A 72089-nucleotide genomic window follows, 5' to 3' on the forward strand; every position below is an offset into this window, starting at 1 on the left:
AGTCTCGCAGGTCAGCAGATTTATGCATAGCCCAGGGTCTAAGCATTGGCAGGCTGTCAAGAGGATTTTCCGCTACCTTAGTGGCACTTTACATCTTGGCTTGTTTTATCCCAAGGGGGGATCATTGCCGCCAGACTTACATGCTTTTTCGGACTCAGATTGGGCTGGTTGTTTTGACACGCGAGTGTCCACAAGTGGTTTTTGTTTCATGCTTGGCAGTTCATGTATATCATGGTTGAGCAAGAAGCAACCTACTGTGGCCACTTCGAGTTGTGAGGCTGAGTACAGGGCAGTCTTCACAGCTACGGTTGAGTGTGTATGGCTCAGACGCCTTATGGCTGACTTGGGTGTTGGACAGGACACTGCCAACACTATCTACACTGACAGTCAGAGCGCATTGGCAGTTGCGAGGAACCCAGTTTTTCATGCTCGCACAAAGCACATTGAGGTGCATTACCACTATGTCAGGGAGAGGCTCTCAGCAGGAGAGATCAGCTTGGCTTATGTGCCAACACAGGACAACCTTGCAGATCTTTTCACAAAGGCATTGTCTCGTGAGAAGCTTGAAGCTTTCCGCAAAGCTTTGGGCTTACTCCCCTTTGTGGACTGATCCTGTCCTCAGGGCATGGCACTTCCCTTTACTCATGTGCCAGCTCTCGTTCACCGCATCACTCCAGGGGGGATTTGTTACCATATACATGTGGTAGTGATGTGTGTGAACACACTAGGACCGCCGGGGCATTTTTTCCCTCTTTAGGAGGTTTTTTCCCCCGTGCATTGTATATACGCCCATCACTCTAGGGCTATCTATCTTTCCATTGCACACTAAGGAATACACTCTCTATTGTGTGCCTTGAGCTTCCTTCGTCTTCTCCAAGCTGTGTGTGTTTCTCTGCAACCCTAATTCCAACATATGCCGCATGGAATTGAATTATATATGTTTCAAGTATGAAGAGATCTTGCTTGTGTCTCGAGTATTCAATTTTCATAATGGTTCTAAAATCTCATTTTTTGTCAATTAAGTGTCAGATTTGTGGTAGTGAAAGTAATGTGCATGGCATAATTTTTGTCTTTCACCATTGTTGATCTTGTATCAATTTGCTCGGATTTATCTTCGCTCGGTTTTTTTTGCTCGATGATTAGAAATCCCCCTAGTCGAAACCATACCTAAATGGAGTGAGAAGATTCTGAACTTTCTAGTTAATGGTTTTCCATCCAAAGAGCTTCATAAAGACATAGCTCGAAAACTGTTAAAAGAATGTGAACCTTACTCTCTCATTGCAGGAACTCCTACAAGCTGGGGAAGTATGATATTCTTAGACGTTGTGCCCGTGAGGATGAGTATTTATACATACTGCAAGAAGCCCACATGGGTATAGCCGGAGGACATTTCTTAGGGGAACTAACAGCTAGAAAGGTGTTGCAATCAGGCTATTGGTGGCCTACCTTATTCAAGGATGCATCACTTTTTGCAAAATGATGTGATGAATGCCAACGTTACAAGATCACACAACAAAAGGATAGGATGCCCTTACATCCTGTTAAAGTGACTCAATCATTTGAAAAATGGGGTTTGGACTTTGTAGGCCCAATTAGTCTGACAGCTTGTAGCACTCAATCTCGATATATTATTGTTGCCACTGACTATGTGACAAAGTGGGCGGAAGTCATGGCGACATGTAAGGCCGATGCGAGGTCAACTGCCAAGTTTCTCTTTGAGAACATTATTACAAGATTTGGTTGTCCCTTTGAGATTGTGAGTGACAATGGTACTCATTTTATAAATGGAGTAATAAAAGAGCTCACTATCAACTTTATGATAGCTCACCATATGTCCACACCTTATTATCCACAAGCAAATGGCCAAGCTGAGAGCACCAACAAGACCTTAATCTCTATCTTGACCAAAACGATGGAAGCTCATCGCACAAATTGGGATTTAAAGCTTACATCAGCTCTATGGGCTTATCGTACTGCGTACAAAGTTTCCATTAACTGCACACCGTTTAAGATGGTGTATGGCCAAGAAGCGGTTATGCCATGGGAGTTTGTCGTTCCTAGTCTTCGAGTAGCTTCTCAAGAGGGTTGGGATGGTAACCCCTTAGTTGAGCGATTATATATCCTTGAAAGGTTAGATGAAGAGAGGCAATTAGCTGTGCAAAATGCACTTGTAAAGAAAGATAGGAGGAAGAAATGGTTTGACCGTCATCTAAAGAACAAAGATATCAATGTTGGTGATAAAGTCCTTATGTATAGAGTGCGTAACGAAAAGAAAAAGTTGAAATATGCGGGAAAGGGACAATATAGAGCATGTTAGATCACCCCACAAGGAACCATTCATGTGGAGACTCTTGATGGAGTTGAAACCATTGGATTCCTCAATGGGAGCAAATTTAAAAGATACTATGATCCTTTAAGCCAAGAGGAGCTACATGCCATCTATACAAAAAAGGCAGCCAAGGCACAAATAGAATTGAAGAAGATACAAGCTCAAGCCGAGGCTAAGGAGCGACAACAACGCATAAGACGAAAACGAGAGGCTAACCTTGGAGTCACACATGCATTCCACGTTGAAACCGATGAGGGGCTCTGACACACCTCTACAATACCCTATGGAGCTAAACATCACCTATGGAAAAGTGCTATATAATGCCTTATTGGACACGGGTGCTAAATATAATCTACTATCATATGGGGTGTGGTGTCAATCAGGGAAGCCACCTCTATCTGAGAGTATTATCCAAGTCAAGGGTGTCAACAAGAAAAAAACTTCGGTTTTTGGAATCTGACACACTTCTGTCAGTTATGACAATGGGGTTGTAGCTCAAGACTTTTTGGTCATGCCTGTTGAAACTATGGAGGGTAATATAAACCTAGGACGCACATGGATGATAGCGACCAAATGCACTATTGATTGGGGGACAGGGTGTGTCACAACACAAAAACCAACTCTTAGCCCTGCCACTCAAGCCATAGTCCCTGAGATATTGCCTCTTAAGGAAATAAAACCCAAAACATTGCTTGTCCAAAAGGTTGAACCATATCTCCCCATAGCCCAACTCTCTAGAGCTTCAACTGATGTAGTTGAAATAAAGCTTTAGAAACACAAGACCCATCCCAATATAACAAAGAAAACATACAAGCGGGTCCCTAAAGCTTCTTTAGCAACCATAACCAGTGCTAAAAGACAGGAGCCTGGTAAGAGACGTCACATTCACCCCAAGAAATGTAAAGAAACGTTGCGTTGGATTCCTTAAAAACTATTGGAAGCCCAAAGCTACTATAAAGGAAATGATCAAATCTGGGTGCCAAAATGTAAATTGTGCTCTTACTTGTCACCGGGCCCATGTGAGCTCAATCCTGTGGCTCCAAAACAAATTGAAGATCACGAAAAGAAAAAAAAATCATGGAATGCTACACACCTGCTCCAGAGTTAGTTTGGGTACCAAAGAAAGAACGATTTGTTCCACCTAGTTCAGGAACAGGGAAATCAAATGAAGCTTCTTGCTCTTCATGTAATTCCTATACGGAAGTAGAAGCTTTGAAACAACCTCCACCTACCATTGTACATATCCATACTAGCAAGAAAGAGTTTGCACCTCCCGTTGTAAGTTCACCACCTACAACAATGTTGCAAATAAAATCATGGGAGAGTACCTTACCACCCTTGCAACTAGATGAAACGCATAGGGCGGTAAAAAAATATTGGTTAAAGTCTTCACCCATAACAACTTGGAACAATTGGTTTCAAAAGGTGACGACATCATTCCAAAAGGTATGATCTACCCAAGGAAGGGGGAGTTTATTGCTGAAAAATGGTTTAAAATTATGTTACCAATCAAATTGTTTTCCTACAAGTGCATATGCCTTTTAATTGTATATGAGAATGCAATTACTGTGCCAATGTTGTTTGATTTTGCAGTGACTGAAGAAGGCTAAGGACATTCATCTCGAATGCTCTTCCACCTCGACGAACAAGCTTCAACTCAATAGCTTCCGAGGACGAAATCTACATCAGGAAGGGGGGCATGCTAACCCTCACGCACATTCCCATCACCTAAGACGGACGCCGTATCATTTATTTGGTAGAGTCAGGTATCGGGCTTGTCGGTCCAATAGGAAAAGGGTAAGAGTGATCGCCGATGAGAGGCGCACTCTAACTGGAACATTCAAGGGATTAGTTGGCTAAGCATGGGTGCCCAAGTGTGAATGGGGTGAGCTCATATAAAAGTCAACTAAACCTAAAATTCACTTATTCTCTCATTTGTGCAATTGAAGAGTGCTCTTGCTCCATCTCCATCTTCTTCTTCTTCATCTCCTTGTGTGTGTGTGTGTGTGTGTGTGTATGCGTGAGAGAGAGAGAGAGAGAGAGAGAGAGAGTGCGATCGAGCATTGCGGCGGCACAACGGCGCGGTGAGGCGGTTGAGCGCGGCATAGCAGCGTCTCCCTCTTCTTCGCAATGAGGAATCCTCCACGACAGTAAGCGTAGAGCGGTGAGTGACACACCATCGCCATCTTTGAGCTTACTAGTTTAGGCTAGTTGCGTGCCTGGAGCCATTTGTGGCTCACACACAGTGTATCGGCAAGTTCCTTGCATTGACACGTGCGACAAACGCGCACAAAAATCATTTAGGAGAATTAGATATTGATTATTATGACATTATATCTCTCTTGAAATCATAGTCGTCCTCGACTATGGGTAGAGAAGATAAATCATATTCATTAGTCCTTTTCTTAGCGGGTAGAGGATCCCTATGTTACCCTACGACATCATTCAACAATGGATGACTAGTCCATTTGGCGCTTGAGAGCCTGAGGCTACGCAAGCATGTCTGCACATTAGTCCTATCATCTTCCATAGTAGAGTGACAAGCTCTACTTGGTGTTCGAGAGACGTCGTCTCCGCAAACTTGATCTAAGCATGCATACTACTTCATTTTTGTGCACAATAAAGAAAAAGAGAGTCTTATAAGACAAAAATTTTGTTCATTTTTAACATTTGTACATTTGCTTACTCTTCGGAATCATTGTAAGCATTGACAAGGTTCAGGTTATCCTTTAATTGTATGCCTTGCATCCATCTAGCATCTTCAAAAGGATAATTCTTAAACTTAATAAGATCTCATCGGATAGTCTTACCGCCTCTTAGTACCTTGTCTTCATGTCGGAGACTGGACTCGGGTTGCAATACCTCTTCTTGGTCCTTGATCTCCAGTGGGTCTTCAATAGTTGGTTCTTTAGGTAGCTCTCCTTTGTAAGGCTTTAGTAGGCTCACATGGAATTCATTGTGTATGAGCCAATGGTTGGGCAACTTGAGTTGATAGGCCATTTCATTGATTGCCCTAAGAATCTGGAAGGGACCATAGTACCTTTTTGCTAACTTAGCATAGTACTTTTGGTGTCCCGTAGGATTCTTGCCTGTCGTGTGCCTTAATCGAGCCTTGGGAAATTTGAGTAAGACCCAATCATTTTCTTTAAAGGCTTGGGATCTTCTGTGCTTGTCAGCAGCAGCCTTTTGCCTTTTCTGTGAGATAGAGATAGCATCCTCTTGAGGATCGAGGCTATGGCGGGTGATGCCAGAGGCAATCCATGGCGAGATGATGAGCAGCAAAGAGCGAGGTCGAGAGAGGGAGAGAGCGATCAGAGATTCGACACAGTAAAAACACGCTTTTTCTATTGTTATTAATCATTGTGTATAAGCCTTACAAAGTACATAAAGCCAAAAGACCATGCAAAACTTGAGTTCTAACTGGATCTCTACTGCATGCCTATAAGAGGCTTTTCCCACGGGCTGACCGACAAGGGCTTGGATCCAACAATCCCCCCCTCAAGCCCGAACTAGACAGACCACTCTCATGATACCTCGAGTTTTTGGTATACTCGGCAACCGTGAGTTTTAGGTTCTCTCACAACCAAGGATTTCTGGTGTATCCATAACCTGGTGCTATGATAAACCCCCCCTTGAACAGATAGGGTGTAGGTCAAAAAATTAGCTACCAAAAATAATGGAGTTTTTGGTTCACTACCAAACCTTGGGTTTAGGTGTACCCAGTAACCTCATGAGAGTGCAACAAAAAATGGGCTGAGAACATACAAACCATGGCAGAGTTCATTCACCTGAAACCATGAGTAGAAGTCCCCCCATTGACTATAGCATAGGTCTGTGTGTACTTCCCTCAAACAACCATCAATGTGAAACTTACTAGAACTCGACCAAACAACAAAGGGTGGTCTTACCACTTTTTATGTGGCAATGTCTATAACCCGTACAAAAGTCTGGCATGACAATATGTGACAATAGATAAAATCATAATAGACCTATGACAACATGACAAAACATGACTTTTAGTTAGGACAACTAAACTAAAAATCTATTGAAGAATAGTGCCAGAAACCAATCCGAACTTGCTTCTGCTATTTTTGGGGCACCACCTTGAATCATGGAATGCTTAATAGAAACATTATAGAATCCAATTTGATTGTATGTGACAAACTGATCCACAATGTTCAAGGCTCCTTTAAATGTATCTGATTGACATTCATCACATAAGTTCCCTTTCACAGTAGCACATACTAGAAGCTGCATGGGTACCACCTCGACTGTCGGCTCATTAAACTCGTTGATTGTTGATGCCATATTTGTATTTTTTGAAGAGTGTATTTGGCTTTGTCTTCATCTTCAGGTAGTACTTGCAGCCAAAAAGAGGGCCGTGTTTATTTGCTGGAAACTATCAGCACCGTCATCAAGCCTTGCACTTGCAACTCAAAGCGTTTTGTGAGGCTCGTATGAATGACCTCTTGGATTAGTTAAATTAGGTTGGCCACTATTTCAAAATAGTGTGAACACAAAAGAAAAAAAATGAGCTCTCTGTGTCTGTGGAAGCGAATACATACGCTATGAGAAGTGCCACCAAAACTCCCAAGAATCAGCAGCGTTTTGAGAAGTTGCAGTCCACAAGCTTAATCACCTGCACCTTAGCAATGATCACCTCATGCACAACGTTCTGAGATGCTATGTTTGCACCAAGTAGCCACCAAGGAGGAAGAAGACGATGAGGCGCTCTACTACAGATTTGACTGCGTTTTGATATGTCGTCTTGCAGACGCCTAGGGGAGAAGCATGCGCTTCTTTGTCTTCTTCTCTGCGGATATGGCAGCAGACAAGGAAGGCTATGTGATGCTCTTGAAACAGTCAAAGCCCGCCTGTAGCCGCCAAACTTGTGCGCCAAAATCGGCAGCTTCTTGAGATGCAGCAGAAAGCGGACCCCGCCTGAGAGCTTGAAGCTCTGATACCATCTGTTGAGGATCGAGGCTATGGCAGGTGATGCTAGAGGCAATCCATGGTGAGATGATGAGCAGTAGAGAGCAAGGTCGAGAGAGGGAGACAGCGAGTAGAGATTCAACACAGTTAAAACACGCTTTTTCTATTGTTATTAATCATTGTGTATAAGCCTTACAAAGTATATAGAGCCAAAAGACCATGCAAAACTTGAGTTCTAATTGGATCTCTAATGCATGCTTATAAGAGGCTTTTCCCACGGGCTGACTGACAAGGGCTTGGACCCAACACATCCTTAATCTTTTGGAAAGATTCTTGTAGGTCTCGGCTATACTCATCTGCAGCGAAGACCTTCCCGTGTACCTTAAGTAGCAAGGGACTTTTTGATCTTCCCTCTATTACCTCAAAAGGTGCTTTTCCTGTGGAAGTATGTACAGTGTTATTGTAGGCATATTCCACTAAGGGTAAGTACTTCTCCCATTGGGATCTTTGATCTACTTCCGTTACATAGGCTTTTAGTAGATCGAGAATTGTTAGGTTAGCTATTTCACTTTGGCCATCCGTTTGTGGGTGATAGGCCGAAGAGAACTTTAGCCTTGTTCCTAAATTCTCAAAGAGACCCTTCCAGAAATTACTGTTCATTCCAGGATCTCTATCCGACACTATGGACATTGGCAAGCCATGGTACTTGAAGATTTGTGAAATGAAGAGGGTTGCCATTTGATGGGCTTTGATAGTCTTTTTGACAGGTATAAAATGAGCTTGTTTATTGAAAGCTGTCTACTATCGTCCATATTCTCGTATTCCCATGGATAGACTTAGGCAATCCAAAGATAAAATCCATGGATATGCTCTCCCATGGTGAATTAGGGATTGGCAAAGTTTGAAGCAATCCAAGTTGCTTCCCTCTATCAAACTTTGTATTTTGACATACCACACATTTAGAAACATACTCTTGTATATAGGCCAATAGAAATATGTTTCAATCCCCTTTAGGGTAGACTCAATCCCTCTATGCCCTGCATAAAGAGGAGCATGAGATTCATACATTACTTTCTCACGTAGTGAGCTAGTAATGCATAGTCTATTGCCATAGAGAAGATAACCATATTGTAAAGTAAATGGTTCCTCTTTCTTCCCTAGTGCAAGGGCTGAAATCACATCTCTAAAATCAGGATCAATAGCATACTCATCTATCATAGAAGATAGATCATTGTGAGTTGCTATGGAAACCGCATTCACTCTCGGCCATCTTGAGAGTGCATCGGCTGCTTGATTATGCTTGCCAACAATGTGAGCAATATGAAAATGAAATTGCGAAAGGAAATTTGCCCACCTCATTTGTTTGTCGGAGATCTTGGTCTGCGTCATGAAGTACTTAAGACTTTGGTGATTCGTTCGCAGAATGAAAGGATTCCCGAATAAATAGTGCTTCCATGAGTCTAAGGCATGTAGAACTGCAAGGAGTTCCTTTTCATATATGCCTAGAGCTTGCTCAACAGGGTCGAGCCTTCGACTTTCATAGCCTATGGCGTGCCCTTCTTGAAGCAAAACAGCTCCAAGGCAATCACCACAAGCATCACATTGGACCTCAAATGGCTTTGAGAGATCCGGTAATGTAAGCACAGGTTGAGAGATAAGCTTTTCGAAAGCATTGTTCTCCTTGGCAGACCATGTGTACCTAAGGTTTTTCTTTGTTAGGTCATGTAATGGTCCTGCTATTAGTGAAAAATTTTCTATGAAGCATCTATAGTATGCGCACATACCTGTAAAGCTTCTTAACTCATGAAGATTCCTTGGTTTAGGCCATCCTTTTATTACCTCTAACTTTGATGGATCCATTTGGATGCCATCTTGAGAGATAATGTGACCTAAATACTGAATCTCTTGTAAGAAAAATTCACTTTTCTTTCGATTAACATAAAGTTTATTCTCTCTTAGAACTTGAAATATTACTTGGAGGTGTCGCTTGTGTTCATCCAATGAATTAGAGTATATGATGATATCATCAAAGAACACTCCAGTAAAGATTCGGTGAGGCCTGAATAGCATCTCCATCAAGCGGTTGAATGTGGTTGGTGCATTGGTCAAGCCAAAAGTCATGACAATGTATTCGTAAAGACCAAACGTAGTGCGGAATGCGGTCTTTACAATGTCTTGATCAACTATCCTTATTTGATAATAGCCACTTTTTAGGTCAATCCTACTGAAGTAGGTGGACCCTTGTAGCTTATCAAATAGGTCCTCTACCCGTGGAACGGGAAACCTATTCTTGATAGTGATCCTATTTAGTGCTCTATAGTCGACACACATACAATATGTGCCATCTTTCTTGTGCACTAATAGCATAGGAGAACAAAATGGAGATGAGCTAGGCCTAACCATGCCCTTCTCAACTAACTCATGCACTTGCCGCATAATCTCCTCTTGTTGAGCTTGAGAAACTCTTTAAGGAGGTTTGTTAGGCGGTGAACTTCCTGGAAGAAGTTCAATTGCATGGTCATCATTGCCTCGTTTAGGAGGTAGCTCACAAGGGATGTCGTCAATAAAGACATCTTGAAACCCCTTGAGAAATTTGGATAACTCTAATTCCTTTTTATTGTGTATATTTTCTTTTGCTAAAACTTTAGGTTCATTTTGAGAATTGTTGGAATTAGGGTTGCAGAGAAACACACACAGCTTGGAGAAGACGAAGGAAGCTCAAGGCACACAATAGAGAGTGTTACTTAGTGTGCAATGGAAAGATAGATAGCCCTAGAGTGATGGGCGTATATACAATGCACGGGGGGAAAAACCTCCTAAAGAGGGAAAAAATGCCCCGGCGGTCCTAGTGTGTTCACACACATCACTACCACATGTATATGGTAACAAATCCCCCCTGAAGTGATGCGGTGAACGAGAGCTGGCACATGAGTAAAGGGAAGTGCCATGCCCAGAGGACAGGATCAGTCCACAAAGGGGAGTAAGCCCAAAGCTTTGTGGAAAGCTTCAAGCTTCTCACGAGACAATGCCTTTGTGAAAAGATCTGCAAGGTTGTCCTGTGTTGGCACATAAGCCAAGCTGATCTCTCCTGCTAAGAGCCTCTCCCTGACATAGTGGTAATGCACCTCAATGTGCTTTGTGCGAGCATGAAAAACTGGGTTCCTCGCAACTGCCAATGCGCTCTGACTGTCAGTGTAGATAGTGTTGGCAGTGTCCTGTCCAACACCCAAATCAGCCATAAGGCGTCTGAGCCATACACACTCAACCATAGCTGTGAAGACTGCCCTGTACTCAGCCTCACAACTCGAAGTGGCCACAGTAGGTTGCTTCTTGCTCAACCATGATATACATGAACTGCCAAGCATGAAACAAAAACCACTTGTGGACACTCTCGTGTCAAAACAACCAGCCCAATCTGAGTCCGAAAAAGCATGTAAGTCTGGCGGCAATGATCCCCCCTTGGGATAAAATAAGCCAAGATGTAAAGTGCCACTAAGGTAGCGGAAAATCCTCTTGACAGCCTGCCAATGCTTAGACCCTGGGCTATGCATAAATCTGCTGACCTGTGAGACTGCAAACTGAATATCCGGCCTCGTGTTGCATACATAAATGAGGCAGCCAACAGCAGTTTGGTAAAGAGTGACATCAACAGGATCACCAGCATCATGTAGACTCAACTTCAAACCTGTTTCCATGGGAGTGGCAATAGGTTTGAAATCCTCAAGTCCAAACTTACATAGCAATGTCTCTATGTAACTTTTCTAACACAAGGCAATACCACCATCACACTGCTTAAACTGTATACCCAAGTAATGATGCAACAGCCCCAAATCTTTCATCTTGAAAGTAGCATTCAAATCAGCCTTAAATTCAGCAATATGTCTCTCATTTGGTCCAGTGATCAGCAAATCATCGACATAAAGAACTACAATGAGAAGTACATCACCCGCACGCTTTACATACAATGTGCTTTCTGTTGGAATGTTACGAAAGCCTTGTTTGACCAAATGAGTGTCAAATTTCTAATAGCAAGCACGAGGAGATTGCTTCAACCCATACAAAGCCTTGTTACATTTGCACACTTTGTCCTCTTGTCCTTTTATGACAAAACCGCGAGGCTGCGTTACATAAACTTCCTCAAATATGTCACCATTCAAGAAAGCAGTAACAATGTCTGATTGATGTACATCCCAACCAAAATGAGCTGCCAATGCACATAGAAAACGCACAGTAGTCATACGACAAGTGGGAGCAAAAGTCTCTTCATAATCTATGCCTTTTTGCTGTGCATAACCCTTTGCAACAAGTCGAGCCTTATGGCGATCAATCTCACCATCCGGCTTGCGTTTCAACTTGTAAACCCACTTCGTACCAATGGCCTTTTTGCCAGGAGGCAAATCACATAAAGTCCATGTGTCATTTTCTATAAGAGCATCATATTCTGATTGCATAGCAGCCATCCAATTTTCTGAATTCTGTGCTTCATCAAAAGACAGAGGCTCCTCAACATCATGTAAACTAGACACAGCCAAAGCATAACAATCTGATGCATAAGATGCATGGCGAGAGCCTGAACGAGTACGACTAGACAAAGGTGCATCCAATTTACTGTCACGCAAAGTGTGCACCAGCCATTTTGGCATACCTCTAGCCTGCTCATTTTCAGCCCTTTCCTCATCAAGTACATCATGTACATCTGCATCAGTAATAGGCTGATCTAAAACATTTTTAGAAACCCCCATAGGCTGTACATTTGCCTCATTGGAACTTACATTCGTATTTCCACCACTGAAAAGAGTCAACAAAGTGTCATAAATGTCTTGTGAGCTTACATTACTGTCTCTAGTACATGACAGCAAGGGCTGAACAGAATCTTCCACAAACACTACATCCCGAGAAACCAGAATACGTTTTGTTTGCGGATGATACAACCTGTAACCTTTGCTTTCAGCACTATAACCAACAAAAATACATTTGACAGCCTTATCATCCAATTTTCTGCGCTGCACTTGTGGCACCAAAGCATATGCCAAACAGCCAAAAACACGCATGTGCTCAATAGAAGGTTTTCTATCATGCCATGCTTCATATGGAGTAATAGACTGCAAAGCTTTCGTAGGACACCTGTTAAGTACATAAGTGGCACACATGATGGCCTCAAGCCAAAAAGAATGCGGTAAAGCTTGACTTTTGACCATACATCGTGCCATTTCCGTCAGTGACCTGTGTTTCCTCTCAGCAACACCATTTTGCTAAGGTGTATAAGGCACTGTACATTGGTGTTTTATCCCATGACTAGCCAGAAATGCATTAAATTCATGAGACATATACTCCCCCCCTCGATCTGAACGGAGGGTGCCCATAGTACATTTCGAGACATTTTCAGTCATAGCCAGAAATTGTTTGAAGCACATAAAGACTTGGGACTTTGCTTTAAGCGGAAATACCCATGCATGCCTGGAGTAATCATCAATGAAAGTCATGAAGTACAGGTAATTGCCCAAGGACGGAGTTTGCATGGGCCCACAAACATCACTATGCACAAGTTGCAACCTGCATGTGACCCGAACTGAACCATCCTTTGGAAATTTAGAACGCTGCATCTTACGCAAAATACATCCTTCACAAACATGTTTGATAGGTGCTTCAAGAGGCGGCAAAGAAGCAACCATATCAGATTTCTGCAAATGCAGCAAACTGGCAAAATTCAGATGACCAAAACGTGCATGCCAAAGTTTTGCATCTGAAATAGCCCTTGAATCTGCAACAGCATTTGCAAAATTTTGTCCACACTTGTCATACAAAGTGAGCTTATACAGCCCACGGCACAGAAGCCCAGATGCAACAATTTCATCACCAAAACTGAGATCATGAACTGTACATCTGTCATCCACAAATTTGACTACAAGTCCAAGTCTAGCAAGTGCGGATACAGACAAGAGATTCTTCTTGATCCCAGGTACATAAAATGCATCAACAAGTGTGAAGGAACTGCCATTAGCAGCAGTGAGCACAATCTTTCCAACTCCCTGAACTGGATAAGAGGCATTGTTGGCACAAGTGACTGAATTCCCATGAGAGACAGACTCGAGAGAGGTAAACAATTCACGATGTGAGGTAATGTGCTTTGTAGCACCATTGTCGAAATACCACATATGTGAATCTGCAGCAACTGACAACCATGCATCATGGACAGCAGGATTGTAAGTGCACTCTGTGCTAAAAGCCCATTCTGCATCAACATCAGCAACACAGTCTCCTTTCACAGAAGAGTCAACAATGGCTGCATTTGTAGTGGAACCAGCATTTGCAGTGGAACCACCCTCTTTCTTCTTAGCCTCTTTGGCCTTCAACTTAGGACACGACTTGATCAAGTGATCATTGGATTTACAATAATGGCAATGCATCTTCTTTTTGCCCTTATCACCAGAATTGCCAGACGAAGTACTGCCAGCAGAAGCATTAGGAACATAATTTTTGCCACTCGCAGCAGAACCATAAGAAGTGGCTGCATTACTGTTACCACCCTTTCTTTGAGAAGTAATAAAGGCATGTTCAACTGCACGCTGCCTAGTCCTGTTTTTTCTAGAAAGTGAGTCTTGCAACAGCAATGTGCATAATGCATCAAACTTGACAACTTCAGGATTTCCTTGGGTCATCAGTCTCCAAGTACTAGCAAATGTCTAGTAGGAATCTGGTAAGGCATCAAGAACCGTCTACACAAGGGAACTGTCTGAAATGACTTCACCTGCAGAAATAAGCTACTCATTGATATCCTTGACACTAGCAAGGAAAGTGTCCATATCATCTTCCTCATGCATAATCTTCGACTCCAGCTCTTTACGTAGCAAAGCAATTTTAGCCTCATTGCGGCTTGCATAAAGACCTGCTAAAATATCCCAAGCCTGTTTTGCAGATTTTGCAAAACGGATGTGAGGAACAATGGTGCGCTTCACAGACAACGCAATCAATGCATGAGCCTGCGCATCCTTAACATCCCAACGAGCTTGTTCTGCCGTAGGCAAAACAACTCTAACAGCTGCAATCCTTGCAGCAAGACCTGCAACATCCTCAACATCGCCTACATCCTCAGAACCAGGACGTACATCAATGCCCTGCACAATGTTCCAGACACCCTTTGACACAAGAACATGTTGCATCATATAAGCCCACATAGGGTAGTTGTCCCCATCCAACCTATCCTCAGCAGCAAACATCTTGAACACATCTGTGTTGTTGTTGTCAGCCATGGTAAATGCTGCACCTGATGTGAAAACTGCCCGAAAATAGGAGAAACGGAGCGAGAACAACCTGTGCTATATAGCACAAATCGTAGAAGACTATAAGGCACCTGTTATGCAAAAAACGGCACTGACAAAAATTCTGCACAAAATGACGAAATAGCCTGTGCAGTACTGCCTGTAGTGGAAACGGAGGCCGAAATGAGCCCAAATCAAAATTCTGAGCAGACCGAGCTCTTCGAGATCGCCCAAAATATTTGTCGACCTGCGAACGCTTGCCAAAGCTCACTGAAATCGGAGAAGGTGAGCAGGCGTGTGCTGGAGCGGCTGGCGACTAAGCCCAGAAGGACGTGACCTGCTCTGATACCAATTGTTGGAATTAGGGTTGCAAAGAAACACACACAGCTTGGAGAAGACGAAGGAAGCTTAAGGCACACAATAGAGAGTGTTACTTAGTGTGCAATGGAAAGATAGATAGCCCTAGAGTGATGGGCATATATACAATGCACGGGGGAAAAAACCTCCTAAAGAGGGAAAAAATGCCCCGGCGGTCCTAGTGTGTTCACACACATCACTACCACATGTATATGGTAACAAGAATCTTTAACAAAAATCATGTACACAGAAATAGAGCTCTTTATTGACTTGTTGAAAGCTTGTGTATGTACAATGGGTATAGTGTTACCCATTTCCTTAGCATCTATATACATATCTGTTTCCCTGAACTTAAAGGAGATTCTCCTTTCAGGGAATTTAACATTGGTAGCCATGCGAACAAACCATGGTGCCCCTAGGACTACATCCTCATGCTTGAGAGGAGAGATAAAGAAGTCCTCTTTGTCCACATAGCTTTGGACATGGAGCCTCAATTTCCCGATTAAGGGAGTGACTGAAGCTTCTTGCCCCTTGAAAGAACCGTCTGCGGCGGCTAGGAAATCTCCCATCTTGTAGGTTTGTATGCCTAGTTTGGTGGCCAACTCTATAGATATAAAATTATGAGTAGAACCGGGGTCAAAGAGAATAAAAGCATCATGTTCTCTTACCTTTCCCCAAGCATAGCATAGAGGAGATCCTTTGTGGTGAGTTTCCTCCTCTTGGATTTCGACAAAGGTAGCTCTAGGAGGATCATGGCCGTTGTTCTTTTGGGGATAAGCGCGGTACGTATGCCCTTGTTCGCTGCACTTGAAACACCGGTTATCCTTGCGATAACGCTCAAGCTCTTTAGGAGAGAGTTTATTTTTGCCTTTGTAAACTCCCTTCTCTTTAGCTTTGTTGGAATTGCCCTTAGGAGACTTTTGGACATTGTCCTTCCCCTTAGCTCATTGGAACCCTTGTTTTCAGGGGGCTTAGAATTCCTCTTAGCCCCTGTTTGGAAATTGATTCGAGAGGCCACCATAGTATGATGTATTACCGTTGGTGCGTGGCCTTTGGGAGTTGACATACTCTGCCATTTCTTCGGTTAAGCCCGCGCAAAATTGCTACTTTTGCTCTCCAAAATCCAACTTTTTGAAGACAGTGGCTTTGAGTTGTAGGTCCCAAACCTTGTCTACATATTTGTGGATGGATTCATAGGGAGAGAGCTTTAAGCTTTGCCATTCGGTGAGTGCTTTGTCTTTGGCATTGGTGGCCAAAAACTGCTTCATAATGGAAGCTCTTAAAGCTTTTCATGTTCGTGGAGCTTCACCGTTGGCCCGTAGGCTAGACCACCATTGTCTGGCGGACTTTTGAAAGTGCATAGCTTCATGGCGTAGCTTAGAGGAGTCCATGAAGCCCTCATCTTCGAACGCCGCATCAAATTGTTGGATAAAGGCCAAGACTTTTTCCATAGCACCAAAAGTGCCATCATAGGTAAGGAAAGAGATGCTCTTCCCTCCCTCTTTGAATTTCTTGAGCTTGGATGACCTCTTCCACGCGGCATATGATTTCCTATGGCCTCTTCTTTTTTATGGTTCAAAGGTTGCACCATCACTTTCTTCAGAAGATGAAGAATTTGAGGAAGATGGAGAAGAGGGTGACCTCTTTCTCGCCTTTTTCTTGCCTTGATCTTTGTTGTCTTAACCATCACTTTCATAAGAGGAAGAAGATGGAGAAGAGGGTGTCCTCTTTCTTGCCTTTTTCTTCTCTTGCTTTTTGTCATCCCTCTTTGAAGTATGATGTGGAGAAGTATGCGATGGTCTTCTCCATTTTGGAGGTGATGGAGAGCGTTTAGCCCGCCGTCTTCGTGGAGCCATCTCCGTCGAGGTGGCGGGAGACTCACTTCTTTCTCGTTTCTTCGGTGGAGGCTCTTGAATTCTCCTTTGAGAAGGAGATGCGTCATCAAGGAGCAAATTTTTGAGCCCTTCATAGGGATCCTCTTCTTCTTCCCGAATTGGAGAGAGACCTCTTTTTGGAAGTCTCACAAGGAGGCTTCCTAGGTGTTCTCTCATCATGGTGGGGAGCTTGGAGAATCCCATGAGCACGAAGCTGCCATCGCACTTCACTTTGGAGGGATGGATTGCCCATGGCTTGTTGAAGCCTAGAAACAACATAGTTAACAAGCATCGGGGCATCATTAGTAGCTTGCTCATTAGCAAAATCAAAGTTATCAACATTAATTTCACTCTCTTTACAATTGTCAGTCATTCTAACAACTTTTAGGTGTAAACTTTTTAGATGTACTTTGGCACTTCAAGCCCTAGTTGCTACTCCTCTTTACCCCTTTAGAAAAAGCACTCAAGCTACTGTACCCGTGGCTCGAATACCATTAATTGCAAGGAATAGAAGAGAGGGTCGTTCAACACCAAAATATCACTGGCTCCTGTCAAGCTTCTAATAGCTCAATAGTGGTTAAGCCGTAGGCAAGCCCCGTAGGACTCCACTATTAAGACGATAGCTCTCGACGGTGATGCCCCGTTAACTGCACAAAGTTAGGCGCATTGCAAGGCTGAAAAATCCCTATTCTACTTACTCACATGCAATTAATAGTACCAACCATTTATAGCTAACTTGAGGACCTCCCTTCTTGAGCAAGAAAAGAGAAGCCTTGTGCTCTGGTACCAATGTAGCATTTAATGGTCTAGTAACTTGTGTGTAGCGGAAAATAGCATGAACATAGTGAGCATTTCATTAGAATAGATTCCTAATGAGAATAACAAGAGTGCTTGGGTGGAGAGAGCAACAAAAAGCATAACACCTAGTTAGATAGCATGACAATACTTCAAAAGAGAGAGAAATTAAGTGATTGACAACAGTTGAGGACCGGATTTGCATGGAGCCAGTCCCCCCTCCAAAAGGCTTTGTATTATGGTTTCTTCCATCAAAAGATACATTTTACAATACAATTTCTTGTGTTCCTTCAATACTAGCTAGTGCAATGAAGATGGAAACTTCATGCACTAAGCAAAACACTTATCAAACACAACATCAATTCCCTCACGGTCTCAGACCCAAGACCTCACACACCTTCAAAGATGGTGAGAGCTAGCGGGGTATGAGAGTAGATTGAGAGGAAGAAGGAGTATTCTTACGAGAAACATGTACATCTCCTCACATAATCACTCATATTAGCATAGCTTAGCTTAGTAATTAGCATGATAGAGGAGATGAGCTTGCAATGAATCTTGGCTCTCGGTTGGATTTGCATCACAAAGCCAAGAGTTGTTGGTGTAGGCCTTCCTTCTCACAAGCTTGGAGTAGGTGATAAGCTTTCCATTAAAGCTTGAGAAGGAGAGAGAGTCTTCTTTACTTCACACATGAGCTAGTGTGAGTGTGTAGGTCATAATGCCTTTGAAACATTATCCCTCTCTCTCTCTCTCTTGGTTGACCCCTCTTGCTATTTGCTCTTGCTAGCATCCTATTGGACCTCCCCAGGCTTAGCCAATGGTAATTAATCAGCATAAGTGATAGCCTTCTGACATGTGTCCCCCTTTCCCCTTTTGTGAGAGCTTTAGGTAATTATTTAATTCAACTAAACTCTCATTGGACCCCTTTGCCTCCTGGCCACTAGGAATCAGGCAAGCCATTGGGCTGCTGAATGCTCATTGGTCCCCTTGGGAGACTGTCCAATAGTCTTCTAGAAAGCTTAATTCTTATTGGTTCTTTTATTAAGTGTTTTTAAATTCATTAAACTAGATTTACTCTAGCCTAATTCTCATTGGTCCACCTCCAAGGCCATCCAATAGGAATTGGGTACACCTTGTGGGCATTTGGGCTAGGGAGCTGACATGTGTCCCTCATTCTCTTTGTGTAAAGGGAGCTTGTGTGTGTGTGTGTGTGTGTGTGTGTGAGTTTCTCTCTCATCCCCTACTTGCAAGGCTCGCCCCCTCCTATGTAGGGATTGCTAAAGACTTTTGGGACACACACAAAGCATCCAATTCCCCCAATGTTTGACCTTTGGACACAACCTTTGAATTTTGGAATCTTAGCATTTTGGAAGTCTTAATGGGCTGAACCTTAGGGTCTTTTAAGCCCATTGTTGCACATGGCTCTTTACAGATGGCCCCCCCTTTGGATCCCTATTTTCCCTCCTTTGGATCCCTACTGTGGCCAGTCTGCTAGCTTAACCAATATTTTAGCTTTTTCTCCCCTGGCACTTCTCCATATTAAATGATCAGTTTAACATGAGAAAATCATTTAGGAGAATTAGATATTGATTATTATGACACTAGTTATCCTTGAGTTAGTCCGCTCAAGGTTAGCAATTTAGCTAGCTTTGAGCGGGCATAAACTAGTGGGTAGATTCCTAGGCCATGGAAAGTGCAAAGTCTTTGAGCTATATTTTGTTGCTAGTTGTGAATGTAGAATTTTGATGTAGACCCCTAGGATGGGATCTCTCACTAAAGATGTGCACCTTTAGAGGTAGCCATTGATTGTGAATGGTACTTATGTGTAATATGCCAAAAAGAAGGATCACTAGCATGCAAACTTTCACTACATGATTGGTTTCTTTTTTTTGAGGAGCAAAGTACTAGGTTATTGACTCATTGGCATTACATGTTTGAGAGCTCTATGGGATTGTGGTGAAAAATGAGAGAAATTCAAGACTAATTGTCTATCCTATCTGATAGCCCTCTTATGCTGACAAAACAAGGTGAAGTCTCCTTTCACTATCTGAAAGTAAGCACTAAGAAATTTTGAATGCTTTCCTCCCTTCTCCTTCAACTTCTAAGGCTAAGTTCAAACAAGCCAATGGGAGAAGATGATAGCCCTGCATGAGGGGTTCCTATAAGATCTACAAACTGTGAAGATGTGTTGAGTTCACCATTCGGCTAGGACTCTTCAGAGCGTATTTCTGTAGAGTAGTATAAACCCTTTTTGAAAAAGACCCTCCTAGGTAGGAAGGCCCTTGAAAAATGTAAATACCCACCATAGCACACCAGTTTCACCTACTGCAAATGCATCTCAAATAGCTACCATTGCATCCAAAATGCATTTCTATAGAGTAGTCTAAACCCCCTTTTTCAAAAAGACCCTCCTATAAACCAATTAAATGCATCCCAAAAATCCATAATTCGTGCTTGTGGCATATGAAAGGTTCATGGTTGACTATCATTGCCATTGTGGGAGGTGGTTGAGCTAGCCTTTGGGCTAGTGGGGCCATCGTTAGTTTAGAGGCATTTCCAGCGGGCGATGGAAGTCCCAACTCAACAAGAGGGCCTCTTAGAGGGGGGTTTCACTTCACTATTTAGACTTTTGGGTCAAACTTTGAGAAACTACTATTTAGGGGGACAAGGCAAGAAGCTTGGGAAGTGAGGCACTCTAACCCTCAAAAGAGAGTAGGGTTGATTTTTTATGGGTACTTTTGTCCCTTAAATTTCAAGGATTTTATGTTTTTGGCCTACAAAAGGCCAAAAAGGAGAATCGTGTTTGGGCATGCAATGGGTCGCCACATTAGGCACAAGATGTGTGCCATGTGTAGTGTTCTTTATTAGGAATGGGATCTACTTGCCTGCAAGGCCATTGACTCTCAATATGGTCATTGAAGCACTCGTGCTCAAAGGTAGAGGTAACATTTTAGACTAGCTGGGCCATATTTTGGTGTTGTGCGGGAAGTAATACGAAGCTTGCTGTGCAAAAGATCCACGTTACACGTTACCGACAGGGGACGGTCAGTCGCGTTGTTGCTACTTCTCTGCTCGCTGCTTCATCGCTACAGTTTCTGCTACGAGTGCAGTCTTCTGCAGACTCCCACAATACTCTCCCTCACGGCGCCGTTGTTGCTACTCATTTTAAAGATTCCCCGGATCCTGCAATCGTGAGACCTCATCTTGTTTAATTTAATTGGTAAGCTTAATGCCCGTTGATCAGCAACACCACAAATCCACGCCTTTGATGGTATAAATATCTTGATCCCTGGCGACAGATTGAGGCAATTGTTCATTCAAGCCACTTTCTGTTGATAGATCATTGCCGCCAAACAACGAGTAGTCATCTGAACCCGAGCTTTTTACTTGCTAGAGAAGTGAGAGTTGGCACAACAAGGAGCAAAGTGCCATGGCGGAGCATGATGATCTCGATGGCATTCTAGACAGTAAGACTTCTTGCGATCTCTTTCAGAATGAAGATATTCGTTTTTCTTTCTCTCTAGCCATTACTCGAACATGCTTATCTCGGTTCATTATTCGTAGGTGCCCTTGATGATTTTCGTGCCAATGATGGTGGGGAGTCATCCAATCCAAGGTAGCCATCATCCGCATCTTGCTCTCTTTAATTTGATTTATTTTTTCTTCATGTTATTATTCTTCCAGGGTGTCAGAGGAGACCAAGACCTTAGGGCAAGGTCTAGGTCTCGAGCTCCCTGCCTTGGGACCAAGGGAAAGAAGAGGAGGCCTAGCAAAAGCCAAATCGAATGGTAAGACATCTTCTACCTCCAGAGCGGATAAGAAATCTACTAATGGTGGACGCTTGTCGGATACGCTTGAAGAGCTCGCTCAGCAAACTCGACAAACATTAGAGGGCATGGAAACGAAAGACCAAGAGGATATGGCAGACAAGTTGGTTGAAAGCATTGTAAAGCAATTCGAGGAATTGGGTAGCTCTGAGGTATTGGTTGAAGCATATTTCCATGTTCTAAAGGCTTGTCATATTTAACTTTGTATATGTGGTCACATGTGAAAGTTTGTATGAAAATGCATGGCTGTTATATTGATTGGTTGTAAGTTGTGAGTTTGGTATCTTGAACGAGTTTTGTGGATGTAGACGCAAAAGTTTAATTATTCTTAGAAAATTGGTGAGATGATCTTAATCAAGAGTGCTTATTTATGGAGAAGAGTGTAGAGGATTGACTGTGTATGATTTTTTTTTTCCTCCCGACGTTGAGTATGGTAGTTGATGCTGCGGCAAATCTTGTAGATTAGAGTTGTGTGATGTTGGAGGCCTCTCTTTTGTAGCCGTTCTTTGTTCCAATTTTGTGTCACGTTCACATCTAACCTTCTGTGCATGTGGACAAGCTAACTCCTATTTTTGGGGTTTAGGGCAGCGTAGGAACTGTTCTGGCACCCTTGTGAGCTTGTACGCAAGACGTGCATGTTAAGACACTCTAGAGTAGTTGCATACCCTTTGATTGTACACGAGGATATCCAATGTCTGTTAGGTGTAGGCATTGGGGAGTGTTCTCATACATTTGCATTAGTACCCAGCCTAGGTATTTATCTGCATGTGAAGCATCTCTTATAAGTGAGATTATTATCTCATTAATAAGTGACGTTTTTAGAAATCATGGGATTTTTAGTTGCATTGCCTGAGCGAGCTTTAATTCCCTATAGAAGTGACCCTAGGAATCACTTCTCAAGCATAAGTGAGTACCCTCAATACTAGCACCACGTACCTACAATACCCTCAAGCACTCTCTAGCGTTTTTGCTAGCATTACCCTCGTGAGGTGCATCTGCGTTTTCAGTTATAATGTGCAGTGGAAGTGAATAATAGTGTAAGCTCAGGATGAGTGATCAGTGAGTGGTCAAGGTTACTTTTACTTAAGAGGAAGGGAGTCTTCCTTGACTTAATGAGAGATTGTGCAATGAACAAAACATAAGAGTGGAAACTGTGAGAGAAAGTGCTGAGAGAGAGAGAGAGAGAGAGAGAGAGAGAGAGAGAGAGAGAGAGAGAGAGAGAGAGAGAGAGAGAGAGAGAGAGAGAGAGAGAGAGAGAGAGAGATACTTGCACTGTCGCGAAACCCTAACTCCGCGACCTCTGTTGCTGCACTGTCTGCGCGCGCTCTGTTGCCGCACTGCCACGACCTGCAGCGATCTACTGCTGCTGGCTTGCCTGCGTGCGATCTACGGCTGGCCTGTCTGCGCGCGAAACCCCTGCCCTGCTGCGCGTGCAACTCAGCCTTGCTGCCTGTGCGAACCCTAGCCCTGCCTGCCGCGCGACCTGCCTGCGGAACCCTAATTCCACGAAACCCTAATCCCGTAAACCCTAATTCCGTGAAATCCCGTAAACCCTAATTGTCCCAACCCTTACTGTGAGCATCTCTCTACCGCCTGCAAGAGAGAGAGAGAGAGAGAGAGAGAGAGAGAGAGAGAGAGAGAGAGAGAGAGAGAGAGAGAGAGAGAGAGAATCCAAGCTTCCTTTCGGGTCTTGCTTTTCCCGTTTGCCAGTCTCGCCCACTCTTCATGGCGGCTTTGCCGGTCTCGAGTGCTACACATGGCGCTCCATCACCACTTGCCTGTCGCGTGGACTGTACTGGCGACCTGTTGACACGCATTGACTCCAAAATACAACACTTGGCACAGCATGCCTTGGTTGGCCGGATGATTGGACAGTCTCCACCTCGCTCTTCTATACGTGATTTGTGTTAGACTGCATTGGGCACTACTCAGGGACGGGTCTCGGAGCTTACATTCCTTGGCAGGGGCATATTCATGGTACGTCTATCAGATCCCGCCACTGCCTCAGCTCTCCTGGCTCGCTCTCCGATACTCTTTGATCGCAGGATGATATACTTGACGAGGTGGTATCCCGAGTTTACTACTGAGGAGTTTGACAGTCGACACCTTATTCCCAGATTCCCTCTGATGCTCTCCTTCCCGGATATGCCTCTTCATTTTATTGATGAGCATCTCCTTCAGATGATTGCTGCTCATTTTGGCACAGTAGTTCCAGGATCCTGCATCTTCTCATCTGGTCCACCTCGCATTCAGGTCCTGGCGTTTGGGGATACTTCATTACCAGATACAGTTACTGTGGCAGTGCGCGATCGAGACTACTCTTGCCGAATGGTAGTCACCGGCCGCCCAGGACAGTGCTTACGTTGTCACGAGATGGGACACTTGGCACGAGATTGCCCCACCCTGCCACGCCATCGACGACAACAACAGCCGGCTCGTGGCACTCATGCTCAGCCACGTGGTCAGCGTCAACAACCGGTTCCTCCTACTACTACTCCAGCACCCCAGCAGCCTACAGGTGCTCCTCGAGCTTCGACACTCCATGTTCCTCCCCTCGCTTCAGCTCCTACTGAGACTGCTTAGCAGACAGTGGGTCGTAACCATTCCTTCCGTCCTCGTCAGCAATCTACAACGCATGCAGCCCCCAGTGTTACCTCTCTTGCTCCCTCTCAAGTTTCCACCTCCCCCTTACCCCGTGCTTCTCCTCGCCATTCTTCTTCTTCAACACAGGATCACTTACCCCTGCTACCAGCTCCTCCTTCACTTGACGTTCCCCTGCCCGCTCCTTTCCCTCTTCCCGAAGTCCCTATTCCCATGCAGATGGATCATTCCCCGCTATTACCTCTCCCTTTTCCTCCTCTCCCTCTCGCCCTTACTCCCCCCCCTCCACCTTCTGGTCCTCCCCCTCCATCAGCCGCTCATACCTACGTCCCACGCAGTTTTCTCAGCTCTTGCCCTCTTTCCTGGGGCACTCATCGGGCTGAAATGTGCGGTGACTCAGAAGGTCCATTGCGGGTGCAGCTCTACCTTATGCATCACAAGCCAGGTTGTGTTCCCTCTTTAATAGGCAGTCGCTCTAAGCCCACCCATTCCTTTTTCCTTCCATTCCACACAGCTCAGGAATGGTCTGAGGATCAGGTTCTACATTTTGTGCATGCCCAATCTATGGCTCAGCTTCATTTATGGTTGTCTACTTCCGCTCCTGATGTTTTGTCTCCTCACTACCCTTCATGTATTGGTGCTATGGAATGGAGTGATGTTTATGCTTGCTATTCATTGCCCATGGTCATTCATGTATCCTCAGATGTGGTGCTTCCTATGTCTATGCGCATTTGGGGTGTCAAAGCTGCAGCATCGGTAATGCAATGTAAACAAGCTGAGGTCCACAGTTGGTGCAATGAAACACCATATTTTAGAGAGGGCTTGCGGGTTGCTTTTCTACCGCCCGAAGCTCACCCCTTGGATGGCCCAACTGCCTCCAAGAAGATGCGCAGTTATTCAGATGCTTTACTAATACTTTCATGCAGACTATGGATTTACATGTAGTTTCTTGGAATGCTAATGGTTTACAGATTGCTCGGGTAAGAGGTTCCCGTAAGCTTTTACTTCGCAGAGATTTACACGCTCATGTAGTGGGCACTGTGGATATATTACTAGTACAGGAGCATAAGATTGCCACTCCCTTTGGTAATCTCATGCCCTCGGGCGCCCACACTTTTTGGGAGCCTGCTCTAGGCTTTCATGGACAATTGCGGTGTATGCATATCAGTGGGGCCACGTTACTTGGCCGCAGTTCAGCAGCATGGTACCCTTGTCGTTGGCAGAGCAGTCTATGTTTCTATTCGGATTCGGGAATCTATCATTGGTTTTATGTCAGTCTATGCACCCACTACTCCTCGGGAGAGGGCTACTTTTTGGTCCTCCTTGGCTGCTGTTTTACCTGCTGTAGACTCTTGGGTTGTTGGAGGCGACTTCAACAATGTCGAGAGCGACTCTGACTGGCGATCCATGACACCTCCAGTTCTATCATCCATTTCTCCCGATGAGCAGCCAGCTTGGGATCGATTTCTTCTATCTATTCAAGGTGTTGACGCCTGGCACATACCCTCTTTTGGTCACCACCCTGCTACACTACATTACTCGTGGGGTTTCATAGACAGCAGGGGAGATTATTAGAGCGACTTGATCGCTTTTACATTGGCCCTTGGGCAGCAGCTCTAGGTGGATTTACTACTATTTGGAGAGGGACCAGCCTCTCAGATCATTTACCCATCTCATTGTTTATCTCCTACTCTAGATCCTCTGCATAGAGACGAGGCTGCCGCATCCCTGACAATGTTCTCACCACTGAAGTTTTACAGCAACAGATTCGTGACTTATGGTCCACGGGTGCTTCTTATTGTGGTCCCCCTGGAGAGTTTCTTGCTCATTGCATTACTCAGTGTAGTATTTACTACCGTGATCAGACTGCTATTATTCATCGTCAGTTGAGAGTACGTGAGTCTGATCTTCACATTCCTCTTGGTTCCACTCAGCGCTTGCTTGAGGAGTGGCCTCAGGATGCTTATCTCGCTGCTAGACAGACAGAGCTCACAGAGGAGATTCGTCGCGTTCAGGAGCCTAGGTCTGAGTTCACTCATCATGCTTCAGTTTCTCATTGGATAGCTAAAGTTGATCGAATGAATAAAGACTTCTTTGCTGCGCATAAAGAGCGCCCTCCTGGCACCACCCTTCGGACTTTGTGCGATGCTCAGGGGACTCTACATATGCATCCTGATGTTATTCTTGATATGTCTGCAGATTATTTTGAGACATTGTTCACTGCTGATGTATGCACTACTGAGGTTTTACTTGCTCGTGAGAAGATCTGGCATCACACTCGACACTGTTGTACAGACACTATGGCAGAGATATTGTTGGCACCCTTCTCACTTACAGAGCTCCATGCTGCTATCGAGAGTCTTGATCCATCCTTCTGTCGAGGAGAGGATGGCCTCACTAGAGCTTTCTTTTTGACTTATTGGGATGTATTGCATATACCACTGCTTGGCGGTTGTCAGGACATCTTTGCATCAGGATATATGCATCCGGATCTTTGTTCAGGTCTCATATCTCTTATTCCGAAAGGGGGTGACACCACTCAGCTCCGACAGTGGAGACCTATTACACTACTCCCTTCGGTCTATAAGATATTAGCGTTACTGATCAGCCATCGCTTGAGACCGTTCTTACTAGATATTATTCATACTTCTCAGACTGGCTTTGTCATGGATCGATGCATACTAGATAACATCTTCACTTTTTATGAGGCAGTAGAGTGAACCAGATCATCTTCTGAACCTCTCGCTTTCTTCATCCTTGACTTCGAGAAGGCATACGATCGTGTTGAGTGGGACTTTCTCGAAGGATCATTAGCCAGGATGGGTTTCCCTTCGAGATGGATCTCAGGCATTTCCGCTCTCTTCAGGACTGCCAGCAGTGCTATTACTACTAGTGGCCGTGTCAGTCACAGTTTTCAGCTTTCTCGATCTGTCCGTCAGGGATGTCCTTTAGCAGCATATCTGTATCTATTTGTAGGAGAGACTATGTCTGACTTTCTTCGTGCACAGAGTCATGCATTTCGTGGCTTGACCACGCGAGTACCTTCAACTCCGGACCTTATCGATCAGGAGTTTGTTGATGATACTATGCTGATGTTGCGCTATTTGCTAGCAGCTCTTGATGCCATGCGGGAGGCCCTGGAAGTTTTCTGCATTGCCAATGGTGCACGCATTAACTGGCATAAATCCTATGGGTTATTGATTGGCAGTGATGACATACCTACTTGGGGGATAGCTCATGGTTTCACATGGCTGCAGCCGGGTGAGACATGCAGATATCTGGGCTTTCAGGTTGGATTTGACGTTTCCTCGCAGCAGCAGTTTGCACCCGTACTACAGTCTATTCGCAGGAAGCTATGTCACTGGTCTTCTCGTCATCTGTCGTTGGCTGGCCGTGCATTGGTCGCCAACCAGGTCATTCTGGCTACAGTATGGTATACGGCCTCTTGTTGGATGCTACATTCTGGAGTGATAGCTCAGCTCCGCAGACTTGAACTTTTTATGGAGTGGCATAGATGGGACTACTGATACTCGTGCTCGAGTTCGCTGGTCCACGATTATTTGTCCTAGGTCAGAGGGAGGCCTTGGCATTATTGATCCACAATTATAGAGCCGCGCCCTTCTTACCAAGCTTATTGTTCGGGGTCTTTTTCCCGGCCAAGAACCTTGGAAGATGCTTCTTTAGGCCGCTCTTTGCACATCAACTCCACGCCTCGGCACTAGAGATGGCCATACTTGGCATACAGGGTATCGTTTTCTCTTTACGGATGCCCCCTTGTTCACCAGCACTCTCTCACCCTTCATCCGCTCACTCCTTCAGATTTGGGTCTCCATGCGAAGGGCTATCATACGCTCACCTCCCTCATGTCGTGAGGAGATTGAGCGCCAGCCTCTCATTTGGAATGATGCAGTTCTTGATTCTTTGGTTAATCCACCCCGTCAGCTTGGAGAGAGGACACACATTGATTGGGCTGCTTGGGACACTGGCCCTGCTGCCTCTATGCGGTTGTTTCATGAGACACGTATGCTGGATGCAGATTTTGTGGCAGAACATTATGACATTGGTCGCGGGGTGACAGACAGACTGCTTGAGATTGACTCCGCCATTCCTTCACAGTGGGACGCAGTCATGCGAGGCACGGTTCAGATGCCTCCACATAGTGGCTGGGAAGGTCTCTTTGCTCAGAGCACTCTCTTATTAGTTCGTTTAGACACCATGCTGTTCACAGTTGATACAGACTACTCTTAGGGGATTCATGTTAGATTGACATATGCTACCACCTCTCTGCACCTTGTCTACCCCGGCGCTCGATGGGAGGCCATACGAGTAGTTGGCTCCTGCGGGAAGCGTCGTTATGTTGACCCCCGTTTCGCTTCCGCTGAGGCCGCCCTTTGGAGGCTTTGGGTGTGGGAGGGTCATGCACTATCTCAGCTTTATTGGGACCCAGGAGAGTGGCATTGGCCTCACTCTAACCCCACCGGTGCACCTGTATCATTCTTTGAGTACACTGTCAGAATTGGAAGATTAGCATTGATGAGACAACACTCAGAGCAGCCCGCTCGTATGCGTTTCTGGTTACATTCAGGTCTCTCCCATGCCTATCTACAGCAGTTTTGGTCAGCCATTTGGGATTTACATGCGGCTCGTCGTATTTCTTTTTTCATGTAGATGATTGCACATGCAGGACTTCCAGTTGGGACTTGGCTAGCTACTATGGGTCATGATCCGTTATGTACTCGCTGTCCTCTGCGACTACCTGAGTTCCCTTCACACTGTCTTTGGTCATGCTCCTCTTCCCATATAGTGTGGCTAGCAGCTTGCTTTTTACTTAGCAGAGCCGGTGTTCAGCACGGATTTCTCACTTGGGGATCTGTCTCATGGTTGATGCCGATGCCCGGGCCGCATCTTTTCTACGAGGGCTCAGACACAGATCCAGCTCTTATGCTTACCTCGACTGGTTATCGGCGAGGGACTTTGGCTATGTTACCACAGATCGCTTGGCAGGGGGATCCACAGACACGTGATGAAGTTTTCTCAGTCATCACTAGCATTACACTATGGAATATTTGGAGAGCTCGTTGTCTTCACATTCTCAGTGTAGCCACACAGCTCCTTCAAGATACCCTCACTGCCATTTGGCTGGACATCATTCACACCCTGATTTGGCAGTGGGATTCTTCCTCAGATACATCTACAGCAGCCGAGGCTCGTCGATTTGCCTTCCTTCGGCGTTGGGCCCGATCACCACTCTTTTTCACACTTACAGGTGGCCAGATTACATGGCATTATGCCCCCCCTCAGTGGTTTCTCCTCCACTCATCACACCGACCACCATGAGATTGTTCTAGTCGAGTTGTCACTATAGTGGCTCTCACCCTTACATTCAGATTGTACACCCCACGTGATAGGCTATTTTGGCATCCGATGGGGATTATATTGTACTTAGTAATATAGAGCCCTGATTTTTCCCCAAAAAGAAAAAAGAAAAAGAGAGAGAGAGAGAGAGAGAGAGAGAGAGAGAGAGAGAGAGAGAGAGAGAGAGAGAGAGAGAGAGAGAGAGAGGATATGACACCACATGGGGTCCCAAACCCCCCGCCAAGGGCCCCCCCCTCTCTATTAGAGAGGTATTCACTTTAGATTGCCCAAAGTCTGGTGCAATGGTTCTAAATGCTGTGATGCTTGACGACAAGGATAATGATGTCGTCGACGACGACGACGATGAGGTCAAGGCTAAGGGCTGAAATCTGAAAATCGTTGGGAATGCTTGGAAAAGAATGTTTTTTGGTTCATTTTGTAGGTCCTTTGGGGACCTTTGGAGGTCCAATGCATGGGCATCCGCCACGTGGCACCCTCAATGGCCCCATATGTAAGTTTGGGAGGTAGTAAGACACTCTATAAAGCGTAGAATGTGAACCCTCATGGAGTATCACTTGTGGGAGAGTGAGCTCTTGAGCTCGTGGAGTGGATAGAGGAGGAGGACCTAGCAGATACTCTTCAGATTGTGAATCTTTACCTTGAAGCATTTTTATTAGCATAGTCTATTCTAAATGAAACCCTGAACTCAGCTTAGGCGGAATTTGGTGCATTGGGTATGCACAAGAGGGGAGTTGCTCCACTCCTTTGTCAACAGATTGCCTCGATTTTGATATTAAAGTCAATGATGTCTCTTTGGGTTTCAAGGATACTGTGAGCTGACAGTATTCTGATGTATGACTTTATGAACTGGAATTCCCGATAATATGATACTGATTTGTTCTTGACTTTTTGAAGTGTAGGAACTGATAGACGAAATGACTGCAACATTTTGGTATGAACGATCTCAATAGACATGGTTGCAATAAGGATTAGTCAATCGGGCATCTGTGAGTTCTCAATTGGATCTAGATGCGATTGCTGAATACGTTGCCGATAAATCATGGTCTGAGATCTGAATGAATTTGAATGTGATTTGTCATGGGATGTCTTGTAATGTTGTGTGATGTGACTGTCGATTGGTACACGTGCTAGATGTGTGTTCCTAGTGAGTCGGTACTAACAATCAGTGTCTGCTAAGACAGTTTATGGCTTCTGTCTGTTTTGCAGGCGTAATCGAGGGCGATTACAATGCTTTCAAGATGGGGGTATGTCACAAACTGGTGACGTGGCTGGCCCTTGCAGTGGCTTACACACACACTCCCCGGTTGGCGGCATTGCCACGTGGCAGCAACTACACTGCCTTCCGTGATTTGCGGCGCCATTTGCGACAGGATGTTGGCGTGGTTGAGCGTACGGACCTCCGTGATTTACGGGCAGCAGTACGACAGCCTGCATTTTGCGCAAGGAAAATCCTATGCAAGCTGAAAAGAGAGCTTTTAGCTTTGCTTTATTTTTTTCTACCAAGCAAGTAAGAGGAGTTGCTTTATTTTGAGAATGCTTTTAAAGGGCAACTTTTGGGGCTCTGCTTTTGGCTCCCTTGTAAATGAATAAATAAATGGGCAGGGCTCCTACTCTGCAGAGCATCTGGACGCAGAGTCTGAGAGTGAGACCCTTCCACTCCCGTGTACTTTGTGCAACAGATTAATACAAAAAGAAATACCGAAAGCGGCGCCAGTCTTTGGGGCCAATATTTCTAGGCAGGGAACTCCGTCGGGCCGTGTCAAATCAATTGTGAACTGCAAACTGTTTTGAAGTGAATTCTTGTCATGTCGCGGTAGAATCTTGACTTGCAGTGTCCAAGTCTGTTACACCCAATGCTTTCTTGAGGCTCCCCTGGCAAATAAACGATCCGAACGCTTTTACCTAACCCTCATTAAGCTGTCCAAACCTGTCTATGGCTGTAATTGCAGGTTTTTGACCCAATTTTGCCAACATAACTGCACAAATATCCCTTTAGGTCAAAAGTACACATCAAGGACACTTTCCCTTGCAGTATGGAAGCTTTCTAGTGAACTGCATGTCAATTTCAGCATGCTGTAATTTTTTGTTTTGCCACTGTTATGAAAGCGCGAAGCAGAAGGTACCGGTAGGTGCGCGTCGCGATGTAGTGCAGATTTGGGGCAAGAAGCAGGAGGCGGAGTGCAGCAGAGAGGAAGCGCTAGGGATCGAAGTAGAGAGAGAGAAGCGTTAGGTGCAGCGGAATTAATGTTTGCGCTTTGCTCAAGATGAGTGCTCCGAACTGTGCTCAAGGTTCCTTTTGTTCTTATGGAAGGGAGAGCCTTCCGTTCTTAATGAGAGAATGCTATGATCACAAACAAAGTGAATGGACACTGTGCGTGTGTAAGGTGCAGCGGAATGAATGTTGTATTTTCTCAAGATTAGTGATCTTTATTGCTCAAGGTTCCTTTTAGTTCTTAGGGAAAGAGAGAGCTTTCCGTCTTATAGAGAGTGCTGTGATCACGAACAAAGTGAGTGGATATTGTGCGTGCAAGTGAATGAGACTGAGAGAAGGAGAGAGACAGTGTAACCGCGAAACGTTTCAGACCCGAAACGTTTCACCCCGAAACGGGGCGTTTCACCCTTGAGAGGAGCCAATTTTGGGTATATATAGTATTATATATAAACATAATACTTGAAACGTATGACCGAAACGTCAATTTTGGGTATATATAGTATTATATATATATTCATAATAGGTGTGCACAATGCAATACACATTTGCACATATTTGTGCCAAATCTAGATCCTTGAGAGAGGGAGATATCATCATATATGATAATGTGATCAATATCGATGACATTACCTCTACTTTCCAAGATATAGACCGTTGCATAATTTAATTTAAAGTGGAACAAACTGAAAGTGAGCAAAATTTAAACCTCAAAGCAACAAGAAATTACAACTTACAAAGTTACAAGTTACAACTAGTAACTACTTGCACATTCAAGTCTCAAGATTTCTGATTCATCGAACATTACTAGAACTAAACAAAACAATGGATTAGATAGTGAAGTTTGAACACAATGCACATAGAATGTCAAGAACATAAGTCAATTCTCCATGTAAATAAGATGAAATCCAAACCATAATCTTGTCGAGACTCGATAGACTACATAGCACAAGTGACAAGACTGTAAAGAGTCAAGACTGGAGTGATGGTGTCAAAGCCCATACGGCAAACACAAAAAAAGCTGTCCCATGACAAAATGATAAAAGTAGCATGCAAATCTGAGCGCTAGTGAGTCGCTCCTCTAGACTCAAAAAGAGACTACTTAGATCCATTTGACTGACTCTCCTCATCACTCTCACACTCTGAAGGAGTCGGAGTAAGTCGCCTAGTAGTAGAAGTAAGCTCTGCAACACTACGTCTGGGCCTAGGTGCTCGAGTAGCTCTCTCAGGACGAGCACTAGTAGTGGCAACCGTGGACTCCCCACGTCGGCAACGTGTAGTCGAACGAGTCTGTCGTGAGAACCTCATCATGTCCTCACGGATGAAATCATACACATCGTCCTCAGGTGTATGTGGCTGGAGATGTGAGATGTCGGTTGCCTCAACTACAATCTGTCGATGATCCCCTTGCTTTGGTAGCCAATTGACAGGGCCGGCACTATCCAATCCACCCGCCTTCTCCAATACCCGAAGATTGGCATTAACAAATGCCAACCTATCAAGCTGGGGAGTATCGAGCCTACAGAAAAGTTAAAACACTCCAAGTTAGGCAAAATGCATAGACTAGTCACTGCAATGAACGTATGACCAAAGCTAAATTCTCATTGAGAAGCTCACCTATTTCGATCTTTTGTATGTATGTCCCCCATTATGCTCCATAGCCTCTCTGCACCGGATGAGCTCACCTCTTGGGAGAGGACCCGCAAAGCCAAAGATTGCAACATGGGTGTCAAACCCCCAAATTTTTCCCACCATGAAACTGGAAGTGCTTGGTTTTCAACATCTTTGGCAATTGCACGAGAAAAATTTCCCCTGCCACCTATATGTATAATTTCTCACAAGAATCAAGGCACAATCTGCAAGCTCTGAAGACTTTAGAATATGCTCTTTATGATTGTGCTTTAAGACGTTATACGTATAGACTTTAGAGATCTTTACCTCTATACTCCAAAAGATCCTCTTCTAGTCGATTTTGCGCATGACCATTGTTTCGATAGATTCTCTCCACATATTCATTCCATCCGGTCAAAAGCACACGATCGGATCTTTGAGTCTCACTTCTCGAAGCCGGATGTAGCATGTGGGCTACACAATGTATAGGACGACGAAACCAATTCCATCGTACATCAAATATGCAAGCATGATGCTTACTCTACATGTCACAAGTTCACATAATCACTTGTGAACTACGATATGTATAATGCCATAAGAGTTAAGACTTGAAAGAAAGATAAATATTTCAAAACCCTTACCTGTCTGAGCTCAATGACGTGCAATCACGTATGGCTACCCTCAACTTTGTCATGAACTCGTAGAGGAGACCGAGGGTGGATCCCTCACTATCACATAAGCGTAAAATGCTAACAATCAGCTGAAGAGCTGCTTGAAGGCCATCAATCTCCCTCCAAAACGTGTTGTTGCAAATCACCCCATCAAGGATCGCCACCGCAGCAGGAGTGGTGGAGTCTGGCCAATTTAACCACCTTTCATCTACCACCATACGACGTAAGTCATCTTTGCATTTCATCAAGCTGTACATAAAACAATGTATATTTGAGCTTCACATAAGTCTAAAAAATGGGCATTCAAAGAATAGGAAACCTTTGAGAAGCTCACCGGCACAAGACAATAAAGATGTAGCAAAATCGGGTCTTTGTCGGCTTCTTGAGAGCCCATTTGCAATGAGCAGTGAACAACCCTAGAGCAAATGATTTTCGATGAACGAAGTTGATAAGCTGTAGAGCTTTATCAACTAGTGTAGTCACCCATGGTAGTGCACCAATATCTTCCATCATAAGATCAATGGAGTGTGCTACACATGGACTCCATACTATGTGTGGGTATGCAGCTTCGACCATTTCGCCCATAAGCTTGCAATTGCTTGCATTGTCTGTTACCACTTTCACCACATGTTGTGGCCCAACCTCCTCGATAGCATCTCGAATGTGCTGAAAAATAAGCTCTCTTGCACATTTGGGATTCGAATCTTGTAAGTTGAACTTGTAAGAAACACTTCACTTTGAACTATGATGCTCTATGCTTTGATTTCGAAGAGACAAGAAATAAGGATAAGAAACATACAAGTGATTTGTATGCCAGCTCCTGACACATCAATGGCTCTCAAAAATGTTGTGCCGGTACAACAAGAGACGAGGATGTTGAGTAAGTCACGCTTTCGCACATCTTTCCAGCCATATGATAGTGCAGCCATATACTGCCCAAGAATCTCTATGACCCTGCAATTGCTCATGAACCATGTCTACTTGACGTGTCTATCTGCTAGTGCGAAGTGCCTCAGATCCGGCAGGAGTAATTGGCGCTTCCGCAGCTGCAGCCATTGAGACAGCATTCACAAATCTTTTGTAGGCCCCTGTGCGTGCAGCATGGAATGCAATGTTGCATTGGTAAAAAAAAAACGCTCCTCGGCAATCTCCACTAGGCTGCAGGATGCTCTTCGACCACCCTCCCCTATGTATGACATTCTCCACCCACCCCCTATAGTATGCTTTTAGCTGGACATTGCCCACTATCATGTGGCCTTGTATTATACTGTGTAGTCATTTTCTGCTGTGCCAGAGCTACACACACGTGCCTATACTGCCATCCTACACACACAGGGTAGCCACTATCCACGGAGTCGGAGCTAACACCCACTCTCATACTCATTCACAGTAGGCACAGTCGGTTTATTCTTTCTTTTCTCTCATTTTTACCGACACCCAGATCACCACTTTTGTATATGATTTGGTCTCATAGGCCAACTTTGGCCTTTAGTAGACGTAAATAAAGCTTTCTTTCTTTCTTTCTTTCTCTCTCTTTATTCAATTTCAGTTCACTTGTTTGTAGTTCTTTTGTGGGTTGTTGTAGGTCTCTTGCTTGGAGTTTCCAAGCTTATTACACCCCATATGTGCGTCTCTTCTCTCTTTTTCTCCCTCCATCCCTCTGATTCTCTCTATGAGATCTACATCTACATACATAGATCTATCAGGGTGTTGTGTTTTCACACAGTCATAAAGTAGTCTCCATGCCCAAGGAGTCCTACCGTATGGCGAGCGAATATTTCCGAGCAAGGAGAAAATCGAGCAAACAATGAGAGAGAGAGAGAGAGAGAGAGAGAGAGAGAGATGCGTCTAGTTGGATGAGTGAATACCGCTTGATTTGAATTTCTACTTTTAAGGATAAGTAAGTGGATACCAAGACTCTCTGCCTCAACAATATTTCTTGCCCGCTCTTGCTATCAGCTTTTGATCCTTCTCAAATAGGCTTCCCACGTAATCTTCATAGTTTGCGACACCTATATGCAAGAAATTTATAAGCTCATCTTGCACATGCATGAAGATGAGAGCCTCTGTGCTTATAGGCTATAGCCTAGATCATCAATATCAATATAAATAGTTACTAATCACTATACTCTATTCAAAAAACCATCAAAATTTAATGTGACATATCAACTCAAAAGTTCATGCATTGCAAAGTAAAAGAATTGCAATTTTGGGTACTTTTTTGGGTCAATTATAAACGTAGAAATCACCCTCCAATTTTTTCATCCATAATACTAGAGAAGCTTTTGTAATCATTGTTCACCAAGAAATAGTCCTATTATTAGCATCCAAGTTATAGAATATGTTTTTGGCCAAGGCTTGCAATGGAGGTTTATACATGAGCTTAAGCTCCAATGCTGTTTTAGCATCAATCCATATTGGATTTGAGTTGACATCAACTTATCTAAGCCAACATGAAAGTGATCTATTCAGTTAAAATACACATTTTTCAGAGCTTAACCCTGGAATATTGTTAGGCATGCAACGACCTACATGCCCATATGAATTGCATAACGTTAAACAAAAAAAAATCATTTCTTTCTATTACTTGTAGGTATGCGTGCCAACACGGATGGGTACATGCAATGAAAGGTGGAAAAAAGGAAACTGGCTTTGGTTTTTGGGTGAAGAGGATTTGGCAACATGGATGGCTACATGAAATTATTTGTGAGAAAAGCATGCCAATGATGCCATACAAGGTCAACTTAAGTCATTAAAATTAGGTCTAATTTGTAGCTTTTGGTGTGTCAATCGATTAATATCCCTCTATTGCTATTTATTTAGTGGAAGTGCTCGCAATGATGCTTGCAATGGTTGTGTCTCTAGCCATCAGCTAAGTTGACATTGTGGGGTACAAATAAAGCCTTAGTAAGCAAGTACATTAGAATAGAAACAAGACATCTATCATCATTCAAATGATGTGAATGAAAGATTGTGGGCAGTGTCACATATGTCTGCTCCTTGGACATGTCCAATTTTACGTTTGTGCACAACTTGCGGCAAGAAGCTACATTGCAAGAGACGTTTATTGTTCAAGGCAACCTCCTCGAGAAGAAAAAGACGTTCCTTTTATTAGGAGGCAAGAACGACACTTGAATGTCTTGAACATTAGATCACGAGGAGACATTGTGAACACTTTATAGTTAGATGAGACCTTCATTTTCTTCAGCTCACAGTCTATGTGTGTTAGCAAGGTGTTCAACTTGCCTTGTGAGAGTACCCACATGTGACGAGAAAATTATTTGGTACATAATGGAAGTGTCTGTAGCCATATGTGCCGGCGTGGATGGCTACGTGCAAGTTTCTAATGGAAATCTTTACATATGAGTTTTTACAAGTAGCTAGCGAGGGTGTTTCATTTGCCTTGTATGAGCACCACATGTAACAAGGGAATTATTTGGTGCATAATGGAACTGCCTATAGCCATCCGCGCCGGTGTGGAATGGAATTATGAAAATCTTTACCCGGTCACTCCTGCAAACATTGGCACGATCCTTCAAAAAATGAAGGGAAATTTAGCAAAATACCCCTCTAATTTGTGGAAATTCCCAAAATACCCTTGTATGTATTTTAGTTGGATTGTTTATGATTTCCTAATCTTTATTCTTTTTTGGCAATGGAGATCCGTTTTTAGTGCTTAGCATGTTTGTCACAAATTACCGCCTAAAAAAAGACAATTATGTCTAAAAATAATGAAGCAATTCATATCCAAAACCTACATAACTATCTCAAATTCTAGTTTAAGTATCTTGTATTGATAGACAATCAATCTTCTTATGAAAAGCTACAATTTTTTTAATCTTTGGATAAAATTACTCTCACAACTAGGGTATTTTGGAAATTTTGGAAAATTTGAAGGGCATTTTGGAATTGATGACAAAATCTGAGGGATATATTGGGAATTTTTTAAATTTGAAAGGTATCTTGGGAATTTCCAGAAATTAGGACCCTGTCAGATGAGAGCGGAAGGACAAGGCAAAGCACGAGCGGGTCCAATAAAAACCAGTGTTGCGAGCTTTTTCTCTCACACTCCGCGGTGGACATGGTGTTGCCAAGTTGAGCTGTAATGCCAACTCATGCCCGTCACCCCCTTCTTTACGTCCGAGGGGTAACCCTCGCCTACATCTGCCCATGCAATCTTTCTTGAATTTTGATTGGAGCAAATTGACCTGCGCATGCACTTGTTCCACCGCTTCGTCTAACTGCACCTACGGACTCTCATGAGCAACCTGCTTTGGGCGGCATGGTTAGACTGTGCCACCTCACACATGCCGCCGTTCATGTGTGACACAGGCCTTAGAGGGGTATTTTGGTAACTTTTCCAAAAATGGATTGCCTATAGCCGTCCACGCCGGCGTGGATGGCTACAGGTAGTTTCATGTCATTTTTTCTTGCCTATTCCCATGCTACAGCGTTCAAAAAATGAACTGCCTATAGCCATCCACGCCGGCGTGGATGGCTACAGGTAGTTCAAAGTGTTTCTTGCCTAATCCCATGCTACAGTGCAACGGCAAAAGGCTGTCCAACAACTTGCTGCGAGTGAAGCCGCTTCCCTCCATAGCAACGGCAGTGCAGGTCCCCATTGTCGAGCTGCATTTGACGCACTCTCTATCGATGGAAGCCGCTTCCCTCCCATCTGTGGTTTGCTCGAGCAGCGATCGCCCTCTGCAATGACGGAAAGGAAAGGAGAGCACGTCAGACTTTATGTCCTGGGGGCTTATCCTGGCAAATCGAAGGGTTCTGAGGGCATCTGGTTACTGCTGTCAAGAATGCTTCATGACGTTTATGATACTTCGAAAGCTGGCTGGCCCTGAGCTCTGTTGGCAAGTGTAGTTTGATGGACTAGTGCACAAATATCAGTGGAAAGCTTCTAAGGGAAGCTGGTTACTGCTGGTTACAAATATCAGTTAGTGCCATGGGAAAGGCTCTGGAGTCTGAGGGCATCTGGTTCCATGGGGGGTGGGAAGCTCTGGAAGTTGACTAGCCCTCACCTCTATTTGTATTGCAGTCTCATCAACTATGGAGTGTACAAATTCAGTTGCCTCTAAACAAATGAAAGGATACGTGATTAGAAGTCCCTCACAGAGTTTCGTCCAGAGGGAAACGGGAGAGCAGCATTGTTGTAGCGATACCATTTCAATGGGTGTGACCTCTTACAGAATGAAGAAGGCACCCCTCAAATGTATAAGTTTCCATGGTTTTTACAAGCCAGTAAGTTGTACAGTGAGCTTCTGTGTCAAGTCATTTTGCCATTGAATTATCTATCAGAAAAAAAATTCAGAATGTTTGGTTCAGCATACCTGTAGGACTGGAAAGACGAGAGGAATTAGCATGCTCATAAAAGCGACACCAGCTATAATAGCGGAACATTTTTTGACTTGACTATCTTGGAGAGCGCCACCCAAAATATGTAGGCCCTAGGGATGGCATCATGGCAGCTGAGCCTGTAAGTAGGCTCTTCTTTCAAAAAGGCAATGTCCGTGTAAGCGCTAAATGTTCTTCATACTGTTGAATGTATTGTGTTTCTGAGGTTTTCTAGCCACCATTTCTTTTAATGGAAAGCTGTATCCAGATTCTACATATAACGTTCTGTGTTGATTATACAACTTGTCAAAGTCCAGGGTTGGGGGGCGAGCTCTCTGAGCCTTCCTGCTGCTGTCCATTAAATTGTGGAATGTTCCTGTTTGAGCTCTGGATGCATGACAACTCAGTAGCACCGTAATTTGCAACCTGCAGAACCAATCATTGGCCCCAACAACCTACTAGGAGGCATGGCTGAATGGTACCTCGTCAGAACTCTAGCGACAGAACGTGGAAGACCGACACTATCAAGAGTCCCTCGGGAAATGTTCACTGAAGACCAGAAAGGCGGACAAGGTCAGGCTTCTGGAGCAATTGTCGAACTTGACCTCTTCCCTCCCATCTGTGGTTTGCTTGAGCAGCGACCACCCTCCGCAATGACGGAAAGGAAAGGAGAGCACGTCAGACTTTATGTGCAGGGGCTTATCCTGGGATACAAGAGGGGGAAATCTAATCAATATCCTAGTACTTCTCTTCTGCAAATTGAGGGTGTCAATACAACAGAAGAAGTGAACTGGTACCTTGGAAAGAGGATTGCGTATGTCTACTGCAAGGCTAAGACAAAGAAGAACGGGACATTGTACCGGTCAATTTGGGGTAGAGTGACGAAGCCTCATGGAAATAGTGGTGTTGTACGAGCAAAATTCAGAAAAAATTTACCACCTAGCTCATTGGGTGGAAGGGTTGGTGTCTTTATGTATCCAAGCCAAATATGAGGGGCCAAGGAAGCCTGGATGGAGAGAATGGCTCTCCAACAGGCTTCATGAAAACTCGTCTATTAGGCTTGCAGCCTATTTTCTCACAGCTGCTATTCTAGAAGTGTTATGGTTGTTCTACCCTGGGGTATGATAACCAGTGAAATACAATTGACTTTTGTTAATGTTGCGGGATCTTAGTCATTTACGACGGGATTACCTCCAATGAGTTTGTTCTTTTTTGTGAAACTAGCAAATGTTGGAACTCTTCTGGGAAACTTTTGAATTGTGTATGGTTATCCATCATTTAATGACGTCTATATAACTGGCGCTTTGGCTTTGTGTTTTACCTCGATATTGAAAAAGAGTTTGAAATCTACAACATTACATTCTGTTTCAAAAAGAGAGAGAGAGAGAGAGAGAGAGAGAGAGAGAGAGAGAGAGAGAGAGAGAGAGAGAGAGAGAGAGAGATGAATAGTGGGTGTCACCTCGGGTGAAGTCCATGGTTTCTCTCAAGCTGCAGAAGTGCCTGGTAGCCAGCATTCTCAAATGTGCAATGGCCCAATCCCAATGAGGTCAATGAGATTTCCATGGCCAATTCACTTTTAGTATGGCAGAACATCACCAAGATCATCAAAGATGGTTTTGTAATTTTAAAACTAATCAATGTTTACTATAAGCCAAGGATGAAGTTTGGTTCCATTCAAGGTCTTGTGGCTGAGATGCATGCGTGTTCTACGTTGACTTCTTTGTGGAGAGTGTCCACACGTCAAAGGCCAAAAAGGCACGCAAGAATACATTTTCAAATCAATTTGAATCTCAGAAAGCCCAAAGAAAGGCTATTTGTTAGAGGAAGGGTGCAAGAAAGGAAGAGCTATTGGTGTTGAAGCTGCTCTAGTTATAGTCACGTTTAGCAAGACCACAAAGATATCCAAGAACTAAGTGATATTTTTTAGGACTTGAATTTTGTAGGGATTTTACACTCATACTCGCATGTGTCTATCATCAATGCAAATGACATTTGAGTCTTTGACTACAGGGAGGGGGGGGGGGGGGGGGGGAGAGAGAGAGAGAGAAGAAGAAGAAGAAGAGGAAGAAGAAGATTTTAACATCGTAGGAAACTATCCCAAGAGACCTTAAAGATCTATCCGACGAGGAGAGTAGAGAGAGAGAGAGAGAGAGAGAGAGAGAGGACATGTTAGAGTTCAAACCTTTCTAATGGCAAAAGGGAGCCCACACCCCTTTAGTTTAGTAGTGAGCTCTTGTATCAACCCTTTATTAGTCTTCAAATTTTACCTCTAGTGTTAAGGTCTAGCTTTAGAGTAGCTTCAATTTGGGAAAAAAAATTATTCTTTGAAATAATTGAAGCATGCCTCTTGATCATGAGGGTATGCTATTAGTAGACTGCCATAAGAGCGTGGTCACATGATGCATATTTTTCAATCACTTTTCAAATAATAACTATCCAGCAATTATGAGATTCACGGGCTTTGTAGTTGTGAGCATAGTAGAACTATGTTGGGGGCCTCAAGCACCATGTCAAAATCAACATACTTACACTATTAGCCCCTTCCTTACTTTCATGAGGATGGTTGCAAGCAACTATTAGCACATATGGACCAAGCAAAGATGAGAAGGTAGTGGGAATTAGATGCTATCACCTATATTATGCACACAGCTGACCTCCATGTGTAACAAACTTGGACACTCCAAGTCAAGAATCAACCGCGACAGCACCAAATAACCACTTCAAAACAATTCACAGATCACAATAGATTTGCACTGGCCCGGCGGAGTTCCGTGCCTAGAGATATTGGCCCCAAAGACTGGCGCCCCTTTCGGTATTTCTTTTTGTATTAATCAATCATCAAAGTACAAGAGAGCGGTTAGGGTTTCACTCTCAGACTCTGCGTCCAGATGCTCTGAGAAGTGAGGCCCTCACCACTAATTTAAAGGTTACAAGGGATGCCCAAAAGCAGAGCCCCAAAAGCTTTTAAAATCAAAAGCATCAGTTCTCTCTCTCTCTCAGAGAGTCTTTTCTCTTTTTTTTTTATAAAAAAAAAGCAAAAGCAAAATTCGCGTCGCTCGTCATTTTCCAAATTTTTTTTTATTTTTTTAATTTTTTTTAATAATCCGCCTCCGCGATTTCCGGAATTTAGGGTTTTTGGCAAAAATTAGGGTTTGCAGGAATTTTAGGGTTTCTGGCAGAAATTAGGGTTTCTGCTGTCCGCCACGTCATCACTTTGTGACATACCCCCCTCTTGAAAGCATTGTAATCGACCGCGATTACGCCTGCAAAACCGACAAAAGCCATAAACCGTCTTAGCAGACACTGACTGTTAGTACCTACGTACTAGGAACACACATCTAGCACATGTACAAAATCGACAGTCACATCACACGACATCACAGGACATCACCAGACATCACAGGACATCACATGACATTCAACATTCATTCGGATCTTAGACCATGATTTATCGGCAATGTAGCTAGCAATCACATCTAGGTCCAATCGGGACCTCATCGATGTCCGATTGACTAACCCCTATTGCAACCATGTCTATTCGAGATCAATCAGACCAAAATGCTGCAGTCATTTCGGCTATCAGTTCCTGCACTCACAAGAAGTCAAGAACAAATCAGTATCATAATCAGGAATTCCATTTCATAAAGTCATCCAGCAGAATACTGTCAGCTCTCAGTATCCCTGAAGCTCAAAGAGACATCAGTGACTTTAGTATCAAAATCGAGGCATCTGTTGACAAAGGAGTGGAGTAACTCCCCTCTTGTGCATCCCACTGCACCAGATCTTCGGCCAAGCTGAATTCTGGGTTCCATTTGGAGTAGACTATGCTAAACCAAAACATCGAGGTAAAGTTTCACAATCCGAGGAGTATCTGCTAGGTCCTCCTCCTCCATCCACTTCGCATCAAATGCAGGAAAATTCTTGAACTTAACCAAGAACCGCCTTCGGACTTTACCCTTCTTCGTATCATTATGTGCCAAAATCTGTTCAGGAACAAGGATCTCCTCGTTTTCTTCCACTTAGGGTTGCTCATCAGGCTCCCCATCATCAGGCACATCACCCTTAACAGGTTTCAAGAGACTCACATGCAATGCACTGTGAATCCTCCAAGTATCTGGCAGTTTCAATCGGAAGGAGACATCATTTATCTTGTCAGTAATCTGGAAAGGTCCGTAGTATCACATACTAAGCTTTGGAAAAAGCCTCTCCTTTCCCTTGTTCTTTCGTAGGCGTGCCTTCTCAAAACGTAAGAGCACCCAATCATCCTCCTTCAATTTCATGTCGCGACGATGGCGATCCGCTGCCTTTTTCTGTCGTTCTTGAGACTTCTGCAAAGTCTCGCGAACCTTGGCAAAAGCCATATCCAGATCTCGCGTATATTCATCCGCTTCAAAGATCTTATCTTTCGTGCTCAGGAAGGATGGAACCTTCGCAGCAGTTTCAACAATCTCTCATGGCGTCTTCCCCGTCGAAGAGTGTATCGTGTTATTGTAGGCAAATTCCACCAAAGGTAAGTTCTTTTCCCATTGAGTCTTCTGATGCGAGATACAAGACTTCAATAAATCTAAAATCACTGAATTGGCAATCTCAAATTGCCCGTCAGTCTGCAAGTGGAACGATGACGAGAACTGCAACCGCGTCCCAATGTTCTCCCAAATTGCCTTCCAAAACAAACTCATAAATCTGGGGTCTCTGTCGGAGACAATCGTCTCAGGCGTGCCATGTAATCGGAAAATCATCGTGATCATTCTGTATTCTCGGGAGATAAAAAAAAAATGAAATCCATTTCAATATTTTCCCAGGGGCGGGTGGGTGGGTATGGGTAAAGGCTGTAACAATCCCTGTGCCTTATGCCTGTCAAACTTGACCTTCTAGCATACCAAGCAACTGCGCACAAACTCTTCCACATCCTTCTTCAGTCTCCGCCAAAAGAAATCTCTCTCTACCCCTTTCATGGTGGTAGCAATGCTGCGGTGACCCGTAAAAGGTGGACAGTGGCAATCATTCATAACCTTTTCCCTCAACGGCTGTGTAACGCACAACATAGTCTTTTTCATCAAGTAGCCTTCCCGAAGGGAGTATCCCGCTACTGTCTCCCCATCCCGTATCCGTGTGAAAATATCTGCAAAATCTGTATCTGTGGCACACTGATCGACCATATCCTCGAAGCTCCTATGATGTATCGCGGAAATAGCCAGAACCAACGGTTTCCGAGACAAAGCATCTGCCACCACATTCTTCTGTCCCTGCACATGGACAATCTGGAAGTGGAACTGTGACAAGATGTTCACCCACCGCATCTGCTTTTCGGAAAGCTGCTTCTGTGACAAGAAGTAGCGCAAACTCTGATGGTCTGTAACGACAGTAAAATCCGCTCCGAGTAGGTAATGCCGCCACTGAGTAAGAGCATGGATAACCGCCAAAGCTCTTTCTCATAAATCTGTGTTGTCATCTCCGGCCTAGAGAACAAACGGCTCTCGTAAGCTATGACATGGCCTTCTTGCATCAAGACCGCACCCAGACTACGACCACAAGCATCACAATATACTTCGAATGACTTCTGCAAGTCCGGCAAAGTCAAAATAGGTCCCGTAGTCAATTTCTCTTTCAATGTCTGAAAGGCAGTCACCTCTGTGGGTCCCCACGAAAAAGGTACTCCTTTCTGTGTCAAGATATGCAAAGGGGAAGCAACCTCTGCAAACTTTCGTATGAACCGCCTATAGTACGAACACAGTCCCAAGAAGCTTCTAACTTCATGGACATTCCTCAAATCGGGCCAATCACGGATAGTCTCTATCTTGGCCGGGTCCATTCGCACTCCTGTTGTGCTGCTGACACAATGTGTCCCAAAAAGTGTATCCATGGTAGGAAAAAATTCACTTTTCTTTGCATTAATCACTAGCGTGTGATCTCGTAATGCCTAAAAGACTTGAAGCAGATGATCTCTGTGTTCTGCCTCATTCTTCGAGAAAACAATGATGTCGTCAAAGAAAGTGCCAACAAATAGCCTGTACTCTCGAAAATCCTGTCCATCATCCGGTTAAATGTCGCAGGAGCATTGGTTAAGCCAAAAGGCATCACCAAAAACTCAAATAACCCAAAAGTCGTCCGAAAAGCTGTCTTGTAGACATCTCCTGGCGCTATCCTGATCTGATGATATCCACTCTTCAAGTCAATCCTGCTAAAGCACGAGGATCCCTGTAACCTGTCGAGTATATCATCGATCCTAGGAATCGGAAATCTGTTCTTGATGGTGATTTCGTTGAGAGTGCTATAATCGATGCACATTCTCCAAGATCTGTCTTTCTTCAAAACCAACAACACTGGAGAGCAATACGGTGAAGTACTAAGCTGGACAAGACCCTTTTCCAAGAGGTCTTTCACTGAGTTCATAATCTTTTCATTCTGTACTCGGCTCACACGATAAGGTGGCTGATTCGGTGGCGTGCTTCCAGATATCAGATCAATGGTATGATCTTCAGGCCCTCTCAAAAGCAATCGGCATGAGCGTGGAGAAAAAAAATATTGGCGTTCTTTTCTTCAGGTCAAAACATATTCAACTTTTATCCATCGTTCAGTTCTCCCAAAAGAATGAGTAAGAAAACTGAAGTTCATCAAGTACAATCTCTAAGCCCTTCATTTATCAAAGTCGCTTTCTCGGCCCGGTAGTCAACCACGGCGTAGTTCTTGTGGTACCAAGGGATCCCGAGTAGAACGTCACTCACGTGCCCTGAACACCCCTGTCATTGCAAACGAAGTTTGCCAATGCTCGGTGTAATGGCAACATCCCATCCGGGTGCCAGTCGAACTACCTCCGCCTGTGGCGTCAGTCTGTCGGGCGTAGTTCCAAATCGAGCCGCCAATTCCAAGTGAAAAGAAGTTGGCCTTGGCTCCTTCAAAAGAGCTTCCTGATCCTTCACTTTGCCCCAAAAAAAAACCGGCAAAGTTTGTACTTTCATTCATTTGATTCGGTGCAAGTCCCACGCCATGTGGTACCAGTTCTGCTTTTCTATCTGCCTTTTCTGCCACATTCCTCAGCTGCTCTCGAACTCTCAGACGTGTCGTCGTCTTTATCATTCTGTTCTTTCTGTGCCTTATCAGGGCACTTTGCGGAAATATGTCCATGTTTCCCGCATCCAAAGCACTTCCCCTCTCTGATGAAGCGAGCTCTCTCCTCAGGAGTAAGCTTGGGTCGTGCATCCTTTTTTTTTCTCTGGGTTGCTCTTTTTCATTCTACTTTCATTCCCAGAAGTCTGTTTGGCTCGTTGTGTCATGGCCTCATCTGTGGGGGTAGGTCAGACTGCCAGAGTGAATGGCAAAGCCCCGCTTCGCATGACTCATCAACTCCTGAATAGAAGCTGACTTCTGTTCCAAGCAGTGATCTCGGATCTCTGTAGGTAGACCCAAGGTAAACCGCTCAATTTGTTCTCTGAACGAGATCTTCTTGAGTGAAGAGGCGGGTAGAAAAGAGCTCCAGAATCTTTCACAATAAGAATTCACTGTATCGCTCTTGGTCATCCGGAGATGGTTCCAAGCAGCTCGTATATCTCGCTCAAACTCTTGAGTCAACCAAGAAGAAATAAAAAGCCTCTTGAATTTCAGCCATGTAACTGGCACAGTCTTGCTTAATAGAAGCGTGGACCACCAAGTACGAGCATTCCCCTCAGAGTAAGAGGCAGCTCTCCGAATCTTGGAGTGCTCTGAATAGCGTCCTCCCGCGAAAGCGATGTCAAACTGCTGTATAAAAGACAAAGCCTTCGAAGCATCTGAGTATCCTGAAAAGTATCAAACTTGATCGAGTGGCCACCTTCCTTAAACTCTCGGACTTTCTTGCTGTTATCTTCGAGAAAGTCATACTGGTTGGCTTTGTAAAAATTCTTCTTGTTCGCATAAAACTTTCCGTCGTCGGAATCTGAGCTGTCTGTAGACGAGTCCTCAGTAGAACTGTCAGTCTCTGGGCGAGATGTAGCCTTCTTTGCCTTTTTCTTGCCCGTTCCGAAGCTTTGTGTCTTGCTTCGCTTTTTGCTTTTTTTTCTGTCTTCTTCGCTCTAATCCGAGGAGGTAGAAGAACTGTCAGAAGAAGAAGAAGAAGAACTGGGTACTCCTTCAAATCGAACACGCTTCTTCTGTTTCTTTGCTTTGTCGAATGTCGACTGACGACCCAAATATCCCGGGAAGTCAGTACCTTTGTTCTGCTTTTTGCCGTGCTTTTTGCCTTTCTTTTGCACGTCGAAAAGCTGAGCAATCCGTGCATCAACCACGTTCTCCAGTTCCTTCTCCGTATATTTCTTGGAGGCAGAAGGTTTCTTGAGAGCGGGTTTCGGGAGTGGTGTTGTGGTTCTTTGCCACTCCATCTGTACCTCTTCCAAAGAGGTCTGGTTCATATATTTTGCCATCTTCGGGTCCTTGGCAAAATTGAGCATCATCATTGTTGCCTCGCTGATCAACTGGCGACGCTCTATCTCTCGCCGCTCCGCCTAAGTAGGCCGAGGCGGGCCATACTCTCTGTCTGAATCTTCGTTGTGATCCCAGCCCGCATCTCCAGATGTAGAGGGAGTCGACTGATCATTGCCTGAAGCCATAGGTGCCGCAGGAAAAAAATTTCGGGGATCGGATTTCCCGTAAAAGAGAAATCGGCCGTGCTCTGATACCATTGTAACAAACTTGGACACTCCAAGTCAAGAATCAACCGCGACAGCACCAAATAACCACTTCAAAACAATTCACAGATCACAATAGATTTGCACTGGCCCAGCGGAGTTCCGTGCCTAGAGATATTGGCCCCAAAGACTGGCGCCCCTTTCGGTATTTCTTTTTGTATTAATCAATCATCAAAGTACAAGAGAGCGGTTAGGGTTTCACTCTCAAACTCTGCGTCCAGATGCTCTGAGAAGTGAGGCCCTCACCACTAATTTAAAGGTTACAAGGGATGCCCAAAAGCAGAGCCCCAAAAGCTTTTAAAATCAAAAGCATCAGTTCTCTCTCTCTCTTAGAGAGTCTTTTCTCTTTTTTTTAAAAAAAAAAAAAGCAAAAGCAAAATTCACGTCGCTCGTCATTTTCCAAATTTTTTTTTATTTTTTTTATTTTTTTTAATAATCCGCCTCCGCGATTTCCGGAATTTAGGGTTTTTGGCAAAAATTAGGGTTTGCAGGAATTTTAGGGTTTCTGGCAGAAATTAGGGTTTCTGCTGTCCGCCACGTCATCACTTTGTGACACCATGTGTAGGAAAATGTGATTTTAGTTACTATGCTTGAACACGACATGGAGCATTGCTTCTCTTTGTAATTAGCGCTAGGCATTATCACCTTAGTTATCATTTATGAATAACTAGGTGATGTCACTTGACCATCACCTAAACAACCACCGCCAAAAAAGACTTCCATAAACCCAAAGAAAAATGAAGGTTTTGTGCACAAGTTTTGTATGGGTGTTATGGAAGGACGTTCCCCTTGAGAGTCATATAACTCTCTCTTTACAAAAGTTTCGCTTTAAGTGCTCACAAGCTTGCTTCCTTAGCTTCTCTATAATAGACACTAGTACTTTCCATCCCTTTAGTCCTCTTCCTATCCATGAGGTTATGTCGATGTTAGAATGTAGAATGTTTGAGATCAAGGTTATTCTTTGAAAGAGAATTTTGAGCCTATGGGAGACCATGTATATTTGCGTCCATTGACATTTTGGAAGCACAACTGACGTTTGGAGGCTGTAAATATAGATGATGGAGAAGATGCATATGTGAAGTTGAAAATCGTAAAAATGTACTTTTGAATATGCTTTCTTGCTTGATCATGAGCTGCATCAATTTTACAACATAGATATGTTCAAGTCCTTTGCTAGATGTCGCTCGATTTTGTATTAGCTGGGAAACACTTGCTCGGAGTTTGGGATTCCTCATGCCCAACCAAACAATGGCACTCCATCTTCGAATTGCATCCAGGTTGCTTCACATGACTATATACGCTGCCAAGGGAAAGAGAAGGAAGAAATGAACTGGTGAAGTCAAGTTCCCGTCCAAAACCCTCCATTTGGAAATTAGTGCAGATCTGGAGTCCAGCAAGGAAACGTACGCTGCAAATAGGCTGTGTGTAAACGCAAGGCTGTCCAATTCTGATGTGGGTTGCTCTCGTAGGCGTTTCAGAAAGAAATAGTGGACATGCAGTGTTGTAACCAGCCTCATTCTCTATAGCAGCCCTCCATCTCTTCGCATAGATCTGCTTATCTGCATTAAGAGATACATATCCCCATTAAGTTTTCTGTTGACTTTGAGAAAGGAGCCATCATTAATGCAATCCCATTCATTAAAGGATTGTGATTGTGTGAGTGCTCGATTCTGTCTAATCTCTCTGCTGCATCTGACACAAATTGGAAGGGGTGATCGGCCAAAGGACACGAAAAGTTTTGAGAGGGTAATGTAGTGTACTATAGTCTTGTATATGGCTTTATCTTATCAAATTCTGCATCACTTTTTTTTCTTTTGTAATCGCAGCTGTATTGTTTCCTTATCTTTCAAGCTTTTGAGCTACACTATGAAAATCTTGTTCGCTGTCTGTGTCAGTGTGTGCGCGCATGAGAGAGAGAGAGAGAGAGAGAGAGAGAGAGAGAGAGAGAGAGAGAGAGATGTGTGTTGCATATAGGATATGCAAGGGATTATGGACACTATGATGCAACAGCTTTTGTCTAAAGAGGTTCTCCATGAACCGATGAAGGAGTTCTGTGAGAAGTACCCAAATTGGTTGGAAGTCAACAAGTCTTCACTTAGTGATGAGGATTTTCGTCGGTACTCAAGGCAGTATGAGTACATTAAAGAGTTATGTGGTGTCTATGAGTCAATTCCGGACGATTTCTCTAGAATTGTTGACATCATGCAAAATATGCAAACATGTGGACAGCCCCCAGATGACCTTGTACAAGAGCTTGGACCAGGCATGGACCTTAAAGGAGATGGCTTACCCTTGTATGTGTACAATTGAACGTGTTTCTTTATTTGGAATGTCCGTAATTGGTTAAAGACTCTTATCGTTTCATGTGTTTTGTGCAGTCTCTCAGACCTCCTCAAAGAAGGTAATCAAAGTGCTGGAGCAAACCAGAATTGCAGCATGATGTGAGCGGAGACACAAGCCCTCTTTGTTTCAATTTTCTTTGATTCAGTTTTCTCATACATAAATCTGAAGGTTTAAGAGTGAGCAGATGCTTTGACCCTGGAAAACGCTCAAGACAAATGTTTTGCATATGAAGAAAGTAATTTCATGCATGTTGGAAATGATGTGTAGTGCAACTCTTATTGGTCTTAAATTTTTCCGGCGTTGATTTTGGATTCTTGATAGGAAGCTTTGATGCAAAATATTTCCCTGATGCTCATAGCAGACTTGCACTCTCATTATGTCCAAGGAGCATGACATGTGATGTAAGTTGCATGTCATAATGCTAGATATGATGCGTTTTGTATGTGTATGTGCATAAATGATGTAGGTGGATGAAAGTATGAGAAGTAGAGCAAAAAACTAATGTACTCTCTCTCTCTCTCTCTCTTCGGATAGATCTTTAAGGTCTCTTGGGATAGTTTCCTACGACGTTAAAATACTCTTCTTCTTCTTCTTCTCTTTGTCTCTCTCATAACAGGTTTTGAGTTCAACTCTCCTCTTCGGATAGATCTTTAAGGTCTCTCTCTCTCTCTCTCTCTCTCTCTCTCTCTCAATATATATATATATATATATATATATATATATATATATATATATATATATATATATATATATATATATATATATATATATATATATATATATATGTATGAAAAAAAGAGCTAAAAAGTAATCTTGTTTGAGCTCTCCCTATGCGATCTTTTGAGAGAGGATTCTCCCAATTTGATCTTTGAGAGAGGGGGAGAGAGAATTTAGTAGATCCAGGCGGCACTACATGCCATCTTGGAAGGCAGTAGGTGCTTTGTGTCTAGTCCTTGGAAATTTGTCCAAAAGGTTAGTGAAATGATTTTAGTTTCATTCACTCATGTGCGAAGCAAATAGTTTGGAATAGGTCCATGACCATTTTGTGTCGCATTAAACTTGTTTGGACAATTTGCAAAGAAATTGTTTAGACAACCATGTATCGTACACATTAGGTTAAACACGTATAGTACACGCGTGAAACTTGTTTGGACAAGTTACTTTCATGTTTTCGAAAGAAATTGTTTAGAGAACCATGTATAGTGCACACACATGAAACACATTACATTGAATCTACATTGCTTATATCAAATTTGAATGATACTGGTTTGCAAAGAGCAAACGTTCTTTGAATGCTTGATTCTTTTGTTTTAATCAAAATCATCCTCCTTGACATTTAATCATTTCTGTGCGCGCGCGTGTACATGTATATATACAAATACAAGAAGATTGGATTCTTGGCAATTGTTGTACAACTCTAGTGGTCACCTTCAACTATTGGTGCCACCTTAAAATAAAACACCTATGTTCACAAGAGTTCTCTTGAAAAAACCTTTTTTTAAAGCTATAAAAAGAAGCATAATTATACTTTTTTGAAGGAGGTGATTATAGTTGTTTTTTGTTGATCCAAGAAAACATTCTAGAACTAAGTAACAAAGGATAATTTATTATAGTAATTTGGAGTCACGACCTCTAGTCCAATGCATCATAATTTGATGAAGAATTTGTTGTCTAACATTAGAAATTGTTAGTCTAAAGTGCCTTTGATTCACATTAGCACGCGCACACCTTCCTTCCAATGAGATTCTTTAATTTTGTTAGAGATTTTTTTTAATCCACAATTTGCAAAACAATTCTTCCATCTAGTATTGGACAACAAGATAACACATGTAAGGACTAATTATGCAAAACAAATATATGATATAGTATTAAAATTTTGGTAAGCTTTTTGCACTTCTTAATTGACTACGGGTGAAGGTTCGTCTACATAAATTTTGAACACTCATTTTTATGGGAGTGTTAGTAAGCTTGCAACTGATCTTCAAAAATGCTTTTAGAATGTCTGTCACATTCTTTTGTTGAGATGATGCCACTTGAAGATACCAAATCTCGATCCCCTAAAGAATAGCGTACTTTAGAATCTTTGTTGCATACATTTGTTGAGAGACCAAAATGCCATTTGAAATTACCAAACCACATTCCCTAAATAATAGTGTAGTATTCATAAGCATGTCATCTCAAACTCAAAGTTTAAACTATTTCAAGTTTGATTGATACATTATGTTGGAATGTTCATAAGCTTATAATCATTATAAAAATGCTCTCAGGATTTTTGTTGCATACTTTTGTTCAGAGATGAAGATGCCATTTGAAGTTCCCAAACCTCCATCCCTAAAGAATAGTTTAGTAGTCATAAGCATGCCATCTTAAACTCGGAGCTTAACCTATTTCAAGTTTGATCAGTTGATTTTGCATGATCACATGTAAGGATCAAGTCATTCACCGATATACGCGATAACAATGACATGCATTTCAATTTTTTCATTAGAAATAAATTTGCATTAGATGCACTCCTTTCAAAGCCAAAATGCTTGAAAAATGATACCATGCTCTTGGTTGTGTGCTTGAAAATTTTCATCAGATGCACTCCTTTTAAAGCCAAGGTGCTTGAAAATGATTTGGTTGTGTGCTTGAATCCACAAGTTCTTTTTCAACCTTTAAAACTTTGGTAGAGCTTTATATACCTCCTCCTTGAGATGTCCTTTTAGAAAAGTTGATTTCATTTATGGATTCATGAATTTTCAATAATGATCAAAGAAAGTATCATGCTAATAGTGGGCACACAAGTTGTAGGTTTCATTTATCAAAGCATTCATCTTATGAAAAAACCTTGTGCTCCTATTTTTGCTAATAGTGGTCACGCAAGTTGTAGGTTTCATTTATCAAACCATTCATCTTATGAAAAACCTTGTGCTCCTATTTTTGCTTTGAACTTTAACAATGAGCCATCAACTTTGTTATTGTTTTTCCAAATAAATTGGTTGTCAATGATCTCCTTGTATGGTGTTTGATCCGCTTCATAACTTTATACTGTAGCTGCATTGCCTCTTTCCATCACATTTTCCATGGCTTCTTTTATAGAATTTGGTGTGTTTACACTACCTATGATTTTAGCCATTAGGCCCGTCTATTATGCTATTCTCTTACGCCATCACCTGATGCCTATTAATGCTAACACCAAGGTTGGGATGATCAAACAACCATTGATCCCACTTTGATAGTTTCTTTTTCTATAATGCTACAACATTATTATTTCTTTTATATGAGTTGCCTTCATTAGAGTAATCCTCCTCAACTTCTACTTCTCTTTGGCTAAACAAGATTGAATTGCTTCTTCATTTTATGAGAAATTCGATGAACCAATTTTCCTTAAATACCACTTAGTCTATTGAGTATTTGTTAAAATAAATGAGAGACTCGAGACTAGACAAAGAAAAAATAATGATGACTATAAGTAGAAATGAATATGGCAGATACTGGCTCAAACTGAGAATAAGTTGACATGAATACGACAGATACTAGATCAGACTCAGCATGAGTGGCTAGTATGGTGCTCCATGAGTAGGACCGAGCCTTTATATGTGTGTGTGTGTGTGTGTGTGTGTGTGTGTGTGTGTGTGTGTGTGTAGGGGATAGCCTTTGATATTGGGCTAGCTAGATTTGGTGGACCAATAGGAGTAGGATAACCTTATTTAAAGCAAACCCTTCAGTTTTAGGTTAAGAATTCCCCCTTTAATCTCATAGGTGGTCAACCTTTTAGATGAACATTTGAGAGAAGGTGAAAAGAATACTATGGAAGTCGGTGGCCTATGATAGACGAGAAAAATAAAATTGAAGGGATCAAAGGTGGTTTTCCAACATGGCTTAGAGGGAGTGTTACATGGCTCATAGGTCGTCAACTACCATCATGGCACAGAGGTAACCACTCTATGCTGCTGAGGTTGGATTACACATGACCTCTCTATGTTGCTGAGGTAACCACTCTATGCTGCTGAGGTTGGATTACACATGACCTTCGATGGCCTACATGTTCCCGCCCTTCAATCCAAAAAGCATTGCCCCCCTCAAACCAAAATCAAGGCAAAATCCAAAAGATGAAGAGTAAATAATAAACTTATTGATTAGAAAAACCATGCAAAGGGTGGTCGTACCTCATATCGAGAGGTATGGGTAGTGTCTAAATCCATGTGGTATAGCTAAATGCACATGTAAGGGAAATGGAAAAGACACAATGGAGAAAAACCTTTTGGGTTGGTTGATGCTAATGAAGGGGAAAACTTTTAAGATTTTATGGCTGTTTTAAATTTTTGGAGAGCTTGATTAGAATGCCTGATAAATGTTCATGGATAGTTCAAGCTTTGAAGAACCATGCCATCTGTGTTGATTCTCCAACCTTGGTCGAGCCATCCATGGTGATAAAGCTTTGCCGATGGTATTCACAAGTAGACAATCCTTGAGTTTAAATCGGCATCATAGATAAGATATGCAACACAATAGCTTGGTAGGTATAAGCCCACGTGTTTCCTTGAGCTTGGGAGCTCCATGGACATAAATGATGTCAAAGTGGATCCCATGTGTGTGAATGGCCATAGTTGGCGATGACCATGATGATGAAGCATAAAGTTGATTGAAAATCCTTGCAGTTGAAGCAAGGAAATAATATTCAAACATCCTTATTTTCTTGGAGACAACTCTTGGCTTGCTGCTCTATGAGAACATGGGCTAAAATCTTGAGTTCTTGCTAGGAGACTCCAATGAGCCATGTGACGGGGGCTTATGTAAGGCAAAGCCTTAGTAGAGCAAGTGGGAAATGACGCCATGGAAACACCAACATCCCAACCAAAATCTAAATTTAAAAGACAAGTGCCTAAATCATGGGAACACCAACATCGCATCCAAAGTCTGCCAAAATCCGCTTTCAAACGACAAGTGTATTCCAGCTGATTTCAGAGCCCAAGACTATCAAGAAATAGCAAAAGGAGTGCCTTTTTGCTTGTTGGGCATCTTGATGAGCTTTGATATCAGTCAAAGCAAAGATGGAATTGGGTCCTTCATAAATTTGAAGCCAATCTTCAAAGATGGAAAGGTTTTTTTTCTAATATGCCAAGAAAATTTTTGATAATAAATCACTACGTTGTGTCTTCTTTATTGTTCTATGTTTCTTGCTAGAGACTTCCCGAAACAGCTCTCCAACAACTACACAAGGCATGCAAAAACTTGTTTTGGAAGGGTGGTCCATCCAAGAAAGGCATGGCCAAGATTAGCCTGGAATTTTGTATACTACCTAAAGACCAAGTTGGCTTGACAATCATTTTTATCTCATCAACGACAGATAAAATTATGGCAGAATGGGTCGTGAGAACCTTTTTCTCCCCGCACGCTGATTGGGTTCAACTAGTACACAAGGATATCAAACAATGCTCCTTTGTCCAAGTCGTATTTTGGAAGAATCTTCCTGTATTGTTTATCCTTGGCTCCTCTCTCCCCATTAAATGCAAAGGTTCAGACTTGTTTAAAGGAATGTGGCATGCGTGGAACATATATAAGCCATTCCTCACATTGGATATTGATAGCACATCTAGTTGGGGAATATCAAGTTTGATTGTTCATGGTGGTTTGCATTGAATGTCACCATTGGAATCTCAAGACGTTTGTAAAAATTCTCAAAAAAGGGATATGCACATGGCAAGATGTGTGGGACAAAGATAGAAGAAGGTTCTTCTCAGAAGGGGAAATAACGTCTAATTTTGGCCTCAATCTCAATGAATGATGCCACGTTTCTTTACCGACATATTTTCCTATTTCAAGAAGGGCAAAATTGGAAGATTGGATGCGGTGGGAGCCTTGATTTACGGCATTTGCAATGGCCAAGATGGTTTCCTTCAATCAAAATACATAGGCTTCAACAACCCACTTCATTATCTTTAAGTAGTAAACAAGAGTTAGGGTATTCATAAGATAGTGGAAATGGAAATTCTTGATGCCTTTAGCTCCAAAAAAAATGCTCTTCTATGGCTTATTCTTTACAAAATTTTGTGCATAGGTGATAAGGCTCTCAAGATCAAACTCAGGAACAAGATCTGTCAGCAATACAAACCTATTCCAAAGGAAATCTTCCATTTATTATTTTCTTGCAAAGCTAACAACAAATATTTGCAAATTTTGAAGCATTTGGCAAGCATTAAATGTTCTAATTGTCTTGGAAGCATATTCTTTTAGGCGAATTCATGGGATTCCCCTACGATGATGTGCGGGTTGAATATTTATGGCACATTTGGATCAAAAGATGTAATAAAATTTTTGCCAATTCTCACCCAATTGGCAATGAATGTCTCTCTATTGTTATTTTGCAGGCCTCTGAAGTTAAAAACTGCCTACTCATCTTTGGCATTTTGAAAGAACTGTCAGAACTAAAGTAAATAGATGTGATAATGAATGTTTGGACAATGTCAAAGCTTTTCTAAAACTTTTCCCAGTTGGAAAAGTGATTTGGTGGATGCAGCAAAAGCCTTACTGGTTGAGCTTTATATTTACGAAGAGCACAACAATAAAGTGGCCAATGCTTAGTGTAGCTGGTTGCGAGTGTCTAGGCAGACCAGGGCCAAACTATATTATGAGGTCTTTATTTATAAGGCAATTTGGACTTCTAAAATGTTTCTATTTTTAAGGCACATAAGGCACTTGAATGTATTTACCCACGTCCATATGACCGAGGTCCCCCATCTTATGGCTATGTAAAATTTGTACTCTTTCTAATATAATTTCTTGCATATTTACAACATTTTAAAAAAAAAGTGTCGAGTTGATGTCCCCCTATCAGTCAAACACGAGGGGTAGTAGGCAAGTAGGCACCTTGGATGATCGTAGCAAGCTGGTCAGGCACACATTGAAGTGGCCACTAGTCAATTGTCAACAAGCATAGTAGAGCATCCGCCGATAGAGAGCGTCCATCTGGACCCACCAAGATAGGAAAATGGGCTTGGAGGCTTGGTGAAGTCCGCCCAACCTACACCTTGAATAGTAACTACGTGAAGCCAAACTAGGTAATCAAAGTATTAAGGGCTCTATTGGGGTGACTTGGGGGCTCCTTGAGGGTCTCTCCCATACAAAACACACACACACACACACACACACACACACACACACACACACACACACACACACACACACACACACACACACACACACACACACACACACACACAACTTTGGCTGAGTAATTAAAGGGCTTAAGACTCCTCATATTGTGGATCTGTGGATCTTAGGATCTCTAATCAAAGCTAAAACAAAAACCGGTAACCTTAGGCATTACACAAAATTTAAACTAGAATTGAAAGAGGTTTGAATGGGTTTACTAATTGTAAGCAAAGCTTACAAGCTGATTGATCATGTAATTTTTTTTTTCCCGAGAAAAAGATCCTTCTATTAGTTAATGAAAACTGCCCATAGGGCTACATCCACCTCTGCAAGAGAGGGCTACAACAAGCATGATGGGAGACTCTCCCAATGAAAAAACAAAATATATACAATGAGGCTAAATCAAGAGATGGGAGGAGGGAAGAGCCACACAGGTGGACAATAGTGCCATTTGATCACCCCCTGGACTATGGTGTAGAAAGGCCCAGGGCGCCAGAGTCGAAGGAAAGCCTCGCGGCGCTCCCGCATGCGGTCGGAGCTACCCTGTAGTCCCTCAAGCTGTCCTCTGAGAGTATGGATCAGCTCTAGCCAAAAGTCACGAACAGTCTCTGCTGGTGGCACAGGGCGAGCCTCAAAGATGCGGAAACAGCGGGCCCGCCAGATGAACCAAAGTGTCAGGCCATTGATGAGCTCCCAACACTCCTCTCTCTCACTGCACCACTCCTGTGGAGTAAGCTCTGTAGCACGCTGGAGTGTAGGTCGCCCCCCCTGCATCACTATCATCCTGCTCGTGGAAGATAGCTCAAACTGAAGTGCCGGGCCCGTGAGGGTGGACCAAGCTGCTTCCCCCCAAGTGTACTGTTGAGCCATGGAGAGGGCAGGCATCAGCCGAAGAACTCGTAGCCACACCTGCTGGGCCGAGGGACAGTCCCAAAGACAATGACGCTGACTCTCCACCAACTGGTCACAAGTTGCACATGCGACTGAGAGACCACTATGTGCAAGACAGCTCCCTACTACTGTGGCTCTGTGTGAAACCAGCCACTGAAACAAAGTGACGCGCCTTGGCTGTCTGGAGTCCTACAACCTCTGCCAAAAGGCTATCAACAACTCGACTGTGAGGCCCTCCTCCTGCCAATGACGTGCTGCAGCGGGGCGGGCTCTCTTTGTGATGCAAGTATATGACGTTGTGGAGTGCAAACGACAATGAAAATGAATGCCCCTATAGCCTTGCACCGATCACACCGTTGGAAAGAACAACAGCTACACCGTCAAATTCACCTGTGTTAAACACCTGTAAAGCTTGGAGAAGAACAGATCTAGCATAAACCACACTTGGAATTAGAAAAATTAGAGAACATGGGTGTGTAGATTGGCTCGTGTAGATGTTCGCAGAGCATCCATATGCTTGATTCCGATAAGGAATGAGCCAATTACAAGCATTTGAAGTTCGGGGGTTTTCAAAAAGCTCCAAAAAAGAGGTCTCTGGAAAGTATCTGCAGGTGTGCAGAGAAATGCAGCTATTAAATGGGGATTTTTTTGGCTCTTATCCTAAGGGATTTTCTCTCCCCTCTTAGCCGACTTCATTTTCCCCTTTAGGCACCTTTTTATTGGTCCATTTTGAGCCTTTTTTGGGTAAAAAATGGGCTGTCGGCCACTTTTTGACCAAGGCAAGTGGGGGGGGGGGGGGGGGGGGGGGGGGGTGGGGGACAGTGTCCAGGGACCAAAAAATGGGCCACGCACCTGTCCAAGCAGTGGGAATACATATTGGGCGGCCCCTCCTCTCCCCAAAGTCAACGAGCGCTCTCAAGTAAGCCCAAGAAGCTCCATTAACTCCTTTGATACACTCATAGGGGGTACCCACTCCCCCCCTTATACCCTCCATTTGTCATTTTCTCCCCCCCATGTGGGATTATTCCATTGCCACTTGGCACCATCCTCCCACCTTCCCCAACTTCCCCATGTCCAAATCTGAAATTTCTGTTTTGCCCCCAATCCGAGCCATTTTCACGGAGGCATAGCGGGTGACCCCGACCACCAAATGTAGCGCCGTAAAGCATGGCTTGGAGCTTGTTACCCCGGCTAACTCCAGAAATTTCTAAACATACCATTGCTAAAAAAAACCATCAAGTCGGACCACTTGCCGTCTTTCCCCGTGCATCCACCGCCACTTTTTAAGTGAAAAAACCATCCACTTCGAGTGCGTGTAACTCATGATATCGGAGTCCGATTTGCAAGCTATCAAGCACGACTAGGAATGCTCATTAAAAACTATTTTTTGAAAGATCGACCAACCCAAGACTCAACCAACCGCTTGACCAAAACCAAGCCTTTGTACATAAATTTTACAAGAGCACTCCAAAAACTCAAAGCATTATATACATCTATATACTCGGGGCTAGTGAGCAAGGTTTTTAGCATGGATTAGCAACTTCATTTCCACCCAAAAAATGTCTGACGTAGCTTGCCAACCCCCCCTTGCCTGCTTAGTCATTCATGACAAGCAGAGGTCTCTAGCGTGAATAAGTGCTGCATTTCATCCCCAGAAACCTCGTCCACAGTTTCAGATGTTTCCGCATTGTCTTCTTCTATTGATAGCATTTCATCAGTCACCATTGTCATCAAACGTGCCAAATACTTCTTCAATCTGTAACCATTAACACGGTATTTATTCTCTACACCATTTAAGTTTGCCAATTGATATGTGCCATTTTCAAATTTGTTTACAACAGTAAAGGGACCTTCCCACTTAATCTGAAACTTTTTTTGGAAAGTATTGTCCAGTTTACGATTGTACCGCAACACAAGATCACCCTTTTCAATTCCTTTATCCTTGACGCATTCATTAGCCTTCATTTGAGCCTTCTTTGACACTTCTTCATAATGACTCAAGGCCGAAATTCTATCTAACTGCAAGCATTGTAAATCCAACAACCTTTTCTGCCAAGCATCTTGTTGCTCTTCACCTTCCAATGACAACCACTTAAGTGCAGGGATTTCCACTTCAATGGGTAATAAAGCTTCCTTGCCATAAATCAAGTGATAAGGAGAAAACCCTGTGCTTGTTTTGATAGCGGTTCTATAAGCCCATAGTGCACAAGGCAACTCTGAATCCCAAGTCTTCCCATGTGTCTGAGTCATTTTGGTCAAGATATTCACTAACTCTTCATTGAATCTCTCATTAAGACCATTGCATTGTGGATAATAAGGAGAACTGTATCTATGTTGTATATTAAGCTTTCCACAAAGGAAATCAAACAACTCTCCTCTAAATCCTGGTCCCCGATCAGAAAGTAGTTCCAAAGGCACACCAAACTTGCAACACATGTCTTTGTACACAAACTTCCCCATTTCTTTACTAGTAATCTGTTTGACAGCCTTATCTTCTGCCCAACGTGACAAATAATCCACTGCTATCAAAATGTAAACATTTCTTTTACCAGTCATGGGTAGGGGTCCAATGGCATCAAGACCCCATTTCTTTTACCAGTCATGGGTAGGGGTCCAATGGCATCAAGACCCCATTTTTCAAATACATCAAAAGCTAAAATCATTTTTCGCGATTCAGGCTTCAAAATTCTCTTCCCCATCTTCTGGCAAGACAAACAAGACTTGCACGAATGGTTCACATCCCGCTGGACACTCGGCCAGACATAGCCTTCTTGTAAAATCTTATGTAGCATAATCTTCATGGCAAAATGTCCTCCATAGGATCCTTCATGGTTCTCTTCTAAAATCTTATAGATCTCTTCTTTCCAGGGCACACATCGCAATATCAAATCACTTCCTTTTATATAAACCACATCACGAAGCATTTTGTACTTTTTGGCTCTTCACATAAAAGCATAATTTTTGGATGATGGCAAATCTTCAGGTAAAAGACCTGTAAGCAGAAAATCCGCTTCCTTTGATAGCACTTCTCTTCCATGATATAGAGGGACATCAGCCTTCAACACAAACACACAAGTGATCATTTCTTGGGCAGCATCATGAGCTTCTTCAGTCTGAGACCTCTCAATATGCTATAAACTCCATGCCTCAAACTTTTTAAGCAAAGATTTCACTTTGAAACACAAATTTTTCAACTTAGGGTTCTTATTCTTCCACACTCCCAATACCTGCTTCACAACCAACAAGGCATCTCCTTTGACTTGCAGGCGTTTAATTCCCAACTGTAAGCAAATGTGGAGACCGCCCTCAAGGGCCATGCACTCTGCTTCATTATTACTTTTCGCATCAAGCTTTAGCCCTTGTTTCCTCACAAGATTTCCTTGCGCATCATAGACAACAATCCCTCCAGAAGCAGCTTCATGACTTCTTCGATAAGAGCCATCAAAATATAATAGTGAAGCATTGGATATAGCAGGAGTTTCAACCTTCTTCCTTTGCACCATCTCTTCCTTAACCAAATTAGGAGTCTCTTTGTAAGTGAGTAAATCTTCCAAGGTAGCCCGAGTACTCTCTTCCACTAAAAAAGTGAATTGAAATTCATGCAGTTCTATAACCCATTTCATCAATGTCTTTGATATATTTGAGTTATTAAACAACTGAGGCAGCAATGAATAGTTGGTGTGAAAAGTGAACGACTTTTGCAATAGGTAATGCTTGAATCGTCTGCAAGCATAGACCATACCGATCATCACCAACTCAATCTCTGAGTACTCTCTTTCATGAGGGGTTTTAACTCGGCTAGCATAATAAACAGGCTTCATATACTTGGACTCCTTCCCTCTTTGCAATAACATAGCCCCAATGGCATCATCTCCAACTGATGGATTAACATAAAATTATTTCTCCCAGTCAAGAGCTTGCATAATAGGCAGTGTGCTCAAAACTTCTTTGACCTTATCGAAAACTTCTTCACAGTCTTGTGTCCACTCCAATGGATCATTTTTAACCACTTGTTGCAGTGGGTACAGTAACTATGATGCCAAAGGTATGAATCGAGACAGATATTTAACCTTCTGAATGAAAGTAGCCAATTGTCTTGTATCCTTTGGGGATGATAGCAATAATAAGGCTTCCACTTTCTCTGGATCTGCCTCAATCCCATTTTCTGAAATCACATGTCCGAGAAGCTTCACCCTTGGCTGCGCCAAATGACATTTTTTGGGGTTTAGCTGACCCCCGCATTCATCATACCTTGCAAACATCATTTCGAGCTTCTGAACATGCTCTTTCCTTGAGCTGTATACACAAAAATCATCTATGAACCCTTTGACAAACTTCCCAAGAAATGGAGCAAGGAGCCAGTCTACTTTCCTTTCAAAGGCTCCTGGTCCATTTGTCAACCCAAAAGGAAGGCAACAAAAGCAGAAGCAACCCCATGGCGTGATAAACGTAGTCTTTTTCGTATCTTCAGGAGCAAGGATAAGCTAAAAGTATCCTGAATACCCATCACAGACACTGTATCTCTCAAAACCAGCCACTGCATCTAGCAATTGATCAATAAAAGGCAAAGGGTAAGGGTCTTTCTTGGTTACCGCATTTAATGGCTTGTAATCAACACATACTCTCCAACGCCCATCTTTATTTGGGGTGACTATGACAGGGCTCACCCATTCAGCATTATCCACTGGCACAATGAATCCTGCATCCAAAAGCTTATCCACTTCTTCCTTTAAGGCATTCATCTGCTCCTTGCCCATCCTCCTTAACTTCTGTCTGATTGGTTTTGCCCCTTCAACTAGCTCGATCTTCACAGGATCCCCAACAAAACCTCTTATTTCCTTATATGAGGTAATGAAAAGATTTGGAAACATGTCCAACATTGCTAGTACTCCCTTCTTTCTCCTTGTGTCAGATCAGTAAACATATTTTGAATCAACTCTTTCTTCACTGGCTGTTCCTGTTTAGGTTCCAGCAACTCTTCAAGTTGCTCTAAACGGCTTGAAGCATTTATATTCCCTGATAATTGTAGCACTTCACTAACTTCTCTCTGTTCCTCGTCTAACAACAAGAATGACACTTCACCCTCATCACTGGAACTTGAAATAGTGCTACTTTCTGAGTCTTCAGAACTATCATCACTGGTAGTTTCGGACTCATCATTCTCACTCACATCTTCAAGTGCCATAAGTTGTTTGGTAGTCATATCAAACACCCTCTTTTCACCCTTTTTGCCATGCACACCGATTGTGCCCTTGCCCCAATCTTGCACGGCACCAACATCTCTCAACCAAGGTCATCCCAAAATGAGAGGAAAGGCTCCTAGACCAGCTGACATGACATGAAAGTTCACCATAACTTTCACATTAAAGACTTCAACTTCCAAATTCTTGATCATCCCCAAACATCTCACCTTGGCATGGTTTGCTAGTCGAATCCGAAACCCAGAGCTTCCGCATGTAATGAGACCCAGTCTCTCGACACATGACTTTGTGATCACACAAACTTGAGCACCTCCATCAATGTAGGCTTCTCCCATGCCCACACCTTTGTGCCAAGCATTCACCACAGGACAGATGTCGAGTAACTCTCCCACGGACAACACTCTAACTTGTCCATGCTTCGGCTCTTTTTCTGGATTCACTAATGACTTCCACTGCCTTTTTAGTTTGGGCACCATATTCATCAACTGTCTAAAAGTACAATCTACTTTCCTCCCAATCAGGTCTTCCTTTAAACTGTAAGATGTTTGGCCTTCTCCCAAAGGAAAATCTGCCACTTCAAATCTTCTACGAGGCTTTCTCTTTCTCTTGACTTTTGCATCTTCACCCTCCTTCTCCTTCCCTTTCTTTCGACTAGGCCCTGGTGCTGCATAACCTTCCCTCTCTCTTTTTCCTAATGGCAACACATCTGCGTCTTTCTTTTCCACCTGCACAATACCCACATGACCACCAGAGATTGAGGCTTGATTTTCCTGTCCAGTACCTTGATCTCCCCGTATATCCAATGCATAATCGTTAGCTCTATTAGGAATCTGCTGAGGAAGTGGAGACATATCCCCTCCCATCCTTGTTAGCTTTGGACAATAAGTACTGATGTGACCAAGCTCACCACAATTATAACAAGTAGGAATGAACCTCCTCTGCGGCTCAAACCCACCTTGCCCACGACCCTGGTTAGCATTGGGATGAGCTTCACATGCCTGAGCCATCCCTCTACCACGTCCACGACCACGACCACCTCCACCACCAAGAACGCTAAGTCGTAATTCCTGCATCATGGTCATCATGTCTTGCATATTTCGTTGTAACTGTTCAGTACTAGCAACCCTTTGAACAGGTTGGCCTACATCTTCTGCCTGATTCTCCTCCTTTTGGCTACCATTATTTTGCTCAGGGACCGCTTTCCCGTATTCATTAAGCCTTTGAGCTTTCCATTCTTTCTCTTTGGCAATGGTGACTGCCTCCTCGAAGGTGGCGGGCATTTTCAACTCAACTTTGAACTTTAAACTTTCTTTTAAGTTTGCCACAAAACGGTCCTTCTTTAACATGGATGGAGGGATCTCATTTCCCAAAGCTTGAGCCCATTTATCCCATAAACGGGTGAACTGCATGACAAAATCATCAACACTTTGACTAGCCCTTTGAGTGTATCCTAGAATTTCATGCCAAACTTCATCTGGTACTTCGATGGATCGGTATTGTGCCAGGAAAGCTTGCTTCACACGATTATAATCCAAAACCACCCCTGGGTTTTGTACCTGCGTCAACTCCTCAAAATTGTGTAACCAAACTTTTGCCTCATCCTATAAACTATATTGCAGCAGCCGCAACAATATAGCTTGGTCTAGTATATTGCACAATAAGCAATTGACTTTCAACTTTTCAATAAACGTTTGTGAATTTTCATTAGGCAATCCATGAAACTGTGGAAACTCGTCTGCCATGTTTGATAGCCACAAAAACACTTACATGTGGCGTCACAAACTGAAGGGATGTCGATGGATCGCTCCAATACCTAATCCACCTCACACTGGGTAACCCGGCCCCCAGTGCTCGGCTTCACAAAACCTCACGACCCTCACAAAGGCTGCAATCCAAATTAAATGACCGCCTCAAATACTATCCACAAATAGCACATACATAGGCGGTTGTCCATAAGGATCCACATCCCCTTTACATTCTCTGCCTGCATAGTGGACAAATTTTGCGAAAATTGGAGCACATGAGGATTTCTCCTCAGTGGGGGCACCAAAACGATGTGGAGTGCAAACAAAAATGAAAATAAATGCCCCTATAGCCTTGCACCGATCACACCGTTGGAAAGAACAACAGCTACACCGTCAAATTCACCTGTGTTAAACACCTGTAAAGCTTGGAGAAGAACATATCTAGCATAAACCACACTTGGAATTAGAAAAATTAGAGAACATGGGTGTGTAGATTGGCTCGTGTAGATGTTCGTAGAGCATCCATATGCTTGATTCCGATAAGGAATGAGCCAATTACAAGCATTTGAAGTTCGGGGGTTTTCAAAAAGCTCCAAAAAAGAGGTCTCTGGAAAGTATCTGTAGGTGTGTAGAGAAATGCAGCTATTAAATGGGGATTTTTTTGGCTCTTATCCCAAGGGATTTTCTCTTCCCTCTTAGCCGACTTCATTTTCCCCTTTAGGCACCTTTTTATTGGTCCATTTTGAGCCTTTTTTGGGTAAAAAATGGGCTGTCGGCCACTTTTTGACCAAGGCAAGTGGGGGGGGGGGGACAGTGTTTGGGGACCAAAAAATGGGCCACGCGCCTGTCCAGGCAGTGGGAACACATATTGGGCGGCCCCTCCTCTCCCCAAAGTCCACGAGCCCTCTCAAGCAAGCCCAAGAAGCTCCATTAATTCCTTTGATACACTCATAGGGGGTACCCACTCCCCCCCTTATACCCTCCATTTGTCATTTGCTCCCCCCCATGTGGGGTTATTCCATTGCCACTTGGCACCATCCTCCCACCTTCCCCAACTTCCCCATGTCCAAATCTGAAATTTCTATTTTGCCCCCAACCCGAGCCATTTTCACGGAGGCGTAGCGGGTGACCCTGACCACCAAATGTAGCGCCGTAAAGCATGGCTTGGAGCTTGTTACCCCGGCTAACTCCAGAAATTTCTAAACATACCATTGCTAAAAAAAACCATCAAGTCGGCCCACTTGCCGTCTTTCCCCGTGCATCCACCGCCACTTTTTAAGTGAAAAAACCATCCACTTCGAGTGCGTGTAACTCATGATATCGGAGTCCGATTTGCAAGTTATCAAGCACGACTAGGAATGCTCATTAAAAACTATTTTTTGAAAGATCGACCAACCCAAGACTCAACCAACCTCTTGACCAAAACCAAGCCTTTGTACATAAATTTTATAAGAGCACTCCAAAAACTCAAAGCATTATGTACATCTATATACTCGGGGCTAGTGAGCAAGCTTTTAAGCATGGATTAGCAACTTCATTTCCACCCAAAAAATGCCTGACAACGTCCAAGACGAACAGTGTACTGAAAGAAGAGGACTCCTGGGCGATCTGCGGAAGAGAAAGGGTCCCTCCATAGCCACTCACCAGGATCCCATTGTACTTGTGCCAGTGGACAACACTCCCAAGCCCATAGCCTTCAGTGTCCAGTCTCAAGAGCTGCCGGGTCAGGGTCTATGACGCAAGTCCTCCCATAAATGCCCACAACTCGGATCCTCTAGAAACAGCACTTTGCTACCTGCGGGGCCTCTACTGCAACTCGCTGTAATCGTCCCCCACCCTGAAGCTCGAAGAACAGGGCTGGGACAGTCTCTGAGCTGGTCCTGAGTGAAATGAGAATCTCCAGCCGTGTGAAGGCTCCCATCCACCGGGGTGCTACTGGCTCGAGAGGCGTGAGCCACTAAGCTGGAACTAACTCTGAGATGTCCTGACACATGCTATGCACCCCTCTCATGCCTTGTAGCTGGAAACCCTGCACCTCCTCTGACAAACCTGTGAACTCTAGCTAGTCACCTAGAGAGCGCGCTGGACCTGCTGCCATGGGACCCCAAGAAACATGAGGGCGACTCCCAACCAAGTGGCCTCTCTGAGTGCTAACCATGGGGTTCCAGATGAGGGGTTGCCGTAGGCGCTCCTCCGTGCACGTCGGTTGTCTCTTCTCTAGGCCACGCCGTAAGAGATCCCAACTCGGCACAACTCTGTAAAGATCCATCTGGTCGAAGGTTGCCAAGGGCCTCCTGACTGAGGCACCCTGGCACAAAGCCTCTGCAGCAAGAACTCCTTCCAGGGCTCCTCGCCTGGAAGAAGTCCTCTGACGACGAACTTCCCAAGAAGGGCTCTGCTCTGCTGTGCTGGATCAATGATCCCAAGCCCTCCCTGAGAACAAGGAAGTGTGATGACCGACCAAGCCACCTTGGCTCGGGCAATCTGAATGTCATGACCTGACCAAAGGAAGTTCCTGATCAGCCTCTCTACGTGGCTGATACAAGAACTCGAGAAGATCCAGCAAGAAGTGGTGTACCACATAGTCGCCAACAACACCTGGTTGGCAACTACTACTCTACCAGCCAGCGAAAGTCGTGATGAGCTCCAATGTAACAGCTTTCTCCTGATGGACAGGAGAAGAGGAGCAATCTGCTGCTCGGGGGACAAGTCCAAACCAACATGACAACCCAAGTACCGAACTGCAGTCCCTGGGGGAATCCACCTGAAACCCTCTCCTGGCATCCAATCTGGCACAGGAGCACTGCCAACCGAGAAAGCCACTGTCTTTCTCCAGTTGATCAGTGCACCCGATGCACAGCAAAAGGTCTCCAAAGCCTACTCACATCTGTGTAGATTGGCCTCCTGGCCCTCTAAGTACAAGGCTGAGTCGTCGGCAAACTCAGCATCCAGAAGCTCATCTCCCTGTATAGGGAGTGCTAAGCCCCTCATACCAACCTGCTGTGACACCAAAAATCTGCTCATCGCCTCCGCATAGAACAGAAAGAGAAAGGGGGCAAGAGGACAACCCTGTCTGACCGATCGTGTGAGCATGAAGCGCTCACCTCTACCTCCTGCCAAAAGCACCTGACTGTGAGCCTGTTTGTACAAAGTTGACACTCCTCTGATCCAAGCATCTGAGAAGCCCATCCTGCATAGAGTGCCCTCTAGAAAGTCCCAGTCAACTCTGTCGTATGCCTTCTCAAAATCGAGAAGAAGAATCACAAGGTCCTCCCCACGGAGCCGCCAAGGCAGAAGCCTCCCAGAAACTGAAGATGTTGTCAAGGATACTGCGTTCCTTGACAAAACTTTTCTGAGTCCCATGTATAAGGCTCTCTAAAAGTGGCTGAATCCTCAAACTCAGAGCCTTGGCAAGAATTTTGTAGGCTGAGTTGAGGATGGTGATGGGGCGCCACTGTCGAATCTCATCCAAGGAGCCACCCTCCTTTGGAATGAGGTAAATCAGGCCCTCACTCATGCTATCCGGCATCACTCCTGTGCGCAGAATGTACTGAAAGGCACTACAAAGATCTGGACCAAGCAGGTCCCAGTACTCCAAGAAGAAGTTGGGAGTCAGCCCATCCTCACCTGGACAGCTACCACGAGGGAGGGCCCTAAGAGCCGTGTGCAACTCCTCAAGCTAAAGAGGCATCTCTAGCTCTGGCGCACCTCCTCAGTCACAAGACAAGGCATCTGTGCCCAAACCTGCTCCCCGCATGCATCCTGCCGCTTTGACTGGGGCTCAGCCGACAGTAACTCACAATAAAAGTCAGTAGCAATTGCATGCATATCCTCGGGCTCACAAAAAACTGACCCATCGGGTCTCCTCAACTGATTGACCGAGTGTCGAGGTCCCACTGTCTCAAAAAAAACACCAGTCACTCTGTCACCCACCTGAGTCCACTGAGATGCCTGACAGTGAAAGGAAAACTCATGATGCCTCTCCTCTATGTAAGCAAGCTCCTGTCGAGCCTGCTGTAACTGCTCCTCCAACCATGGACTGTCTGGATGCTGCTCTTGCATCCTCTGTAGTGAAGCAATGCCTCGTCTGAGACGCTGCTCCTCCTCTCTCACTGCAGCCCATCGAGCTAGAGACTCCTGGAGAAAAAATTGGCTAAGCTGAGCTAGGCCTAAGGCCACTCTGTCTGCAGGTAGAGCCTGGCTGTCCATGCCCTTTGTCCAGAGAGCCTCTACCCTCTCTCTGAGTGTTGAGTCCAACAAGACCCGCTCTAGGATGCGAAGCATCGTGCTCCCACTCCTCTGCCTGTCTGCCACTATGAGGATCACTGGTGCATGGTCCGAGAAGGAGGTCCCTGCCAGGATGCCCACTGATCCCTCCAAGTCACTGAAGTGGTCACTAGTGTAGAAGCGATCTATCCGCGATAGATTCACTCCTCCCACTCTGCGGTCCGATCTAGAGAAGGCAAGACTCTCTGGAGGCCTCACAAAGCCAGAGTGCTGCCATGTATCCGAGACCCTCAAAGTCATACACAACCTCTCCCAGGTTGCTAACTCGACTCCATGCACAGTAGCATGGCTGCCTCCAATCCTGTCAGAAGGGTCCTCCAACATGTTGAAGTCCCCTCCTACACACCAATGGTCAGCCTGTGGCAAAGACTCAACAAGCTGTGACCAAAACTCTGCACGAGCACTCGCCACATTGGGCGCATAGATGCTCAGGAAGCCAACAAGGCCACCCTGAACCTGCATAGTAATCCACTGAGCCCTGCCTGGCACAATAATCCCTCTGCCCACAATGGCCTGCTGCAATGAGTCCGCAATAGTCATACATACCCCACCCTGGATGCCTCCAGGTCCAAAAGCAGCTGACCAAAAGGTATCATATCGTCCATGCAAAATCTGACCACATCGCCGAAGTAGGCTCTCAGATAGACGGTGCTCCTGAAGCATAAGGAGATCAATCTCTCCTCCCACAAGGCAACGCTGAAGCTCTTGACGCAATCGGCCCCACTGTCGCTGAAATTGGGGCCCACCTAGTCCCTGCACGTTCCACGAGACGATCCTCATGGGGAGCGAGAGAGAACAGATGCTGCCGCAACAGCAAGACGTGCTATCTTCGAGGCTGGCTTGGATGGGGAGTAATCCGCATCCGAGCGTCCTCTAGATAGGCGAGACTGCAGTGAGTGCCTAGCCCAAGCCCAAGCAGAGCGAGCCGTGCGTACAACAACCTCCTCTGTCCAGGAGTCCTCATGAATGTATACATAGCAAGGAAAACACTGCGTATCAGCAAAAAAGTACACCACAATGTGCCTACATCCTGCTGAGTGTGGGGGTGTCACCGCAAACTTGGCCAGTGGCCACAAAGTCTGCAGCAAATCTGTAACTCCAAGTTCTCCCATGTGGTGAGAGAACTCGAGAGCCTGTGTATGCAACCATCCCACCACTGAGTCGAGGGACCACTTTGTCTCGGTCCTACCACAGAGGGGGAAGGAGAAACCAAGTGTTGAGTCCAAGGCCTCTGTCCCCCTAGCGGCGAGGAACAAAGCATGGACCCTGAAGCAGGCTGCCTCGTGGTCTGCTGTGCAATCGCCGAGAAAGCGAGTGAACCCGTAGTCGAAGAAATCCCAGCGGCGTCGGAGGTCAATGCTCGTCAGACCACGAGAGATAGCTGCAAGGGAAGATGTCTGAATTTGCAGAGGGGGCCGCAAGAAGGGCTGACCCTCTCTCGCTAGGCGACTTGTGGCAAAGGCGCTGCCAAGAGATCTACTAGCTGCTGGCGAGGGACCAGTCTCCTGAGTCGACTGTGGAACTGGAGCAGGAGGGGGGGGAGAAAGAGCTGGGGGGGCGGAGGGGAGGAAGAGCGGGGAGGGGCGACAAAGGTAAAGGGGCGAGGTGGGGAGTGGACGAGAGCAGAGGGCGGGGGAGAGGATGAGGAGTCTGCCTCCTCTACTAGCACATCCGAAGTCCGGTCAAAACCATGTCGCCATTGTCGAAAGTGGGTGCGTGATGCTCGGATGGCCAGTGTACTCATAGCTATGACCTTGGAAGCCATCTCGGAGGTCTCGAACTCGATCTGGTAGTACCCCCGTCCGAGAATCTGGACATCCAAGATCTTGCCCACCTCTGCGAGAAGGCGAGCCTGGAGAAGGTCTTGCAGCTCTCCTCTGCTATGACGGGTGCCGAGAATTTTGCAGATGACCGAAGTCGCCTGCAAACGCTCAACCTCAGCGGCTAGGCTCGCTTGCTCTGTCGGCGATAGAGCAAGTCGAATGGTGGGCTCAACGGGGTCAGGCGAGGGGGCTTCGGATGAGTCCCTTTGTGGCGGAGCTGGAGCCTCCATCTGTGTCTACTGCTATGGCGAAGAAGCGGACGGTGAAGAGACTCTGCAACCGAGCACGCCGAGCACTGTCCAAAGAAACAGTGTTGCAGAGCCAAGTGCAGGAACCTTCGGGAATGACGAAGACGGGGGGGAGGAAGGATAAGGCAGTGAGCGAGAAGTCAAGGGGCAGCGGGCAAGCGGGGGGGGGGGATGGCGGCGCGAGAAGGGGGCAGCGGACGGGCTGGGGGGCAACGCGAGGTGAGGGCAGCGGGCTGCTGCGCGCAAGGTCGGGCGGGGCGGGGCGGGCTGGGCTGATGCGCGCAAGGGCAGGCGAGGGACGGGAGGCAGCAGAGAGAGGGGGGGGGGGGGCAGCAATAGCGAGCGCTCCAAAGCGAATTTATGGTGTTTGATTGATCATGTAATTAAGTAAGATTAATTAGGTTTTAAGCTTAAGAAAATCCTAGACCTATTTGATACCATATGAGATTAATTAATCATGTAGTTAAGTTATATTTATTAGGTTCTAAGCTTAAGAAAATGGTAGACCTACTCGGATACCATAGATTTGAGACTTGAGACCACAAAGAGAAAAACAACAATGAGTATATATAA

The 72089-nt window shown here is 44.2% G+C and overlaps 1 protein-coding gene and 2 pseudogenes across 4 annotated transcripts; 2 read left to right on the top strand and 1 right to left on the bottom strand.

Moving 5' to 3' along the window:
- Positions 1–20464: 20464 nt before the first annotated feature.
- Positions 20465–50502, top strand: LOC147427336 (peroxisome biogenesis protein 19-2-like). 4 transcript variants are annotated; one of them, XM_086497391.1, is made up of 6 exons: positions 20465–20763; positions 20938–21010; positions 21108–21159; positions 21228–21522; positions 49816–50135; positions 50220–50502. In XM_086497391.1, the coding sequence occupies exons 2-6, from the start codon at positions 20974–20976 to the stop codon at positions 50284–50286; spliced, it is 771 nt and encodes a 256-aa protein (XP_086353517.1). In that variant the 5' UTR covers positions 20465–20763; positions 20938–20973; the 3' UTR covers positions 50287–50502. The 4 variants fall into 4 exon arrangements, with proteins under 4 accessions (XP_086353517.1, XP_086353518.1, XP_086353515.1 ...); XM_086497392.1 differs by having other exon boundaries at positions 20943–21010; XM_086497389.1 differs by having other exon boundaries at positions 20466–20763; positions 20843–21010.
- Positions 32528–33293, bottom strand: LOC147427337 (uncharacterized; annotated as a pseudogene).
- LOC147427338 (large ribosomal subunit protein eL33z pseudogene) lies at positions 38409–40482 on the top strand (annotated as a pseudogene).
- Positions 50503–72089: the final 21587 nt, after the last annotated feature.

This window comes from Adiantum capillus-veneris, chromosome 23 (genome assembly GCF_014529385.1).
Source record: "Adiantum capillus-veneris isolate H3 chromosome 23, ASM1452938v2, whole genome shotgun sequence".
Lineage (NCBI taxonomy): Eukaryota > Viridiplantae > Streptophyta > Polypodiopsida > Polypodiales > Pteridaceae > Adiantum > Adiantum capillus-veneris.

What these genes read in the sequence shown, in the direction of transcription:
- LOC147427336 (XM_086497391.1), top strand. Translation starts at nt 20,974, where the DNA reads ATGGCGGAGCATGATGATCTCGATGGCATTCTAGACA. An exon ending in GGGGAGTCATCCAATCCAAG is followed by an intron (nt 21,160 to 21,227) that starts GTAGCCATCATC and finishes TTATTCTTCCAG; the next exon opens with GGTGTCAGAGGAGACCAAGA. An exon ending in AAAGGAGATGGCTTACCCTT is followed by an intron (nt 50,136 to 50,219) that starts GTATGTGTACAA and finishes TGTTTTGTGCAG; the next exon opens with TCTCTCAGACCTCCTCAAAG.